Raw genomic sequence first — 58540 nt, 5'->3', positions numbered from 1 at the left:
GATAATAACAATGAGAGCTCCTATGACTGTACAAAATGTTGTTGTTCCTTTCATTGCCTTTTCACCCGCTTTCACCATTTCATTGTGACCCTTGGTAAATAATTCACGTGATGTCAACTTATCTGTATCATTAATTGCATCAAGAGCTGAGGCATTTGACAAATGCTTCACCTCCTGCATGTCATTCAACAAAAACTTAGAAGGGATGTGACCACATACATCCGAATTCTGATCTCTTGTTACAAATTCATTCAAGTTATGAAGGAATGGACCACAAATATAAAATAGTTTTTGAATTCCTCATAAATTTTAATTATATAGAAGAGAGAAAACGGTGAATAGGAGTGTTCGGGCAAAGATTTCTCTTGAAGAAGGCTCCTTGGACCTATGCATAGCTCCCCAAGGGATTAGCACTTTGATGTATGTATTTGGTAGTCGGGCCCTTGCTTGCCTTGTGTGCTGCAATAAGAGCTTAAAGTTAGTTCTGAAAGGTGGCTTTGTGGGGCCTTATGTATAGGCCTTGAGACTCGCAATCAAAACTAACTAAATGCTTAGGCGTGCCACTACTATCTCAGTATAGTAGATGTAGAACAAGTATGTTTTAAGTCGATTACTTGTCCCCCAAGTTATTCAAACTTCTTGTTATCAAAGGATTTTCATGGATGGGATAAGTCCACATTAAGTTCTTTTTCTTGCCTTGTAAACAAGGACTTTTAGTTTATGATCTTATATGTTCGAATGGAGGGAGTCCAGAGCCCCTTAAATCATTTGTTTAGATCCAAATTGCTCTTAATGAACACATATCCATTAAGTTAACCAGATTCAGATGTAAATGGGACTCTCAAAATAGAAAAGCAGGTGTCAATGACTTGAATACATACTGAAAAGTAAACTAAGCAATAAATCAACTAATTTAGAGAACAAACAAAGAGATTCGAGCAAGATTTCACTTTGTCTGGCAAGGTTGAACCTCTTGCAGCCACTTATCTTTGCGTTTACAAGGGTTGTATGCAAAAAAGGAATGGATGGTAAATAGGTTTACACGAGGGAATCGATACTACACCACTAAGGGAGGTAACATAGCTTTTTATACTAGACAAGAGAGATAGCTTTTCTAAAGAACTATCGCTAAAAAGACTGAATCTGGGATGATTTCAGCTTTTGGATGCAAATCTAAACACCCCCATCCTGAATCTTTTATAAAACAAAACAACATGGAAAATTTCAACAATAAATATTTTTTCATACCAAAAACGAAACATTTGAAGTAAATGTTTTACTTTGAAATTTCAACATTGGCTTAGTTCAAACAGTATTATCTTACTTTGAAATTTCTCCCACGGAATGTGACTACAGTGTTCATAGATGACTGTTGTAACTTGTAGAGTAGACATTAGGTGGACAACTCTTTGACTATGTCATTAGACACATTACAAAAGCTTACTTTCCATGACCTTTGCATGTAACTTACAAATTCCCAACTACATTTGTCATTTGTGTGTCCTCAGCTTTCATTGCGTAACCACGTTTCCGATTGAAACATTAACCAAATCCAAAAAAAAAAAAAATGTGACTCTCTCTCTCTCTCTATGGCTTTCTTACCACACAAAAGGTTAAGTTATGCCCCACATAAAAAAATAACAACAAAAAACAGAAGAAAGGCACTATATTTGTACCAGCCAAGGCCAGAAAAAAAAAATTAACGAACAATCCAAAAAGTAGCCAAACACGCTTCACCGATATGCATCATGAAACACATTTTAAGCTATCTGGATAGACTATCCAACAATACTCTGATTCATTGTTGCAAATATGCCTCTATAAAAAACACAAAACGTTGAATTCCATCACCTTGTTGTTATTGACCTCTTTCTCAGTCGGAATTGTCGGAGCTTCGGAATCCAACTCATCGGCCGGAACTGTGGCAGAAGAGACCGTCGATCAGGACCACATCGCCTTCAAGCACCTGCGGCTAGAGCTGCAGAGGAGAGTCAGAATTATAATATATCATACTGAGAACAGTATTGAATTCAATTTTGCAGAATTATTTGAATTCAAGAAATAACGTTCGTATAACATATCAAGAAGCTAAACAGAATTCTCCTTGTGAGGGAAATCCAAATAATGTTCTAGATATACAATTTGTTGGTCTAATTCGACAGAATTCCATCATCTTAAAAGATGGAATTATATAGTTACAAACACCAAAGTCCAGATTTTCAAAGTTTTAACCTTTTAAGTGAACTAAGTGTCCATGGCTTACAAATCTACAAAACATTGAAAATTACGCACCAGAAATCTACCCGGAAAAAAAAAAAAAAAAAAAAAAAACCCAAACGGTACCTGCTTGGTTACACGTCATAAAATCAGAATATTCATGGCCATGAGCAGAGGCTTCTTGGAATCGAACCGTCCTACTGCTTCAATTCAGTGATCTCGCCAAGCTGGGGGACTGAAATTAGAAAAGAAAATTTTAAGTCCCTGCAGGTCGTAATCGGCGAGAGAGTTTGGGTGGTGGGACGTGAGGAAATTGGGTGAGTTGCCGTCTACAAGAAGAAGAGAGAGAGTTTGTGTGATGGGAGAAAATTGGGTGGTGGGAGGAGGAGAGAGTGTTTGGGTGGTGGCAGGTGAGGAAATTGGGTAGGTTCGGTGAGAAGAAGAAGATTGGGCTTTTGTAGGTTCGATGAGACAGTTTATTTATTTAATTTTTTTTGTTTGGAGAAATCGGTGAGACAGTTTATTGGAGTTGGAGAATAAGAAGAAGAAAACACTTAAAAAATAAGAATGTGATTGTGTAAATCCTAGGGAATTTAGGAAAGTATTATATATTCCTATTAGGATTACATTATCTATTAAATGTTGTAATCCTAAAGGGAAAGGTTTTACCCTTTCTAGTACTATAAATAAAGGCACAATGAGGTGAATCAAACACACTTCACAATTAAATCAATATCTCTTCTTCCTAAAACTTGCCGCACCCCTCTCTCTCTCTAACCCTAGACCGCTCAATCAAATAGACCTACAATACGTTATCAGCACGCTCTTGTCAGAAGTTGAGGAATTGACGCATCGTAAGAGGAGGATATCATCCACCATATTCAAAGGCTTATTCGTTTTCTGCTAATCAGGTATGCTTAAAATAAAGGAAAATATTTGAAACGTCCACGAAGCATGAAAACATTATCCATGATGCATGAACCCCTCTATGTTTATATTTTCCTTTCGATATATATATATATATATATATATATATATATATTGTATATGTTCATATATTTGTCAATATATATATATTTGTTTCATGCATTGCACAATTAAATTGTTATGTGGAATTTGTGAGTCAAAATATAAAATTAAATTAGAAGCAAATTCGGGTTTTTCTGAAACCCTAGGTTCAAAAATTGGGTATGTTTTTTTGTCTCACCGTGGGATGGCATCACCCTGATGCCCTTGGACTACCTGCGCAGCCCCTGTAGGGTTTGCTGCTCCACAACCATGGGCCTGCAACCCTAGTTTCTGGTCCACAGCCCGCAAGCCTAGCTTGTTGGGCCCCCTGTGTCACGACCTGCATCATCAACAGCCAGCCTATGCGCTAGGCTTAGCTTCCCTTGACCAAGACCCAGGTCCCAGCTTTCGCTGGGCCCACAAGCCAGCGTGTGCTGGGCTTGTTTCCATGCCCCCCTCACGGTCCAATTTCGAAACCAAACTTGCAGCTAGGTGATAGGAGCATATTCATGCGACTTAAATGGCTTGTTCTCGTGCATTTACGTTATGTTTCTTTAGTTATTTTAGTACTTTAAGCTATTTTCGTGTGTTTGTAGGTCCAAAGGGCTAAAGGAGCAAAAAGATGCATTTTGGAGACTTTTGGAGCACTTTTGGGCTAAGGATGGATAGCTTATGCTTGGAGCCAAAGTGTTGGACGAAATTGAAGACCAAAGTGTTGGAACCTTGTTCCTTTTAGTTTTAGGACATTTAAACCTTTCCTATATCCTTAGCCGTGCATAACATTCCAACATTCCACTCCTTCATTTCAGCCACACTCCCACATATCATTACTTATCATCACCACTTATCACTTATCAAACCATTCACTTATCACTTATCATAACCATTCACTCATCACTTATCAAACCATTCACTTATCACTTATCATCAACATTCACTTATCACTTATCATAATCATAACCATACCTTCCTCCTTGCAATTCCACATGCATTCATCAACATATCTAGCTGTCATTCACATGCATTCCATTCATCATTTCCACCCCCACATGTCCCTTTAATCATTCAAACATGCACTCCCTTTAATCACATGCATAAATCAACCACATGCACTCCCTTTAATCACATGCATAAATCAGCCACATGCATCTCCCATCATCATTCCACTTTAACCCACATGCATTTCCACCCACATGCTCTCCCATTTCAGATTACATTCCCATTCACACACCAACAACACAAAACAACCAACACATGCTTGCACATGCATTTCCAACCCACATGCATCCTTTAATCATTCAAACATGCAGCCACATTCCCTCCTAGCTGTCATGTTCCCCCCATTTCGCCTATAAATAAGCATCCATTACACCTAAATTCTCATTCATTCTTCCATACACATTTCAGTCACAAACACCAACCATTCCCTTGTGCCTTGCTCTCTCCCTAATAATCCAAACACCACACCAGAAATCATCCCATTGCCGTGGCCTCCTCCTTCCATTTTCACCACTCCCCAAACCATTCACACCATCAAACTATCCTTAGACCTTGTGCTACAACGAAGAGGAAGATAAGAGGGCCTAAACGTTCATACAATTCAAGTTTGAGTTGTTGGAATGTTTAGGTGTTTCTTTGATTTCAATGTTTAATGTCAATACTCTTTGTTTTGTACGAATGAGGAATGGAAGAGAAGAGGGCCTAAACGTTCATACAATTCAAGTTTGAGTTGTTGGAATGTTTAGGTGTTTCTTTGATTCTCTTTGTTTTGTATCATGAGGAACTAAACCCCCCCCTTGGCTAGGGGGGGATTCGAAATATATGTTTATGCTTGCATTTTGATTTGATTACTTCTAATTGCGTTTCATAAGTTGTGGATTCAATTTGTTTAACTGTTTGATTGATAACTTATTTATGTATGTTTATTGAGAGTGCACACTTAATTTTCATGCATGAATATGACGCTAGAATATAAGTGAGTTTCACCTAATAGTTACGAACTTATATTCACAAGTAGTGGAGGTTGCTTATAAACAATCGCGTTAAACAAATTCTTGGCATAAGTTTCATGCAATCATAGTAACGAATGCCTCGTCAACACTTATAATTTTCATAGAGCGTAATGATTCTTGCTTGTATCTCTATTATGCAATCATGTAGGGGACTTGTGGGGAAGGTTTTGGGTTGTCGTATGCAATCATCCAATTCAATAACGTTAGGAAGATTTGAAGGTTAATTTAAGCGGACCTAATTAACCCGGGGTGATGAGTTTCATAATTTATTGAAATGCAATTGGAAATCTTTTTATTATGCAAGTGTAACATGTATGGAGATGAACCCCTTAGCTAGCCATCCCATCCATTCTATTCCATCAAATTCGTTTTACAATTCTGCCTAGTTTATTAATTTGTTTTGTTATTTCAATTATCGTCAAATCAAAACCCCCCTTTACTTTCTTGTTCTTTAGTGCTTAGAATCAGTTTAGTTTATGTTTTAAAATGTTTTGAATCAAGCCATAATCTTAAATTCGTCCAAAATTAGGTTTAAGGTCAGAAACTGCCTAGTTAGTGTTTTTAGGCAGTTTTGAGTCTTTTGAACTTGTTTTGAGTCCTTTGAGTCTTTGTGAACGTTTTTAACCTTGTTTTTATGTTTTTGAGTCTTAGTTTGTGTTTATAAGTGTTTTGATTCAATTTGTTGCACAAATTCGTCCAAATTCACCAAGGTGCTCAAAACTGCCCAGAAAGTGTTTTTAAGGCAGTTTTGAGTGTTTTGGGTGATGTTTGAGTCTTTTGGTTTGTTTTGGTGTTTTAAAGTTTAGTTTCGCATTCTTTGAGTCTAGCTTAGTGTTTTAAACTTTATTTTACATTTTTGAGTCAAATCCAAGTGATTAACAATCCCTCCTAATCCCCGGTCCAGAACGATCCCTACTTATACTTATACTACAATTGTCAAAAAGAGGGTTTAATTTGTGTGCATATAATTCTCGCATCACTGGGGTTTCCTCCCTTCACCGTGGCCTGCCAAGGTCCTTTTTTGGGCCTCGCCTTATATTTAAGGCACCCAACCCGTGCCTTATTACCTAGGGCACCAAGCCCATATTATTTTTTTGGGGCTTTATTTTCAATCCAATAATATTATTTTAATATTATTTAGCTTCTACAATCGACCATGTATGGCCCGATTTATTGAATTAATTAAAAGTGACCTGCAGTCCATTAATTTGATAATTAATCCAAAATTATTGACCTGAAGATCACTTTTGGACATTAACGATTCAATAATTTATTTTTATACTTTGAATCGTCACATACTTTCATAGTAACGAAGCTCTCACACTTGAGTTCTCGAAGACAACTCAAATCCACTACACTTAGTATATTGCATTTTGTGTTTCTTGCAGGAACCTCTCATTATGAACTAATCGTTCATAAAATTAAATTGAACCTGTAGTTTCACATTTAGTGTCTTTGAAACTTGAAGTTTTCATTCAAAACATACCACATGAAACCCGTAGTTTTCATGCATAAATTAAACCACTACATGTCTATAGAACATGTATGCTCTACGATATATGTCTATGGCTTATCATATGACTAATCATGTTTTCTCCCTCCGTTTTAGGGACATGTCAAACTTGAACAAGCTTGATTTCTCTGCTCTAGAAGTCTCTGGAAGAAACTATCTAAAGTGGGTTCAAGACGTGAAACTCCATCTCACTGTAAAGGGCATTAAAGCCACCATCGAGGTACCTATCGCCGACAAACCTGTTGATGAAGCTCAGAAGGCTACTGTAATGATCTTCATTTGAAGACACATCCATGATGCATTGCAGACTGAGTATCTCGCTGAGGAGGACCCATGCAACCTCTGGCTTGCTCTGGCCGATCGTTTCGATCACCAAAAAGACATATACTTGCCTGAAGCAAGACACGACTGGCAGCATCTTCGCTTCCAAGACTTTAAGTTCATGAATGAATATAACTTTGAAGTTTGTAGGATCCATTCTTTGTTGAAATTATGCAAAGTGGAACTAATCGAATCAGATCTCCTGGACAAGACCTATTCGACCTTCTATACCACAAATATTGTCCTGCAGCAACAATATAGGGCACAAAAATTCACCAAGTTTTCGGATTTGATCTCTGTTTTACTTCTTGCTGAAAAGCAAAACCAGCTTTTGATGAAAAACCATTAAGCTCGACCCACTGGCTCGAACGCCGCGCTTAAAGCATAGGCGACCTATTCTAGCAACCATAAACGACGAAAGAATCGTCATGGTCGTGGCAATGGGCGGCAAGCCCAACCACCGCCCAAGGTGAACAGAGTGCCACATCACTCGCCCCTAAGGCCCCAAACTTCAAGAACAAGGGCAAAGCTCTCGTTCAAGCTACTTCTACTGAACTGGACATGTGCTAACATTGTGGATCAAATGATCATTGGTCACATGTATGCCGAGCTTCCCCTGAGGCTATTGCCAAGTATCATTCCCGTCGTGAGTCTAACTTTGCACAAGTGGATCATCCGGAAGATGCAACCACATCCATGGAGATATCGGATTTTCAGGAAGTATCAACGCCTATGGATGAATAAATTAGACATGTTTTTAGGGTGTTTACCCCTAGTGGCCGAACCCACTAGGAGTGGCCGGCCCTACCCCCCTAATTTGCTAGGTTTATGGTTTAATTTTGAACAATTTTTCTATGTATTTGGAATAATTTTCTTGGTTTTGGTTTGTTTTGAATTATGGATTGTTATTTGAATGGATATTATTTCTCGAATTGCTTAATTGAATGAATGGACTTATATTTTTGCATGTGGCCAATTCAATCAATTTATTTGTAGGTATGTCTAGTGGGGAAGTTAGTTGTCTGGCAGATAGTGCAACTACTCACACCATCTTGCGTGAACAACATTATTTTACTAACTTAATACCCAAGAAAGCTCATTTGACAACTCTCTCAGGCTCATCCAACCTGATTGAAGAATACGGAAAGGCACGTATCATGTTGTTTAATGGTACAATTCTGACCATTAAGGAGGCATTTTATTCTCCACGTTTCGAAATAACGTTGCTGAGTTTTATTGTAACATCCCACATCGCCCAGGGGAGGTGATCCTTATATGTATATTCACATCTCTACCTAGCATGAGGCCTTTTGGGAGCTCACTGGCTTCGGGTTCCGTAGGAACTCCGAAGTTAAGCGAGAAGGGGGCGAGAGCAATCCCATGATGGGTGACCCACTGGGAAGTTGCTCGTGAGTTCCCAAAAACAAAAACCGTGAGGGAATGGTAAGCCCAAAGCGGATAATATCGTGCTACGGTGGTGGAGCGGGCCCGGGAAGTGATCCGCCCCGGGCCGGGATGTGACAAATTGGTATCAGAGCCTAACCCTGGTCGTGGTGTGCCGACGAGGACGTTGGGCCCCTAAGGGGGGTGGATTGTAACATCCCACATCGTCCAGGGGACTGATCCTTAAATGTATATTCTCATCTTTACCTAGCACGAGGCCTTTTGGGAGCTCACTAGCTTCGGGTTCTGTAGGAACTCCGAAGTTAAGCGAGAAGGGGGCTAAAGCAATCCCATGATGGGTGACCCACTGGGAAGTTGCTCGTGAGTTCCCAAAAACAAAACCGTGAGGGAATGGTAAGCCCAAAGCGGACAATATCGTGCTACGGTGGTGGAGCGGGCCTGGGAAGTGGTCTCACCCGGACCAGGATGTGACATTTGGTATCAGAGCCTAACCCTGGCCGCGTGTGTGCCGACGAGGACGTCGGGCCCCTAAGGGGGGTGGATTGTAACATCCCACATCGCCCAGGGGAGTGATCCTTATATGTATATTCACATCTCTACCTAGCACGAGGCCTTTTGGGAGCTCACTGGCTTCGGGTTCTGTAGGAACTCCGAAGTTAAGCGAGAAGGGGGCGAGAGCAATCCCATGATGGGTGACCCACTAGGAAGTTGCTCGTGAGTTCCCAAAAACAAAAACCGTGAGGGAATGGTAAGCCCAAAGCGGATAATATCGTGCTACGGTGGTGGAGCAGGCCCGGGAAGTGATCCGCCCCGGGCCGGGATGTGACTCCGAAGTTAAGCGAGAAGGGGGCGAGAGCAATCCCATGATGGGTGACCCACTGGGAAGTTGCTCGTGAGTTCCCAAAAAGCCTCATGTTAGGTAGAAATGTGAATATACATATAAGGATCACTCCCCTGGGCGATGTGGGATGTTACAATCCACCCCCCTTAGGGGCCCGACGTCCTCGTCGGCACACACGCGGCCAGGGTTAGGCTCTGATACCAAATGTCACATCTTGGCCCGGGTGGGACCACTTCCCAGGCCCGCTCCACCACCGTAGCACGATATTATCCGCTTTGGGCTTACTATTCCCTCACGGTTTTGTTTTTAGGAACTCACGAGCAACTTCCCAGTGGGTCACCCATCATAGGATTGCTCTAGCCCCCTTCTCGCTTAACTTCGGAGTTCCTACGGAACCCAAAGCCAGTGAGCTCCCAAAAGGCCTCGTGCTAGGTAAAGATGGGAATATACATTTAAGGATCAGTCCCCTGGGCGATGTGGGATGTTACATTTAGAGATATTCGAGATAATAAATATCATCTTGAACCACTGAAGATCATGGTTCTGAATTTCTTTGTATCACTTCATACGAATATGGCCAAAAGCATATTCACGAGAAGTTGGAACGCTTGCCGAGTGGGTTGTACATCACAACCATTCGTGGCATAGAAGCCCATAGTGTAGTTGGCCCTATGCCTGAGTTCCAGGACACTTTATTACTTTGGCATGACCGTTTGGGACATCTTGGATGTGACATGATGCGTCGTATCCTCAAATCTTCTCACAGGCATAAGTTACATCCATATGTTGGAGTTTCGTCATGCAAAGCGTGTTCTTTAGGGAAGTTGAATATTCAACATTCTCATACAAAGATTATTCACAACCCCCTAAATTTTTTTAGAGGATTCAATGGGACATTTGTGGACCTATCTAACCAACATGTGGACCATTTAAATATTTTATGATGTTGGTTGATGCATCGACAAAATGGTTACATGTTTGCTTGTTGTCCACACAGAACGCCGCATTTGCTAAATTCCTAGTTCAAATCATTAAGCTAAGGGTTCACCACCCTGATTATCTGATCAAGTCGATTTGACTGAATAATGCTGGAGAGTTTACGTCATAGGCTTTTGACAATTATTGTATGTTAGTAGAGATTAATGTGGAACATCATGTGCCCCATGTTCACACCCAAAAAGGCCTGGCAGAAGCTTTCATAAAGCGTCTTCAATTGATAGCTTGGACTTTGGTTATAAGAACCACATTGCCGGTATCTGCCTGGGGTTATGCAATATTGCATGCAACTATGTTAGTCCGCATGAGGCCCACCGTTACCCAACCACATTCATCGTTACAATTGGTCACTAGATACAAGCCTGACGTCTCGCATTTATGAATGTTTGGGTACGCCGCTTATGTGCCAATAGTGCCGCCACTACATATCAAAATGGGTCCTCAGAGAAAAATGGGAATCTATGTCGGTTATGATTCGCCATCAATTGTTCGATACTTAGAACCCTTGACATGAGATCTTTTGACTGCACGTTTTGTGGATTGTCACTTTGATGAGACAGTCTTTCCATCGTTAGGGGGAGATAAGCATGCTAACGTTCTCGTAGAACACCGCGAATTGTCGTTGTATGCTCCTATTATTTCTCATTCAGATCCCCGCACTGCTCAATCTGAAACTGAGATGTGACGAATTATAGATCTTCAGAACATTGCTCAAAGCATGCCGCATACTTTTAATGATCTAGCAAATGTGACAATATCACATATACCCACTGCAAACACACCTGCAATGATAGATATACCCCATGTACGTCAACTGCCCGTCTGGGTAGGCTGAACTGTCCCCAAAGGTGGGGAGGCCGCACCCTCCAGACGGCAAGGTACATTGACGGCTAGCCAATCATCTGCTACAACCCTAAAGCGTGGCAGACCCCTTGGTTCAAATGATTCACAACCCTGGAAGAGGAAAACGGCACCAACTAGTGACCCTAGTTTGAATCCGACCATCGCTCACTTATCCGTTCCAATGCATGAGGTTATTCTAAATTACGGTGATGCTTCAAACGAAACATGCTGGCCTCCCGAGAATCGCGAGATTTCGGTCCACTACACAGTATTGGATGAGGTTTGGAATAGGAATGAGATGATCGTCGACGATGCATTCGCGTACTCAATAGCTACTGACATCATGCTTAGCGATGACATTGAACCACATTCCATCAATGAATGCTGACGTAGAACCGATTGGTCAAACTGGAAATAAGCAATGCAGGTCGAACTTGATTCGTTCGCGAAACGTAAAGTGTTTAGACCAATTGTTCCTACACTACCATGCATGAAGCCCATTAGCTGCAAGTGGATTTTCGTGAGGAAGCGTAATGAGAAAAATGAAATAATGCGATAGAAAGCACACCTCGTAGTGCAAGGCTTCTCTTGGCGTCCTGGGATTGATTACGAGTAGACGTATTCCCCCGTAATGGACGTTATAACATTCCGCTACCTAATCAGTTTGGTAGTTTCCAAAAAACTAAATATGCAGCTTATGAACGTGGTAACCGCGTATCTCTATATGGATCTAGATACGGAAATCTACATGAAAGTTCCAGAAGGACTTCCATTAACTGGTTCAAATAGTTCTAGACCACGGAACAACTGGTTCAAATAGTTATAGACCACGGAACACTCTCTCAATTAGGTTGAGGATGTCACTCTACGGATTGAAACAATCCGGGCGGATGTGGTATAACCGTCTGAGTGAATATTTGACAAGTCAGGGTTATGTGAACAACAAATTACGCCCATGCGTGTTCGTAAAGAAGTCACATTTCGGATTTACAATCGTTACAGTTTATGTCGATGACATGAACCTCATTGGGACTCCTGCAGAGCTTGAGGAAATTGCTACACACCTGAAATCGGAATTTGAGATGAAGGATCTTGGAAAAACTCGATATTGTCTCAGCCTGGAGATCGAGCATTGTTCAGATGGAATCCTAGTACATCAATCGACCTACACCCAAAAGGTGTTGCGTCGTTTTAATGAAGATAAAGTGAAGCCTTTGAGTACACCCATAGTCGTTCAGACTCTAGATGCTAAACGATATCCCTTCCATCCAAATGAGGATGAGGAAGAGATTTTGGAACCCGAAGTTCCTTACCTAAGTGCAATTGGGGCTTTATTGTACGTGGCTCATTGCACTAGACCCAACATCTCCTTCCTTATGGATCTATTGGAAAGATATAGCAATGTGCCTACACACAAACACTAGAATGGTGTTAAAGACATTTTCCGCTACCTTAGGGGTACAACGGATTTGGGCTTGTTATATACCCACAAATCTCCGAGTGTTGTCGCCCTCTATGATCCTCGGATTGATTCTTGCCTTGTTGGTTACACAGATGCTGGATATCTTTCTGACCCATATAGAGCACGTTCTCAAACGGGTTATGTCTTTACCGTTGGAGACACCGTTATATCTTAGAGGTCTACTAAGCAAACGCTAGTTGTGACTTCGTCTAACCATGCTGAGATTTTCGCCCTGCATGAAGCATCACGTGAATGCTTTTGGCTGAGAGAAGTTGTGGGACATATTCGAAGCACTAGTGGTCTTACATCAGTCGTTGACCTTTTTACGACGATCTTTGAAAATAATGCAGCATGTATTGAGCAGCTGAAGAATGGATATATCAAGGGAGACAACACTAAGCACATAGCGCCGAAGTTCTTTTACTCATACTAATAGCAACAACATCAGAACATTGAAGTCAAGCAAATCCGTTCCCAGGATAACTTGGCCAATCTCTTTACCAAGTCATTGCCCAAGTCTACATTTCAGAAGCTCGTCCAAGGAATTGGTATGTGTAAATTATCTGAGTTGAATCGCTTGTAGTTCTCTTATTTAGAAGTTATGTCTAACTCAAGGGGAGTATCTTGAAGCATACTCACATGATCTTAATGTACTCTTTTTTCCTACGATTAGGAGCATTTTTCCCACTGGGTTTTTGCTACCTAACTAGGTTTTAATGAGGCACCCATCCTGAGATGATCATACTCCGTTGAGTTCACTACCTTCATCCAGTTTGACGAGTGTTTTAGACATTATGCATATTTTCTTACTTTTCTCCTTAGTCTATGGGTTTTGCCTATCTTGGGTTTTACCATAGAATTTTTACAAATGCATACTTCAAAGTAAATTTGAGACTCACGATCACCTGTTGTGTCGATGACTTCATCAACTATTATACCTTATCTGCTGAAGATTTGATGCCATGGTTTGTTGAGTATTTACGCACTCAGGGGGGAGTGTTGCAGTCATATTTAGAATAGGAATGTGATTGTGTAAATCCTAGGGAATCTGGGAAAGTATTATATATTCCTATTAGGATTAGATTACCTATTAAATGTTGTAATCCTAAAGGGAAATGTTTTACCCTTTCTACTACTATAAATAAAGGCACAATGGGGTGAATCAAACACAACTCACAATTAAATCAATCTCTCTTCTCCCTAAAGCTTGCCACACCCTTCTCTCTAACCCTAGATCGCTTAATCTACTCCTAATAAAAATATAAGAGATATTCCAAGATATACTAGGATTTACACAATCACATTTCTAATCTAATAGGACAGCAACACTCCCCTTTGAGTGTTTAAATACTCAAGTAAATGGCGCATTAGGTCTTCAATGATGAAGCAAGTACAGTTGGTGAAGTCGTCGGTACAATGAGCGAATGCGAGTCTCATATCAACAGAAGAATGCATAAAAAGTAAAACTCACAAAACCTCGCTATGGTAAAACCCAAGGTGGGAGAAAAACCCATAAACTAAAGAGAAAAGTGAGAAGTTGCATTAAGTCAAAACTATACGTCTTTTGGACGTAAGAAGAAGAGCCCACAAGGGTATGATCAGCCCATGATGGGTGCCTCGTTAAAACCTAGTTAGGTAGAAAAAACCTAGTGCGAAAAATGCTCCTAATCGTAGGGAAAAAAAGTACATTAAGATTAAGTGAGTATACTTCTGGATACTCCCCCTGAGTTTGACATAACTTCCAAATGAGAACTACAAGCATTGCATATGAATAGTTAGGCATACCAATTCCTCGGACAATCTTCTGGAAGATTGACTTCGACAGTGACGTCGTGTAGAGGTCAGCAAGGTTGTCTGGTATCGGCTTGCATGACTTTAATCTCCTGATGCTTTGCTGATGTAGATGTGGACGCAATTTGTCTTGGCGTTGACTTCGTTGATGTATCATGGCTTGGTCAGGTTGATACATGCGACATAATATTCATGGATCGTCATTGGGACTCAACGATGGATGAAAAACAGCGTATACTTCGAATATGTTCAACAAGAACTCCTAACCATGTCTCACGTATGGCATAGTGAAGTAAGGTGAGTCTTGGAATGATTCAAAGATTTCGCAATTAAGGTCACATCGTGGACCTCTAAGATATTGTGATATCCTTTAACGGTAAAGACATAACCATTCGGGGATTTTGCCTTATGCAAGTTTGATACGTAACCAGCATCAGCATAACAAACAAGGCAAGCATCATTCTGAGGATCAAGAGAGTTGGATCCACTCGAGATGCGTTGGGATTTGATTTGCCCAAATTTTTAGTACCTTCAAGGAATGTCTTTAATACCAATTCAGTGGATGCGTGTAGGCGCGGTGCTACATTTTGCTACATTTTTACCAAGATCCATATCTAAAGTACAAAGTTGAACTTTAGATATGGAATTTCGGATTCCATAACCTCTTCAAGGGTCTCATTTGCATATAACATATAGACGATCAAGGGTATACTCAAAGGTAACATATTCGGGGTGTAGTTCGATTGATAGACCAAAATATCGTCAAAACAATGCTTTAACTTCAGGTCAATGCATAAACGAGTTTTCCTAAGATCCATTATCTCAAATTCCATCTTCAAGTGGGAAGCAGCTTTCTCAAGCTCTTCAAGAGTCTTAGTGAGATTCGTGTCAACAACATAAATTGTAACTCTAGCAATTTGGAATAAGACTTCATAGTTTAACACGCAAAGGCATAATTCATCCCTGACTGATCAAATAATCACTTAGACGACTATACCACATCCGTCAGATTGTAAATGAACACCTCAAACAAGTTAAGAAGGTGTTCTGTGGTTTTAGAACTATTTGAACCAGTCCATGTAATTCTTTGGGAACTTACATCCGTATCTATATCCCCATGGAGAAAACACTAACCACATTTCATAATGTTGCTATCAATCACAGGACGTTTGAGAAAAACCTTGCACCGTAAGACGTGCATTATATCGCATTATTTCATTAATCTCATAATGCTTCCTTTCCCACTTGTAACACCATAGGGTTACCTTAGGCAGTGCAGGAACGATAGGTCCAAACACACTTTGGTAAGGAATTTGACCTAGATTGTAATTTCGGTTGTCTAATCAATTCTACGTTGTCACTTAATCAACGGAACACGGTTCGATATCGTCACTTTTCATTTATGTATGTAGCTACCATATAAGTGAAAACATCATCTATGATAATCTCATGTGAATTCCATTTAGCTCATCCAAACTAGTATACTGAACCAAGAACTTCAAGTCTCAAGAGTAATCCTGATTAATCTCATGAGATGGAAATGATTTGAGACAACGATCGAGTTTAGATTCATTGTTATGTCGTGTCTTCCTCTTCTAGGAAAGTGAATCCTACGAACCGAGTAATCTGTCGTGCTCCAGGCTAAGACAGATTGATTGGTTATCCGCCGGTGTACCAAACCATCCAACAGTGGCGTCCAAACCGTCCAACAGTGGCGTCCAAACCGTCCAACAGGGACGGCACACCTTCCAGGGATGTTGACTCAACGTCTGTTAAGTACCTCTATCCTTGTAAGCATGTTTGCAGCTGGTATATAATCTCATCACTTTAGCTAGATCAGAGGACTACGTCTGAAGCAACATTCTGAAAACTAGAATTCATCGCACTTACTTATCACATTTGTGCAGTATGGGGATTGAGATGAGACATAGTGGGCAATGTCCACGTAACTTCGCACCGTTCTACAGGAACGTTGACGTTCTTATCTCCCCCTAAAGGCGGGAAGATTGTCCCATTAAAGTGACAACTCGTAAATGAGCGATAAAGAAATCGCATGTAAAGGCTCAAAGAGAGTTGGTGTGAATGAGAATCATAATCGACAAAAGATATACATCCTTCTTTGAGGACCCATGTTGCTACGTTGCGGCAGCTCAACTTGGGCACATGGAATGCACACCCAAATGCGTAAATACGAAAACCATCAGGTTCGTACATAGTAACAAACTGTAACGTCACATAGGTTGGGTGGCAATGGGCCTCAAGGTGGACCAACATAACTGTGTACAAGATCGCATAAACCTAGGCAGAAACCTAAAACTTTGTACATTTACCAAAGTTCAGGCAATCATTTAAATTGCGCTTTATGATCGCTATGCGAGGCTATTTGGGATCAACATGGGAATTCGATGTTCAATTATAAACCCAAAATATATACTATACTTTATCGAAAATCATCGATATAAACTCTCAGGCATTATCCAGTATCCCGGACCATAAGGCATAAGTTGGGTGGTTAACCCCAAATCAGCTAAGAGGTTTAGCAGTAATGTGTGTGGACAAACATGTGACCAATTTGTCGATTCATCAACCAAAACCATAAGTGTTTATATGGTTCACATTTTGGTTGGATTAGTCTAGATATATTCTCTTGAATCCACTGTGAAAAGATGGTCGTTTCGTATCTTTGTAAGGAATGATATAGAAAATCAATTTCCCTAATGAGCATGCTTGGTAAAGTGTGCTTGTAGGCACAATATCCTTACTTCAGATAAGGAGATGCGTTGTAGCATCATTGTTCGACCTAAGTGTCCCAAAAGGTCATGTCAAAGCAATTAAACTGCTTAATCATCAGGCTTTAGGTCGGCCATATGTGGTGTATTCCCAGTTGGGAAACAACCCATTGGCCCCAAATCAAAGTTTCAGACTCATTTTTAGAGGTGGTGCAATGATTTTCACTCTATTTTCTTTAGTGGTTTCATTTATGATCATTGTTCTCTCGAATATCCTTAAAAACTCAATGACAGGGAGAATTTAAAGGTCCCTTAAATGGTGATGCATTACCATTCATACAACAAGGAGCGTGCCAATGCTCTTAATCAGGTTGGATAGACCTGAAATCGTTGTTAGAGATGTGATTTAGGTGTAAAGTTAATGTGTGTAGTACGCATTCATCCAGACAACTAACTTTCCCACATTCCTACCTAATCATGTGTTTAATTGAATAGATCACATGTATACAAGAAACATGATTCAATTAACTCATATTCGAGGACAATATCAATAAGATTATCCTTAAGTAAAACATACACCAAACTTGAATCCAAGAACATGGAAAAATGTTCACAAAGTAAATGGTTTACTAAGGGGATTTGACCAACAAGGCCATCCATGTCAAAATTCTGCTATCCCAACGATGTTTGGTGGAGCAAAATTAGTCTCACATATTGACTACTAGAATGGTACTCCTTAACAACATTGGTAGGGGCGCAAACAGGTGCACAACCAATGATCTATTTCATCGATACGGAAGTAGATTCTGTAGGGTTGAGGTTCAAGAATATTATCTCTTATTCTTGAAGTTTTAGGTCTTAGGTGCCAAGGATCATGATTTGGGCATGATGCCACACCTTGGCAATCCCTGATTATACCATATGTTTGTGGTAGTAATCAGATCTGAGAATTTGGTAAACTTCCGCTTTCTACACTTGTTGCTTCAGGAGCGAGTTAGAAACATGGAAGGACGAGAAAAGTATTATCCAATCAAAATTCGATCAGATTTATAAACTTTAGAATTGTACTCATTCATGGACGTAATCATGGTGTGCTTCAGGCAATGTCTTTCATGATTAAACAGTCCATAGGAGCGAGCCAAAGAGCTATGGAATCCTCGTTCGGGAGGTATTTCCATTAGTAGTGTTTTGGGCATAGGTTTTCGAATGAAGATCATGGCGGAGGCTTATTCAACTTTTCCATGCCATGGTTGGCTTCAATGATTTCTCAGCTTTTTGATAGTCAAGTGGAGATTCATGTCTTGTACCCCACATAAAATGGTTTATATTAGAAACGTCCAAATAAGGGAAATTGAACTTGTGACGGTTCGACAATCCACTGAATTAGAGGGAACAAGATTGTGATTAGTGCTATGGGAATGAATCATCCATAAGCATCAAAGTTAGAACATTCGAGTTCTAAGACATGGTTTTCATGAAAAACGTTGGGTTTTCATGGGTGTGTTGTTTTCTGAAAACTTCAAGTTTCAAAGGCACTAAATTTGAAACTACAGGTTCAATTTAGTTTATGAACATTTAGTTCATAAAAGAGAGGTTCCTGTAAGAACACAGAATGCAATATACAACTAAGTGTAGTGGATTTAAGGTTCTTCGGGAACTCAAGTGTGAGTGCTTCGGGACTACGAAAGTATGTTAACGATTCAAAGTATAAAAATAAATTATTGAATCATTAATGTCCAAAAGTGATATTCAGGTCAATAATTTTGGATTCATTATCAGATTAATGAATTGCAGGTCACTTTTAATTAATTCAATAGACTGGGGCCAAATGGGATCGATCGTAGAAGCAAAAATAATAATAACATTCAAGTTAAAATTATTTAAAATGCTAAAAATTAGCATTGAATTCAAAAAAAAACCTTAGCCCAATAACATTGGCTCATGGGTGCCATGAGCCAAAAGGCTCGGGGTGGCTGCAAAAACAGCCCACGGGGTGGTCTTCAGGCCACGGACCAAATCTGGGAGCTCAGTGGCAACGGCCACTGGCGTTTGGGTCAGGGGGTTGGGCACGGGAGCAGGCCCAGCAAAATTGCTGGCCTTGGGTTCGAGTTTATAGGACCGTGGCAGAGGCAAAACCCAGCAGGCTGGGCTGCGGGTAACGGGCCAGAGAGCAGGAGAAAGCCCAGCAATCAAAAGCTACTGGAAGTCGGGCCGGGTTCACAAAGACAAGCCCAGGAAGGCTGCTGGCTTCCTTAGGGAGCAGACTGGGGCTTCAGGCCCATGCCAGTCAACCAGGCCGAAGACGTGTGGTTGCAGCAAGGCCTAGAAAGTTGATGCCGAGGTTGTGCCACAGCGATGGTGCGGTAGGTGTGCTGCACCATGTCCAATTTTCTCCTCTTTTTTTTTGTGAAAATTGTTAGGGTTAAGGAAAGCTTAACTTGCTTCTAATTTATGAATATACTTTGACTCACATATTCCACATAGCAAAAATTGCGTAATGCATGAAACAAATATATGAACATATACAATACATACATACATATATATATATATATATATATCAGAAGGAAAATATAAATATAGGGGTTCATGCATCATGGGGAATGTATTCATGCTTCAAGGTCGTTTCAAATATCTTACTTTATTTTAAGCGTACCTGATTGGCAGAAAACAAATACAAGCCTTTGAATTTGTAGAAGTTCCTTCTCGGAAAGCTGGAATTGCATCTCCAATGTGTTATATCACATTCAACATAGAAAAAATAAATTGAATAAATAGCATGTAGATCAACTCAAAATAATAAATTAATCATAAAAAGAATGATTAAAAGGTAATACTCCCCAAATTGAAGATCAAACTCTCTTTAGCGCAGCGTCAAGAGCGTGCTGATAATGTGTTATAGACATAATTTATTGAACATTTATGGAGGCCAGAAAAAGAGAGAAGAAAGAGATGTGTAATTGTGAGTGTGTGTAGGGAAGATTAATTCCTTACCCTTTAGGATTACAACATTTAATAGGTAATAGGAATATAAGAGATATTTCAAGGTCCAGAAATGCAGAGAAGGACCGACGGGAGGCAACTCGAAGATAAAGATGCACTTGACACCCCAATTTGCCCATCAATATCGTATGCATCATATTGTTAAGACATTTCTTCTTAAATCTTCTTATGCTTCTAATCTCTATCTCTATGAATATACAAGCATTCTCAAGAAATACTACTTCCTTTCCTACATATTATGTTTTTATGTCAACAGTTAAGAGATTCGTACTTGACACCTTTTAACATTGAAAAAGGAAAAATATCACTTGACCAAATGATCAATACCTAGTTGATTTTGGTCTGCCATAGAACACTTAATTATGTTTTAGTTGTTTTTTTTTTCAAGGACCACTTGATGGCTTCGCCACTATGGCAGTCCATCTTTTCAGGAGTTGGGAAGACTCACAGAATGATTTCAGCTTCCTCCTGACCACCATCGTGTGATTCATCAATGCCAAGAATAGAAACCAAAACTAGCCGTGTAGAATATGAACTTGAAGATATGTTTTAGTTGATCGTTAAATAAGTTATTTTGCCTGCAAATATAGCAAATAGAGTAGGGAAGTCGACGTCTAAAACTTTCTTATATATCATATTTTTATTTTATTTTATAAAATAGATGATTAGGTGGTATTAGTTGTACAAAGTAGGGCACAAAACGACCACCCTCGAAACCAAAGGTGAAAAATCGTAAACTCTTCGAGAGCTAACCACCCTTCCCTCCATGGTAGTAGAGGGGGCGAAATTGTTACTACAATTCAACATTTAATTCCTCCGTTTGAAACCAACCCAACAGTTTCTATAGAACTGATTACCATCAATTTTTATATACTATTGACGAAAATTTGATGTGCCCCAGAAATATATTTCTTTGTGTTTACAACAGTATTTTGGTTACACGAAATATTATTCTTCGGTTGTAGCGCAAATTTTTAGTTACTATGAATAGTTGAATATGAATCCTAAACAATGGGGTTGAAAAACAAGTGGTTAATTATTCAAACATAAATAAATACAGAAACGGACAAGTAGGTAGAGTAGAGGTGGAAGCTGCCTGCCCACTCTCACAGTTGATCGGAAAAATGCATCAGAAATCTTCAAATTGCACTTTTTGAATGGAAATCACAGCTTCCATGCGCCCTAAAGAGTAGTCAGCAGCACAGCAGTAAACAGCTGGAAGATGGGATATCATATCAGATCAAATGGGCGACTCGATTGATGACTTCGGATGTTTCTGCGTTCTAGTGGAAGAGACAAGTCGCATTCAGCAAGCTCACCTCTCACGTCCCACTTTATCGGAACTGTGATAACTTTACACCATGGGCTTGCGGGCCCACTACCCATCTCCTCTCCTCCCCTGTCCTCTCCTGTAGAACGAGATCTATATACATAAAGCAGATTTATCGTCACCATAATATATTGATTCATGATTAATATTATGTATATGTTTTTAACATAACGTTACAGTATAACAAGGACGTTAGTTGATTCTCTGAATCTGATGAATCTCTATAGATGACTTAGGTGTTGTTCCTTTAAAAGTTGGAGTTGCCTTTCATGCATTGCCATCAACTGCTTGATATAATGCCTTAATGAGGGGTTACCCTTATTATTATTATTTTTTAAATATTACCTAACCAAAACGATGTCATTTTGAGCTAGGTTATTTTATTAAAAAATATATCTGCCGGCTGCTGCAAGCCCCTAACTCAATTCCAATTCTTAAATCTGAATCCAACCAAACTCAATCCCTAAGCCCCAACCTCCTACCACCCCGTATTGACTTTTGTTCTATTAGTTGGTATTACTTTAGTGGGAAAAGTTTTTTCGTTATGAATATTGTAAAAAGTCTATCGTGTTATCGAATGGGAGATGAATAGTTGATTAATAGCATGGTGGTTTATATGAAGAGCAATGTTTTTTCTTCCATTGATAAGGAAGCTATAATGCAGCGTTTTCAAAATATAAAAATACGTTGTGGACAATTGTAACTTGTATTATTATTTCTTCTATAAATTATAAATGATAAAGCTATGGTTTAATTTTTAAGGTTCTTATACGTATAAGGAATATTTATGAACTTTTACATGATCCTCCAAATAATTTGTTCTAAATTCACAACTAGATACAACAACGAACATGTTCCACGTAAATTGTTCTTTTTGGCGTAACAGCTTGGAAGGCTTGTTAGTGTACAGTTCCACATGGGGCAAGTGTCTTAGTTGGTGACTCAAAGCTAAGATTAAGTTTTTCTATATTTTTAAAATGGGAATTGAAATAGAAAGTATCGTGGGGAATCAACGATGCATCTTTTGGAGCCCTCTACCGACCAATATGTCGTGGAATCTTTACTTTAGCCCACTGTTTCCTAATTTCTCACGTAAGTGTTCCTCTTATTTGCCACCGCAAATCAATCTTACTTTCGCTACATTTCATTAATATACATTAAATTCGAAAAAAGTTTAGTTTTCGCACTAATATCAATTAGCCAGGTGAGATTATTATCTTTAAACATGAACTATATTCAATGAAATTAACTACCCTTTTATATATATAAAAAAAAAAACAAGTTGAAAAATAATTTACGTGAAATTAATCTACCGATTAAGAAGTGTCAACTTACTCAAAAGTTAAATTAATACACACACAGAAGGGGCAAATTTAAAAATTTGTATACATATGAAACTATATGTGCATGTTTACTTATTATAAATGAGATAAAGTGAGAAACTTAAGAATAGGGAAACTAGAAAGAAAATCAAATCAACTAGTCTACTAGTGGATTTATTTATTTATTTTAAAAAAGGGGACCAGTTGGTGCTTTGCCATGACAGTCCACCTTTTTGGGGGTTGGAAAGACTCACAGATGCATTTTAACCTCCTCTGGCCACCATCGTGCGATTCACCAACAGTAAGAATTAAACCCAAGACGTGCTTATGGAATACGGGCTTGGAATTTGTCCTCAACCGCTGGGCCACCCCGTGTTGGTTCTTCTAGTTTATTTGTTCCTGATATTTAAGAATTTGATTACGAATTTTAAGTAACGGTTAACACTTTTTCAAATTCTTTTTTTTTTTTTTTTTTGAACAACAAGAATATGAATTTAAATGTTAATATGAAAATTAAAATTAAATTATAAAATAAAAAAAAATTCATAACGAGTTTCACTTTAAAATAATCTTCTTGACGTTCTCTAAAGCTGAATTTGAAGAACTTAGATTCTTCATTTCTAAAGTAAAAATATGTGGATTCATGTTTGTTGCTTCCCTGATCAAGCCTCTTATCATAAAGCGCACTTTCGTGTCGTGTGTGGGTCTTTTGATTGGAATTGGGAATTTTGGGACCGTCCGCATAAAAATATCTACTAAAATTTCACGATGATTCATGGCCCCACGGAAGTAGCAATTAACCTTTTTGTAGTTTCTCAATTATTATTCTTGGGACTATATAATTCAATTTCCTAATGGAGGATGTATGACCGTAATTAAGAGCTTGAAGACGGGCAACTTCTTTTTAGGTATAAAATATGAATCTCACAACAAAAAGCTATGGCCCATTCATTGCATGTGTGACAAATAGATATTCCAAACCAATTGGCGTAATCTTACAAATTGTAAGTTTTTGTATATTTTTTTGGAGTTGACATGTTAAAGAGATTTTTTTATAATACAAGTAACATCTGAAGAGAAAGAAATCAAATTCAGGATCATGAGTATAGGTGATCTACAAGAAATTTTTTTTGTTTGCCTCGATCTTTTAATTCGTTGAATATTTGAGTCTTGTCCCGTGGTGAACGAAAGAATTATATTTATATGGATTTGGAAAATAAAAATTTACAATTGAGGTGACACAGTGGGTGGAAAATGAAGGGGGAGGAAATAATTGAATTGGTACAAGCAACATGAAAAGTCTCTCCAAATAGTGGGACGAATGGAGCAGTCTCTTTCCGACACTCTCCCAATTCATACGAAAATACAACGCTACACCCCAAACCTAAATCTGACTGCGTGCCCAACCCACCACCATACAGTACATTCTTTGTTTTTTATTATATAATAATAAATAAGTAAAATTAATAACTAATGAGAAGCTACAATATATTCACATCCGTCGAGTTCGGAAAAATTATGAAAAATTTTACCTTACTTATAACTACAATCAAACGGACTCAATTGTTCAATAGTTGTACGTGAGTGTACAAGCTGAACAAAGAATTTTAACCGATGTCATAATTATAATTTTAAATCTCATCCTAACGGGTCCCACACTGTCTTGTCGAACAGTGATTGGCAGTGGGCTTGGACTTGGGCTCCTCCTCCAGCCTATCATATCTCATCCTGATGGTCCCACACTCCTTGTTGTATTCCTAATTTCCAATCATCCACTTTCTTATTTTCTCAATAATAAATGACTTTTTTATTGTATTCTCTTAATTTCTTAAAAATAAAAAATAGAAGAAAAGAAACTGAAAGCAAATAGCCATTTTCTTAATAGGAAACTTTTTGTATATTGTTTTGATGAAGTTGCATTTAATCTTAAGCCTCTATACGATAAATTACCATCTCGTTATAAAAAAAAAAAATTTAGTTTCAACGAAATAAAGAATTTAACTTGGATTGGTAACAATAATCAACACAATGATTAAACAACTTTTACCACATAACGTTGTGGCGTTGATGGGAACGTGACAATAGAATTGAGATCGTCTTCGGTGAATCTAGAGTCCATGAATCAGAAGATCCTAAACGTTAAAAAAAGATCTAAACTCTTGGTTTTTGTGACGTAAATCAGTAAAATGGGTTACAAGGATCACCAAATTTAAAGTAAGCGATTTAAATTTTTTGACTTTTAGACTCAAGACACAGAGATTCGAACATGATTAAGGATGTGCAATTCAGCTTTGCCAATTTTATACCAATAAAGTTACAACATTCTATATTTTCTATTCTATTAGAAATTATCCCATCCAATTATTCTGAAAATGAATATAATTTTAATAAATATATCCAGCGACCCCGCATCAAACTTTTCCCTTTATAAGCACCCCACCACACCTCCGCCTTTCTCGCACGCATTCATTTCCTACTTCTCACAACTGCCACCCTTCTCTCTCTGTTTTCTCAGCATACAAACACAGCAAAAACATGGGGCCGTACCGATCGTCGCCGGCCGTGGCAGTCCTCCTCCTCACGATCTTCACTGTCTCATCGGCCCTCGACATGTCCATCATCTCCTACGACAACAACCTCGGAGACGGCAAGTCCACGGGCAGCTGGAGGACTGACGATGAGGTGATGTCGATGTACGAGGGGTGGCTGGCGGAGCACGGCAAGGCATACAACGCCCTGGGAGAGAAGGAGCGGCGGTTCCAGATCTTTAAAGACAACCTCAGGTACATCGACGAACAGAACTCCAAGAACCTCAGCTACAAGCTGGGTCTGAACCGGTTCGCCGATCTGTCGAACGAGGAGTACCGGAACACTTACCTTGGCACCAAGACTCGCGCTCAGAAGAAGCGGCTCTCCAACAGGAATACCAAGAGTGACCGGTACGCGCCGCGTGTCGGCGATTCGTTGCCTGACTCCATTGATTGGAGGGAGGAGGGCGCAGTTAACCCAGTCAAAGACCAAGGCAGCTGCGGTAAATTTTTATTCTATTTATTTAATTGTTTTTACTTTTTTATTAAATAATTACGAAATTATTCTGTTTAATGATTTATCGGTGATGTTTCTCTCTTTTGCGTGGTCCTAATTCGTTTAGAATTTTGGGTTTGCTTGGTGATATGTCAGAGGTGTGTGATTAGGGAGTCGTTGACTTTGATAAACTGGTTGATTATTGCTTAATCAAAGGGGTTTAACCTAAATCAAACGTGGAGTATTCACTTAGACAGTTGATTATTCCGAAATCCATAGTTTCAGACATGGATTTTGCAGTTTCCATGTTTGAATTACCTTATACTTGGAGACCAAATACGTGAACATAATTCCAATTTTTTGTTTGTAAAGATGAAAAAAATTAGATAAAAATATCTTCCTTCTTTTATGGTAGGAAAAAAATAACAGGTAAAAATATCCGACAGAAGAATCTGGGTTGCCTGCAGTAATGAAGGGGAGGATTTTTACAAATTACTGTTCTTGTTTCCCCTTTTTTGGGTTATGCTGGGAAACTATTTATTTAAATTAGATTTTGTAAATTATAAGACATGATTATTGATGATTGGTTTATTACTAAAGTATTTATCAATATGTTTATTTTTTTATTTATGATACGTCATATGATTTGCAAATTTTGTTTAAAAAATTAGTTTACCTAGCGTTATTCTAGGTGTTTTTTTTTTTATATTGTAGGTTCATAGGAATAGGAATAGAGCACGAATTGTGCCAAAAAAAAATATATCAGTTGATTCATGGTGAGTTTGTTGTGCACATGTCAACATATATTGGCTTACATCGGAGTAATATGATGAGTGATGTAAATACAACTTATCGAGTGATGTCAACACAACATGTCAAAATATGTCTAATATGTATTACATAAAACATTTAGTAAGTACAAAAAACTATCACTACCAAACATTCGGAAGGTTTTCAAAAGACCTTCACGTGTATGCATTATGGACTCAGGTGGTCTTGGGGCCACCTTGGTCCCTATTTCCATTCGTCCTAGGAGGATCCACATAGTTTTAAAGCATCTCAGGTTAAAAATCCTACGTGGACTGTTTTGACCAAAAAAGGATGATTTTTTATTTTTTTAAAGTTTCAAAAGAGATGTCAAATCCTACCTGAATCAACATTCTCTACTTTGCTGCAATTGTTTTATTTTAATGTTGGACTCACATATTTCTTTATTTTTCTTCAATTTTTTATTAATTTATTATTAAATTTTGACCCAATAACAAAAAAACATTTTAATTTGATATTTCGGTTAGAATAAGAGGCTTTACAAAATGTTACTTTGCCACATCGACTATAAAATTGAAATTTGATATGGAGATGGTCTTAATACCCAGCTGCATGATGATTGATTTTTTTTTCCAAATATTTCTTAACTCTATTGAAGTAAAAGGGTCCTCTTTTGTCATCTTTGTAACTCGTTGGTTTTGTGATATATATTCAATTAAGATTAGATAATTTCTTGGATTCGACTAGCATTGGATCAACGTATCATAATTACCAGAAAAATAATTGTTATATGCTTTTGCTCTAATCTTACAATGTGTCGCTAGCAAGTGATACATAGCTTCACATATTATCAAGTTACCTTGGAATCCTTTTTTTGAGTAGTAACCAAATGAATTTGATTGTATATTACAGGGAGTTGCTGGGCATTCTCAACTATCTCCGCCGTGGAAGGTATCAATAAGCTAGTGACCGGTGACCTCATCTCACTATCTGAGCAGGAGCTGGTAGACTGCGATACAACATACAATGAAGGATGCAATGGAGGTCTCATGGACTACGCCTTTGAGTTCATCATAAAAAATGGCGGAATTGACAGCGAAGAGGACTATCCTTACAAAGGATACGATGCCGCATGTGACCCCTACAGGGTCAGTATTTTTTGTCATTTGCTTAGCTGAAATATTTTTGAAGAGGAGCTAAAGTTCACGCTCATTTGGTCATTTGTTTTCTTCTATGCAGAAAAATGCCAGGGTGGTTTCGATCGACACTTATGAAGATGTTCCTGTAAACAGTGAGGAAGCATTGAAAAAGGCTGTTGCCAATCAGCCAATCGCCGTTGCCATTGAAGGAGGTGGCAGAGACTTCCAGTTGTATTACTCCGTAAGTTTTCTTCACTTTATATCACAAAATCTTTGCAATAAAGAGAGAAATGTTGTTCTCTTGTCGGGCTTATGTAGTAAAACAAATACATATGTTGATGAACAATCTGACAGGAGAGCGTTACTCGTTGAAGAATATTTCATTATTTATTATACCAAATAAAGTAGACTGCAGCTCAAGTCAGTGTGATATGATTGTTTTGACGGCTTTTGAAGAAAATGCATGAACTAATTTGCCGCATGGCTTCACTATTTCAGGGTGTATTTACAGGACGTTGTGGGACGGATTTGGACCATGGTGTGACAGTTGTTGGATACGGCACAGACAAGGGGCTCGATTACTGGATAGTGAGAAACTCATGGGGCGAAAGCTGGGGAGAGAAGGGATACATCAGGATGCAGCGTAATCTGGGCAACACCGCTAATGGGATATGTGGAATTGCCATGGAGCCTTCTTACCCGATAAAGAATGGCCAGAATCCCCCTAACCCCGGTCCTTCTCCTCCATCTCCGATATCAGTTTGTGACGAGTACTACTCTTGCCCTGAGAGCAACACGTGCTGCTGCATTTACCAGATTGGAAACTATTGCTTTACTTGGGGATGCTGTCCACTTGAAGGTGCCACCTGCTGTGATGACCATTACAGTTGCTGCCCAAGCGCATATCCTGTTTGCGATGTCAATGCCGGAGCTTGTTTGATGGTAAGAACACATAAAAGTCCCCATTTCTGATGACCATTTCGTTTTAATTTTTCATTTTGTTTCAGTTGCCGCTCGTTAATTATTTTCTTACATTGTTTTACTTTCTTGCTGAAACAGAGCAAGGGCAATCCTTTGGGAGTGAAGGCATTGAAGCGCACCGCCGCAAAACCCCACTGGGCTGTTGGTGGCGGAAAGAGCAGCAGTGCTTAAGCAAAACACCCAAGCCTTGATGCAGTGGTTTAACAAAAGCTAAGAAGGAAGAGAAGTATCAAAGCATGATTGATAATCTCCTCCTTCGTTTATCGTTACCAGCGGATTACGCTCTTAATCGTAATTTATAGTCCAAGAAAAGGATTATTTCAGATTCTGATTTGTATATAGGCCTGTATTTATTACTTATTGCATTTGATCAGTTGAAAGACAATACATATTGTTGTCAATTTAGCAAATATGCTCTGTAAGTTTTCATGAATTTGGCTTTGGCTTTTATGAAAAGTGCTTCGCTCCCAATCCTTATTGTAATTTGCTTAATATATGGAATGTGATATTTCATTTTGCCAGAATGTGCTAATACCTACGCAAGTTAATCACAAACAGGCAATTAATTAAGTAAACTGTAAACATATGAAGACTACACAAGGCGAATGTTGCTTAAGAGTTACTAGTTGTATCCGTTCAATCGTCCCCCTTAATATTGTATGGTCTAAAACAAATAACAAGATTGAAGGCTTGAGATTGATTCTGAAATGGCTAAAAACGTGTTTTTGATGGTTAAAGTATTTTTGAAAATGTTTGGTAAAAAAACTTAGAAACAACTATATATGCATTGTTACAACCACAACTTTAATTAAGAAACACTTGCATTTTTAATAAAAATATCAAAATGATTACAACAAAAACACACTTTTGCTAACTGAAACCCTTGTGACTAGGTTTGGTAAAAAAAATTAAAAAAATAAAACCTTACAAATAAATTTTCAAATTCCGTTGCATCCCATTCCATCTTATCTACGTACCAAGGGTACCTAAAAGGCTAATAATTTTCCAAGTTAAAAGGTCTGCAATTTGCTTAGTAAAGGGAACATAATATCTCACTTGGAAAAAATGTGCTTAAATGAAATATTATTTATATTATTTGTCCTTCAGCTTCACGGTCAAATGAATCAATTGAAATTCATACGACCAGTTATTCTGCACTCTTGAGGTCCTCTAAAAAAATAATTGATAATATTTAGAAGACAAATCGCCAATCGCTCGATATTGCCATTAGTATTCCAACTCTTTAATTAATTGGAAAGAGTTTCATGGAAAAGCAGCAAATTCACACTTTCCTAGCTAACAAATTTAAAGCAAATTAATTCAGGCATCCTCGCTAATGGGTATACTAAATTGGAACTGGATCCCCTCCGGATCCAAAAGGATCTGAGCCCACTAATTAATGAATTCAGGTCATTGAAATTTGATCTAACGGCTACAATTATTATAACTTTGAGAGATACCTCTTGTTTGTAATCGTCGAATCAAATTTCAATGATCCGGATTTATTGATTAGTGGGCTCAAATCCTTAGATCAGAAGGGGATCCAGTTCCAGGTCCTGCTTATACAGTAATGGACAAGATTTAGTAATCTCCCGGATGAAGTTGCTCATCATATTCACTTCCTTGATGATACAAAAGAGCTCACTCGTCTTGGGACCGTGTCCAAAAGTTGCAGAAGACTTCATTTATCAACTCCAACAATACGAGTTTATCGGTGTTTTGTTGCATAATTCTGTCGATCCGCATTTGTCAAATTTTTTGAGTTCTTTTGATAGATTCTTGATTCAGCGTGGGAATAGTATAGTAAGATACACATTTTTCTCTTAGGTTGTGCCGTGTCTTCTCTGCCACTGCCACAGCTCGGGGTTTTGATGAAGAGCTCTATCAAATCTTCGCGTGGATTTATAACGCGGTAAGATGTAATGTTGAAGCACTTGAATTTGAGTTGGTTGAAGCAGGTTACGTACAAGATTATGAGGGGGCACTGTTACAATTTCCTTCTTGCATATTTTCTTGTCGTTCTTTGAGGTCTCTACGTGTGAGTTTAAAGTACGGCATTATTAAATCACCATCATCCTCTCCCTCCTCTAATAATATTGTGTTCTTGAGATTGAACTTTGTTACTTTAGAGGAGGGGTTTTGCAAATGGATCTCATGTTGTTGCAAATGCATTAAGGATATCCGGCTTGAAAGTGTTACAGGGATAGAAAATATCCCCATTGAAAGTTCTTTGGAATCATTTGAGGTTTCTGGTGTGGGCCTCCTCTATCTAAAAGTTTTTGGGGAGAAACTTGAACATATCAGCATTGACTGGTCACGTAATTCCCCTAATGACAGATTATTTGTTATGTCTGCTCCAAATCTTAAGTGCTTGAGTAGGGTAGGGAATGTGATGAATAACAATCTGAATTTTGGGGAACTCTTTCGTTTAGAAAAAGTTAAGCTCTCTCATCGATTTGGCGTGTATGACTTGGACAGTGCAATCAAGTTCCTTTACAGTAGGCGCAGGGTTAAATTTCTAATTCTGGACGAAGCGACCATGAAGGTACATGAAATGAGAATTCTATCATTTTTATGCTAGTTGGAAAGAATAATCGGTACATAATATGATTTGTATAGAGGTCTTGTGCCGGGACCATTGCATGATGTTACATTTCTGCGTATAGATTTTGAAGAACTCATTGAAGATCACAGAGTCCCGACACTGGTCTCTCTTTTTAAAGCAGTGCCAAACTTAAATACTTTGCACAGAAGGAGAAAATTCTTTCGCTACCAAGAAACTCATATAAGTGAAATTTTATGCGTTTTTTGGCCTTTTAAATACTTGTTTTATGCGCAACTTAGTTTTTACCATGTTTCCTTATCTGTGTTTTTCGGTTTTGCAATCAATTGGTTTTTACTATATTAATCTTTCTCCTTCCTTTTCAGTCATCTTTGTTTAGTAAGAGTTATTGGGAACTCCAGAACCTTGCTTTTGTTTCTCAACCTAGCAGGTTACTATGGATCTTACTTCGAATGGGATTGAGTTAGCAAAGTATATGCTGGAGCATGCTCGTAATTTGAAAAAAATGGTCGTAAAGTATTCATGTGATGATCATCCAAATTTGAAGCGAATCTTGACTGAGAGCACGATGAGTTCCAAAGCTACAGCTGTTCACGATGACATAAAATCGCTCCATAGTTATCTTTGTGGACTTAGGCCTGGTTTAGTACTGAGGTGATTCTGAAAAAAGTAGCTATCAAAAAAAGTTGAGAGTTTTTTAATGTTTGGTAAACATTCAGCTTCAGTTTTTTTTTCACAGTTTTGGGTGAAAAAAAGCCAAAAACACAAAGTTGCAAAACCCAGCTTTGAAAAAAGGGTTTTTTTTCACATCTGTTTTACATAAAAGTTTACCAAACACTATAATACTGCTAGTTTGGTAAACATAGTGTTTGGTAAACTTTTATGTAAAACAGATGTGAAAAAAAGCCTTTTTTTCAAAGCTGGGTTTTGCAACTTTGTGTTTTTGGCTTTTTTTCACCCAAAACTGTGAAAAAAATTGAAGCTGAATGTTTACCAAACATAAAAAAACTATCAACTTTTTTTTATAGCTACTTTTTTCAGAATTACCTTAATACCAAACTAGGGCTTAGATGGTTTGAATGCAGCCTTTGGCTTTAGATGCAATGTTCAACTCTCGCGGTTTACGCATGAACTCTCTCGCAGCATTTGATTGAATTTGGAGATGCTGGTTCTAGGGGTGGGTTCGGTTCCGTTCGGTTCGGTTTTTTACGAAAACCGGAAACCGAACCGAAATTACTGTTCGGTTCGGTTCGGTTTTCTATCGATTTGTGTTCGGTTCGGTTTATATTCGGTTCGGTTTCGGCCTGGTTCGATTTTTTTTTTTTTTTTTATTTGCTTTTTTTTCCAAGTAGCTTAAAAAAAGTATATGAAAACAACTTGCATCCATTTTGTAATAAGTCCTATTTCAACATAATCGTCAAGACTCAAAATAAGCATTCCAAATTTCTAATATAATCATAGTCTCAACTCAAAGACAATGAAAATAAACATTCAATTCAAAGTTTAATTATAATCAAGTGTTTCAAAGTCCAAAGTTAAATAAACATCAAAATTTAAATCTTCCAAAAGTCCAAACTTAAAATAAACATCAAAGTTTAAGTATTCCACATCTAAAAGACTAAAATAAACATTCCAAATTTCAACTTTCAAGTGCCCCACAATGAGAGTGATCCACGTACTTTTTCAACGACAATTTGTTTGCTAATGCTTGGGTGGCCTAGGGGGCAACATATCACCTTTTTTTGAACTTCCACTTGCCATTTCTACATAGAAATAATAAAAGAAAAGATACTAATTAAAATGTTATTTAAAATAATCTAACAAAATCAAATGCAATAAAGGTTTAAGGGTTTTGTTAAAAAGATTAAAAAATTAAAAATAACCTCACAAATCCTGAAGGCATGAGGGTTCAAACCCATGCCTCCAGCTTGTAAAGTTTCATTGAAACCAACTTGGCAACAGGTTCTATTTTGTTATGATTGTATGACTAAACTATTTATAAATATTCAAAAAAATTATATATATATATATATATCGGTTCGGTTCGGTTCGGTTTCCGAGCCTCAAAAACCGAAACCGAACTGGTCAAATTTGGTTCGGTTCGGTTTGACAATTTCGGTTCGGTTTTTTTGCGGTTCGGTTTTTTTCGGCCTCGGTCTGATTCGGTTTTCGGTTTTTTGAACCCACCCCTAGCTGGTTCTACTTTTTGCCTTCATGTACTTTATAGTTATATTTGTATGAAGTTTACAATTATGTTATTACTGTTGCTGATATGTAGATTCACTCATGACTTTGGCTGTGGCTTTTGTGAAGTGTTTTCTATTGTGAATTGGTTAATGGATGGAACATGATGTATTTCATTTCTAATGGCCAAAATTTGCTTACATCATGCAAATATTAAGTACCCAATAGAAATGAAATACATATCTCAAACTCGGTTCTCCTTTATTCTCTCCTCAATATTGCTTAAAAATAATAAGTTCAAAACACAGAAACTTAATGGTCTCGACATTTCGTTAAGTTGTTTCCACCAAAATTCTGAAATTTCGGCGGGGCCGAATAATTGTTCAATATTTCGGTATATGTTGCCTAACGTTTGGTTTCAAAAGCAAATTTTATTCTTTTTAGGGCCTTGTGTTCGATACCTATTGATTTTCCGGAAAAATGGTTTGAGAATCTATAAACTGAATTTATTTACCCTTTCATGATTTTATGTACTGCAGTCTGCGGACATCCTTTGAATATCAAATCGTCTATTGCTTTTCATCCTTCTTTTTTTTTCTTTTTTTTTTTCTTGAAAAGTTATTTTTGCTTCAGCTGATGAGCATATGATGGGAAAATTGGAAAAATACAAACAAGCAACACCAAGTAATTATATTTGAAATACAAACTCGATCAAAACCTTAATTGAGAAAGTAATAATGGGAAAGGCTCTTTTTATGTATTGCATTTGATCAGTTGAAAGACATACAGATTCTTGTCAATTACCAATATGCTCTGTAACTCAAGCCATGAATTAGGGGTTGGCTTATTGAAAACTGTATTTGCATTACTTAATCAATAAGATTACACACAAGTATTTATATACAAGATACTAACACTCTTGCATTAACAGCTCACCCTAACTAACCAACTATATAAAATACAACTGAAATAACAAAACTTAACAATACTAAGTTTTGTCCTTTACAATACTACCCCTAATATCCCCCTCAAACTAAACTTAGGGAATCTTAGTGAAAGTTTGTCTCGAAGAAGAAGAAATTGAGCTTTAGGCAAAGATTTGGTACAAATGTCTGCTATTTGATCTTGAGTGTAGATGAAATGAACAAAGACTTCCTTGGAAAGAACTTTCTCTCGAATGTAGTGGTAATCAATTTCCACATGTTTGGTCCGGGCATGAAAAATGGGATTCTTGCAAGAGATATAGCAAAGATGTTATCACACCAAAGCTTAGGAGGACAAGACAAAACCAATCCAACATCAGTTAATAACTTGCAAATCCAGGTGATCTCAGCAACAGTGTTAGCAAGAGACCTATACTCAGCTTCAGTTGAGGAGTGGGCAACCGTTGTCTGTTTCTTGGGACTCCAGCTTAGGATAGAATCTCCCAAAAAAATGAAAAACCCTCCAGTAGATCGTCTATCTATATGGCAACCTACCTAATTTGCATTCGAGAAAGCATTGATGCTAAAAGGTTTTGAAGACTGTGGAAACCAAAGACCAAGGTCAAGAGTACCCTTTAAGTACCTGAGAATCCGTTTAACTGCTTCAAATGGGATGTTGCATGAATTGGCAAACCAAATTAACTGCAAATAACAAATCCGGTCTGGAATAGGTTAAGTACCGAAGACCACCAACTAGAGACCTGTATTCAGTTGGATCCTGCAAAAATGGAGAATTATGATCCAAAGAGGAAGTGCTGAGAGAAGTGATACATGGTTTTTCATCATCCATGTTAGCTTTCTTGAGAATATCCAAAATATATTTTTTTTGGGAAATAAAGATCCCAAAAGAAGATCGTTTGAATTCAATTTCAAGGAAGTAATGGAGAGGACCCAAATCCTTGATGGGAAAAAGGGTACTAAGCTGAGAAATAGTCTCCTTGCAGGCTTGAGAGTTGGGACTAGTGACAAGAATATCATCTACTTAAACCAGAACAAATACCAATGCAGATGACTTCTTAACAAATAAGGAGTGATCATTTTGAGAACCATGAAGGCCAAGAGAGGACAAAGCTTTGTATAACTTCTCATACCAAGCTCGAGGAGCCTGTTTTAAACCTTATAGGGACTTGTGTAGCTTGCAGAAACAATTGAACTTAGTAGGATCCCCAAAACTAGGGGGTTGGATCATGAACACAAATTCTGAAAGATTACCATGCAGAAAAGCAATGCTTGCATCTAATTGATTTAAAAACCATTTGAACTCAGCTGTCATGGTGAGAAGTAATCGAATTGTAACTGGTTTGGCAACTGGGCTAAAAGTTTCTATGTAATCCAAGCTTTGCTGTTGGTCGAATCCCTTGGCTACCAATTGAGCCTTGTACCTGTCTATAGAACCGTTAGGCTTTCTTTTTATCCTGAATACCCATTTGCAGCCTACCAAATTCTGTGAAGATATATAGGGAACTAATGACCAAGTACCATTGTTGAGAAGTGCATTAAATTCCTCCTTCATAGCATGTCTCCATTGAGGGCGTTTTGAGGCTTGGAGATAGGTAAAAGGGATGTATTCTAGAGATATATGAGATGGGATAGGGTGTTTAGTGGCTGCAAAGGCTCTAGGTTTGTAAATGCCAGATTTGGATCGAGTTTGCATAGAGTGAAGGTTAGAACTAAAGGAAAACTAATGAGAAGAGCTTGAAAACGTTGAGTTGTAACGATAATGGCAAAACAAAGAGTAAAGTGAATAGTACCAGGATTGATTTTTTAGTGTAAAAATGTGGTTTTCCGTTAAAGTGAACAGTACCAGAAGCTTTTCGTTAAAGTTCCCTAGAATTAATGGGATAGGGTGTTTAGTGGCTGCAAAGGCTTTAGGTCTGGAGAAACTGTAAATGGACAGATTTAGTGATCTTCAAGACAAATTTCTCATCACATTCTTTCCTTCTTTGATATAAAATATTTAGCTTGTTTCGGTAGCGTGTCCAAAAGATGCAGAAGGCTTCAATTATCAACTCCCAAATTGAACTTCAATCGGATTTTCCACAGCAGTAGTAATCGGCTGCAGCTGTTAAATTATTTAAGTTGTTTGGATAGATTCTTGATTCAGCGTGGGGAAAATAAGATAGAAAGCTTTGGTGTTTCTTGGCCGCGTTCTTTTAACCACAATGCCACCCCATCTGCCTTTGGTGTCGAACTCTTTATAATTATCCCGTGGATTTACAATGTAGTAAGTTGTAATGTTGAAGTACTTGGAATTGAAATTTATCCATGCTTCTGTTTTGAACCCTATGGAGGGAGACTCTTCGAATTTCCGTCTTGTGTATTTCTTTGTCAATCTTTGCGGTCTTTATCTATGAAGATTAGGGATGGACAAAATACTCATGGGTTTGAATAAACGCATTATCCGTTCATTTAAAGTTCATAGTTATGGTTATGGGTAACCATTTAGATGAACAAATGGTTATGGGTATAACAGTTTATTCGTGAAATTTAAATGAGCGGTTATGAGTATTACTCGCGGTTATAACGGGTATCCACTTACCTATTTAATTTAATACATGTAAAATTAAAAAATAAAAAATAAAAACCCTAAATTTTCAATCTCTCCGCTAGACTCAAACACCCCGTCCCCTGCTCATCTCTCCCTCCTCGCTGCCCTCTCTCTCATCTCTCCCAAGTCGCAGGAGTTTAATTTTTGCTCTCAAGTGTTCACTTGCATTAGGCCTTGCTGTGTTATTCGGCTTCTTGTATAACAAGGAAAACGGATACTGGTCAGGCCTCACCATTACCATCACCTTTGTAATAGGTAGGCAAGCAACATTCACAGTTACGAATGCCCGAGTTCAAGGAACGGCACTGGGATCAATCTACGGGATCTTATGGTTTTTTATCTTCCACGGACTTGAGAAATTCAGGCTCTTACCACTCATACCTTGGATCTTTATATGCCATTTTCTTAGGTACAACAGGATGTATGGCCAAGCTGGTGGCGTCTCAGAAGCCAATGGGGCTCTACTATTCTTGGGTAGGGACAACTATGGTGCTCCAAGTGAATTTGCAATTGCAAGAATCATAGAGGCCTCCATTGGGTTGCTTCGTTTCCTAACAGTAGAAAAATATCGTTCGTAAACTATTATTTCAATTATTGGAATTGTACGAGGATTTAAATGATTAAAATAGGGAAATGCATGTTATAACGGTGTTTAATTGTCAAAAAATGAAAATTATGAAAAAAAAAAAATTCTTTTGTAATTTTCAAGTTGTTAAAAAAAACATGTAGAAGGGTGAAAAAGGGGTAAATAGGTCAAAAAAAATGATAAACGGGTTCAAAACGGGTAATGGTTATGGTTAAATGGATAAACGGTTATGGGTATGGTTAACCGTTTATAAACGGTTATAGGTATGGATATAACCGTTTATGCAATTACCAACAGGTAAACGGTTATGGGTAAATAACCGCGGTTACTCGTCTACCATAACCGTTGCCCATCTCTATTGACGATGAATTGTGCTGTTCTTAAATCACCAATATCATCATCAGCTTCTTTTTCTAATCTTGTGTCCTTCAGTTTGATTTCTGTTTCTGTAGAAGAGGGTTTTTGCGAATGGATTTCATGTTGTTGCAAATGTATTAAAGAGTTATGCCTTGATGAAGTTAGCGGGATGCAAAATATCACTACTGAAAGTTCTTTACAATCTTTTGAGGTATCTTGTCTAGGGAACCTGCTCGATCTAATTAAAATATCTTGTGAGAAACTTGAACGTCTAGACATCCATTGGCAGTTGGCACTGTGATTTGCCTATTGGCAAATCGTTTATTATGTCTGCTCCAAATCTTACGTATTTGAATTGGCAAGGGAATGTGATGAATGATAGTATACGGGGTGTATTCAATTAGGATTTTGAGGGATTTTAATTCTTTTAATGAATCTAGGGGTATTCAATCAAGATTTTAAGTGATTCTTTGAAATTGAAGGTGTATTCAATTAGGATTTTAAAAAAGTTTGTAACATTCCAGGTGTATTCAATTAGAAATTGATTTTAAAGAATTTGAGAAAGTTGAGGAATTAGAGGGAATTTGAGAGATTTCGTAGTGTATTTTAAGCATTCACAAATCTCACTTCTTCCCACGAGATTTCAAGGAATTAAATTAAAATTTTATATGGAATCTCTACAAATCAATTAAACTCCATAAAAATTCATAAAAGTCTCTTAAATTCTCAATTAAATACACCCCCTATATCTTGGGAAATTGTTGAGTCTAGAAAAGGTTGTTCTTCATCTATTTGATAAAGTTGATGATTTGGACAGTGTATTTAAGTTTCTTTGCAGTATTCGCAAGGTTAAACTTTTTTTTTTTTTTTGGATTTTCACAACATGCAGGTAATTTTCATTATTCTGTGGTTATTTGGACTGGAATTAGTGTAATCCCGTCTAGAGGTTTATGGCAGGGAGATCCCATTTCCTCTTACCTGTTCTTGCTTTGTGCAGAGGGTTTCTCTGCCCTTATTGCAAATATGGAGTGGGTTGGGGCTATTCAAGGAATTTCAGTGTGCCAAAATGCCCCTTTTATAAACCATTTGCTCTTCGCCATTGATAGCTTCATCTTTGGTAGAGCTAGAAAGGAGGACTGTGAGACGGTTCAAAAACTCTAGCTTGCTATGAGAGGGCTTCGGGCCAAGAGGTTAACCTACAAAAAAGAGCAATGTATTTTAGTCGTAATATCAAAAGGAATGACCAAAACCTACTGGCAACTTTGATTGGAGTGGAAATAGTTGACATAGTTGACAGATATGAGATGTACTTGGGGCTTCCAACATTTGTGGGAGGAAATCATGGGGTATGTTTTAATCATATCAAAGAGAGACTTTGGAAGAAACTTCAAGGCTGGAAAGGGAACAATTCATGGCTTCCAACATTTGTGGGAAGAAATCGTGGGGTATGTTTTAATCATATCAAAGAGAGACTTTGGAAGAAACTTCAAGGCTGAAAAGGGAAAATTTTGAGTGCTGCCAGTAAAGAGCTGTTAGTAAAGGTTGTAGCTCAAACCATCCCGATGTACACCATGAATTATTTTTTACTCCCAAAATATTTCTGTGATGAACTGACTCGGTTAGTGGCATCATATTGGTGGACTTAATCCAAGAATACAAGGAGAATTCATTGGATGGCCTAGAACAAGCTTTGTCTACCTAAACTTGAGGGTGACCTTGGGTTTCGTAATCTTTTGGCTTTTAATCTCGCTCTCCTTGCCAAGCAAGGGTGAAGGATTATACATGATCTGTCATCCCTAATAGCAATGAATTTAAAAGAAATATACTTTCCTCAATCTTCATTTATGGAAGTTGTGGTCCGGTCGAATGCTTCTTATGTGGGGAGGAGTATTTGTGCAGCAAAGGAAGTGATCAAGCGTGGTCAAGATGGCAGATAGGGAATGGAAGTTCTGTCAAGGTGTGGGGTGACTGTTGGATCCCTCAACCATCTACGTTCTAAGTCTTTTCCCCAAAACAGGCGGATTGTAATGTTTCCATGATCAGCAATCTCATTACGAGTGAAGCTAAATGGGATTTGGTGATATTAAATTCTTTTTTATCGACTGAGGAGGTTGAACGTGTACGCACCCTTCCTTCGAGCAAACAAAATGCTAGGGATCAACTGATATGGCACTATGATAAAAAAGGAACTTTCACTGTCAAAAGTGCTTATCATGTATCATGTGGCTCGTATGTGGGTTACTCCTCCTTCTCTCACTTCCTTATCATCTTCTGATTGCAGCCCCTTCGCTGCATTATGGGGTAAGTTGTGGAAGGCGAAAGTGCCACCCAAAGTAAGAATGACTACTTGGAGAGTATTTTCTGATATAATCCTTACGGGGGTTAACCTTCTCAGGAGAAAAATCTCGGTTGACCCATTGTGCATTTTATGTGGTAATAATGTTGAATCTTTGAGGCATATTATGCTCCAATGTCCCTTTGCGTGATGTATTTGGATGGCTTCTCCTTTGGGTTGCGACCAACTCACTGGAAAGAATGTTCGCTGAAGGAATGGGCATTGCAAATGGCTCTGGAACATAAGCCATTTGACTTCGAATGTGTTATGCTATGTTGGGCTATTTGGACAACTAGAAATGCGAAGTGCTGGGAAGAAGATCTCAACCCAAACCCGTCCAGTGTTGTTGGTTGTGCGATGGATTGGTGGCATGATTTTTGAAAGGTTACAACCAATGCATCACGATCTGACAATCAATCTGCCATACCTAGGTGGTCGTGCCCTCCTTTTGGCAGGATCAAGGTTAATGTGGATGGGGCGTGGGATAAGGAAAACAAGGTAGGTGGTGTAGGGGTACGTGGTTTTTAGGGACTTGGAGGGGAAGTGTTTGGGTGCTGTCTCTAGGATGTTTGAAGATGTTTTCCTCGTATCCAAGCAGAGGCACTGGCAATTAGAGTTGGGGCTTGAGACTGCGGTTGAATGGGGCTTAAATATGATCGACTTCGAGAGTGATTCGTTTCATATCATCTCGGCATTGCAGGACTCTTCTACTATTATGTTGCACATGGGACCTATTATAGAAGATGTAAACCACCTATTGTCTACGGTTGCTGAAGCTTGTGTTGCCCACATTCGTCGCCAAGCTAACTCGGTTGCTCATCAATTAGCTCGTTTTGCTCTACGTTGTGGTAATGGTTGTACTTGGTTAGATGCTCCTCCATCTGTAATCTGTGACTTTCTTTAGGAGGATGTTCATGTACCTTGTACTAATTAGCCTTTTCATGGCTTCAATGAAAGTGTTATTATTGAAGTATTAATTTAGTTTCAGTTTTGTAGGTTATATGCAGGGATGTTCGCTTTCTGTGTGTTGATGCTGATGATTTCATTGACAGCCATCTAGTTCCTTCACTGATTTCTCCTTTAAGAGCGCTTCCAAACTTGAATTCTTTTTACGTGATGGCCGAAAGTGACTATATGGGGGATGTAAATGAAAAGTCCGATCCAGGTTTTGCTTTTTTATCGTCTTAATCGAACACGTTTTATTTTCCTGGGATCCAGGTTTTCTTTCCCGATTTCTGGTTTTTTATTTTTATTTTTATGTGGTTTATCTGTATTGACATGATTGTTCTTTCCTTTCCAGGCATATGCATGTCAGTTTAGTAAGAGATATTGGGGGCTTCAGAACCTTGCTTGCATCTCTCATCTCAAGGAGGTAATTATGGAGCTTGTCAAAGGGTACGATGGAATTGAGTTTGCAAGGTATTTGCTTGAGCATGCTCGGAATTTGGAAAAAATGATCCTAAGTTTTTTTTTTTTTTTTCCGGAACGGCAACCAGATTCCCTCGGAATGTTGAATAAAAGAAAGATGTTTTCCAACGCAGAAGTTGCCTTTCAGGATAGAAAGGAAGTACGGAAACATTGGTCAAAAGCCATGCAATGATACTCTAGTGATGTGTGTTGCAGTCTCTCGGTCATCGACTGGATGTAGAGACGCAGTCTTTTATTTATGCACTGGAATATATATATAGAGAACATCCTTATATTCTCATTTGGTCTAAATTCGCTTACAATCTGATAATTTTGAAATTTCCTAACGTACTATTTGTGCTTCACGAGGAGGCGATTGAATTAAATAAAAACACATTTGAAAATATAATTTGCAAGGGGATTTAGGAGCAGTTATACCTTCACTTGAGTTCCTTGGCCTCTTATACTTTGAACAAAGTTGAGGTTCCATCCGAACACGAGCTTACAATATGCGGAGTTGCCCAAATCGTCTCTAATTGAATTTAAAAAAATTAAAACAAAATAGTCTCTATAGACTAATATGATAATAATTTTTTCACAAAAAAAAGCTCCATATCGTTATATTAGGAGTTCGTCCACGATGATCTAAATATTTATTAGAAGCGGGATATAAAACACGATGATCTAAATATTATTGATGATGAACGCTTTCGATTCATGACGTGGATTTGCAATATTTTCTACTACACGAGCCATCTCCCTAAGTTGGCTTTGAGTTACATCATTCGCAATTGGATTGTTCAAAATGATCATCAAGATTGGCATAATTATTCATTTTGGTCATTGAGATTTAAAATCGATAAAACTAGTCTATGATTTTGTCCATCATCAAACATTTTGGTTATTCTGTAACAAATCATTGTTAAATAAGAAGAAAATGGCAAAAATACCTTAATTTTTGTCAAATGATTTTGTCCCATTGTTTATTAAATTTAGAGTATTTTTATTATTTTGATCCTTTTTTTATAGAGATTTTTTACGGAACGACTAAAATAATTGATAGTAAACAAACTTAAAGACTACTTATATCGATTTTAAGTTTTAGGAACCAAAGTGAGGATTTGAGTTATTTGTTTGGTCCTACTGTAATTTTCTCTACACTCAAAGAAAAATGTAACTCTTTAAAACAAAATCTTGTTATAACTATCTATTGTGTGACTTAACTAAAACTTAGGACCTTCATATTGGTCCTTTGTTTTGACTTGAGGGTCACTTCATTCTGTAAGTTTTGGTCCGTATTTTTGCGAATGCATGAGTGCGTTGTGGACCTTCTTCTAGATGTAAAGTTTGCACTGTTTAATAAACCCACTTGCTTCATTTGTCAAAAGGAAGGCAATTCGCTTTTCGTTTGGTTACGAATTCCTCAACCAAATTGGATTGGTATTGAAAACTTACCAACTAAAATGGGTCCATCCTTCTTATCAATTGTGTGGGATTTCCAAACGGCAAGTTGCACAGACACATATCCAGTATGGAGTATGAAATACGACATTCAGAGAACCGGACCACTTGTCTAGACGACATGTCAAATAGCTTAAACACAGCCACATAAATAGTATCTTAACTTGCTTTCTTAGAATCATACTTACTCAATAACATACTGCTCTTAGTTCGGTGATATTTTTCTTAATATTGAAAGAGATTTCAAGTACACATCCACCTCCGACCAATAAGATGAAGAAAAATTGGGAGATTGAGGGTTTGGGACCATTTATTTTGCCGGGAGGTAGATTCCATATGTCTCATGCAACATCGTTGATCCAACCCTACAACAATCTCTGGTCAGTTTCGGTCCTCATTGGGTTTTGGGGACCATGGAAACATGGAAGACCACTCCCCCAAAGGGATAGGGATAGACCACATTACTCTAACCCTACCACCAATCCTCAATGAGTGCACATGTAGTAGAATTAGGAGGAGATGGTGCCACATGATCATCAGGAGTTATAAGCACCAATAATTTGAACCCTAATTTTGCATTTGATTTGCATTTGGTCTCCCTAATGATTGAAAATTGGACCCAAATCAGGAGACAATTAGAAATTCTCTCATGTTGCAGACATTATTATTTCATGAAAGAGCGATTGCATATATATTGCTCTATGACAATAGATAAAACTAAGTTACATACGTGAATTAAGCTAGTTGGTCAAGACAATATGTCCGCCTACTTGCGCTTAAGTTGGAATAAAACCAGCTTCGTAATTAATTAAGTTTATAGCACTCTAAGTCTTAAGTCTCTTGTTTTCGAACCGGTCCGAATCCTAAGTCTACCCCTCCTCCATTTTCCAAACCCAAATTAGGGTTTACGGAACTGTGCTTTTCTTCATGAGCTACATCTAAATGACAGGATGACTCTATTTTCGTAAGGTCACCACTAACCTTCTGCATCTGGTCTGCACAATTGTTCCTGTTGTTGCTCATAAGCATGTCAGGGGCTTCAGCAGCATTATGCGATGGAATATTAACCGAAGGCAGCTTCGATAGGAGAGCTCCAAGGCTGCAAGAAATAGAGGGCAGAAGAGGAGCAATTGGCCAAGGTGGTGATCCTGCTAATCCATTTTGTGGTGTGTTCCAGCCTAAGTTTATGGACTTGATTTGGGAATCATCAGGAACTTCACTGAACAATCTTTTCACACCGGTCAGTTGGCGCTTTTCGTAGACTGATAAAGCTGTTTGATCTTCAGTTCCAATCATCTGAGGATTTGGTTTGAAGATGTAGGAATGTTGGATTGGTAGGTACGGTCTTTGCATGGCAAAAACCCCTGGTATGCTCTGAAGGTAGCTGAATTTCCTCTGTATACTGATCACCAAATTGAGATCCTCCAATACCTGAAAATCCCAATGAGTCAATCGATTGATGCTTCACCGAAGGCTAGTAATTTTGACACTTGTTTCGGCCACCTACGCTTACTTCTTAGTTCTTATATGAGTGCAGATAAAATTGTGATATTCAACTTGGAGTGCAGATGGCTAAAGATGGGGTGAAAATTGCTACTTGCTGAAATTTGAAGGAAAAATCAGGGAAGACAGACACATACCTTGTCGAATGAGCCGAGTTGAATTATGCCTTCTCTAACAGAAATGATGGCAATTGTCTGCAAAATTTCGATATAACAAGCCAGTGAATCGTGTTACTAAATTTTCTTTCTTTTCTATAAAACTGAGATTTAGAAAGTGAACCTGTATGCCTGATTGGAATTGAAACTCCCATGCCCTTGGTTGCTGCATGTGAGAATGAATAAAGGGAAATTAAGGATTTAAATGAAGAAAAAAAAAATTCATGCTTGCATTTTTACTTTTGTAAGACGAATAATGTAATGAATTGGCTTACTGGTTCGGTGGATGCATTCCAAGAGGAAATGAAGTTAGGATCACCTTCATTTGGGGTATCTCTGAAAATCCATCTGTGACTATTATCTGCTGCAACTTTCCCAAGCAATCTGCAGCCAACTCAATGCAAATTAATTTGTAATTACCTTCTTGCCAACAAAAATATTAGAAGGAAGATGCTTTTTCCGACAATGTGATACTTTGAACTAATTTAATCTTTGTGGAGGGAAATTCAAACTCGGATGCAAAGGACAGTTGGGACGGGCAGACTGCACAACTAACTGGCCTAACCAACATCACCAATAGAAAGTAAATTCTCACCCTTCTCCGTAATTATATACTTCATGTGACATTTTGAAGAAGATGTCAGCTCCAAACCTCCCCTTAATGTACCCACTTCCTGCTCGCTCACATTCATAGAAATCACAGAACCCATCTTCCCAAACAAGAATCCTGCAACCAAACATTCACTTAAAAACTCGAAAACCATCGAAATCAGAAACATGGGTTTTGTTTTGTCACAGTTCCTTGTTAATCATTTTACCAGTTCCTTTTGTTTCCTTTGGATCGATCAAGGGCACTCCCTCCATAATCCCACCTGAAAAAACCAAAGCAATGTGACTTGTTTCATGAAAGTAGCTTTTCATGTGTAGTGTGCTATATATTCTGTTTATATAGTAAAATTTTCTTACTTTGGAGGAGGATAGTTCCGAGGCAAGGTTCTCCAGAAGACAGCATAAACCCACTTGGAGGAATTGGAAGAAGAATCTGAACATGAACAGAGGCTCCTCAGCGTGTGCTGCAAGAGACAATTAAGCATGGGAAGTCCACTTTCCATTGCCACACACAGAAACAGAAACACGGAGAGAGAGAGAGAGAGAGAGGGGGGGGGGGGGGGGGATTTTAGAGTGCAGTTAAGTGTGAGTGTGCTGTTGTTTCCATCACAATTAATAGGAAAAGAGGAAACTTGGGAACAAACAACCAATGTCCGCTGGCTGTGTTGGGACATTGGAGTGAGGCTCCAACCAAACCCACCGCGTAGTGGACCGCTGGGATCCCTGGAGTTTGTTTCACAGTGGGACCTATATATTTACCACTCAGAAAGGAGGAGTTAAGAAGAGTGTCCTACAAAAGAGAAATAGACACAAGTCACACAACAGATATACAGTCGGAGAGAGCTAAAACCTAAGATCCTCTCGACTAACTTGCGCTGTGAATCAGTTATTATGCTATCATGTACGAAATACCAGTAATATTCTGTGCAAGGGCAGAGCTTGAAATTTTTTATGGGCTACCTAATTTTTCGCTGTTAGGATTAATTTGATTAACTGACATTCAACATTAGCATTATTATTGGCACCTGGGCTATAGCTCATGGTAGCCTTGTATCACCATTGTATTCGTGCATGGTTAAAGAACAAAAGTTCATCGACATTGTCAACAATGTATCAATAACACATCAGTACGTATCAAAAGTCCATTCTTTGATAAGGAATACAAATAGCCGGACTATATAAAATACCATTGCAGAATTTTCGGGATAATCTTAATCAAATTCTCATCATGAATCAAAACATAAGTAAAAAAAAAAACACCAACCAGGTGTAGGGTAATTAGGAAGGTGCAAGGTTCTAAAAAATGTTAGGCGCTAGTCGGGCGGTGGGCTGGCCCTTAGCGCTAGGCGCCTAGGTGGCCTAGACGGATTTAGATAAATTTCTTGTATATCTTATAAATAAGTGCATATTGACACTTAAAAAAAATATATACTTGTATGAAATTCATGGATAAGATAATAAAAGAATGATAAAATGCAAAAAGAGTATTCAACAAGTCCAAAATTTAAAAACACATTAAGCATATATGTCATATAACCATAGTGAGGAGTATTGTAGGATGACACATGTACAACAAGTTCACAATTTAAAACCACATAAAATGCAAAATAGGAGGAAAATAAGGAAATATAGTAATGTAAGATACTTGCAAAATTACAAAGCTAGGCATCAAACTCTTCCTCACCATATCCCTCCAAAACTCTCTCCGTGTCAGACTCAAACTCAACTTCGGTTTTGTTTGTGAAATTAGGGTAAGAGCTGCAATGCACGGCACTTAGACTTAGATAAGATTTTTTTTTTTTAATTTCAAAAAAAAAAAAAAAATCACCTGGCTGCCTGGCCCACTTAGGGCCGCCTCAAGCCTAGCCGATTTTTCCAACCGATTTGCAAGAAAACGTCTCGAATCACCATCGCCCAACGCCTAAGCCCTTTTTTAGAACATTGGGAAGCGTACAACAGCAATCCTTGATTTGTCATGAACGATGAGCAGTGTTTAACAGCTCACGTTGCCTTAATGGTTTTGTCTATTTTTTTGCAGTGGTCCTCAAATCCCTACTGGTTTCCGCTTTCATCAAATAAATGGCACCAAACGTTGTCCTTCTAATGGCCCCTCATCTGCAACGGCGATATGCATGCCTGTTTAATCAGCTTTAAACGTTTTTTTTTTAATTTGAGTCTTCCTTTTGGGGTAGGATAAGTTGTAGGATTGGATTACCAATCCAAAAATAATCTCACCCTAATCCTATCATGTGCATTTACATAGGATTGTTTATCATGTGAAAACTTGAGATGCTTCAATTTCACTACTCTAATTTGTGCTTGAGACCTTAGACACGAAATCCAAACCCAGTACTCTGAGACTCAAGAGAACCGACCCAGTGATCTCGGCACCCTAAGTCCATAACGAAGAAATAGTATATTTCAACTAATCCAAACTCCTTTGTCTTCTGTATCACTAAACACAACGCTGGATTAGTGTTCCTCCAATCGAATGTAAGTAAGCCTCTCTCAATCACTAAACATGATATGTGTCATGATCGCCATTGCTGTAGACGTAAATCTGGACCACCTGCCAACTTGGGTACACAAAGCATGTACACCCCGGGTTGCCTGTTCATGATGGGACTTGCAAGAAATTAGCATTTGGTCAGTGTTTATCAATTGGAGTTGAGATCTTCTTCAAATCTATCTGCTGACGGATTCAAAAATTTGGGCCATTCAAGAAAGAGGGATAGATTTGGGCCGTTAAGGGCTTGATTTTGTGTAAACTGGGTCAGTGTGATGGGCTAACGAGAGCCGGAGATTTAAATTGCGTGGTCCAAACTTTCTAGTTCGTGACTTCGAACATAGTATTTATAGAATCTCTGGAAAGTATTTTTTTGGTTTTTACTGTTAACCTTCATCATGTTATTCAATGTCAAAATTATAGCAGAAGGTCCAGCAACACTACTAGACTAGACGAAGTGAAGTGAAAGGCGACATTGTGGAATGGCCCAATGTGTTGACTCCAATGAAAAATCCCTCAACTTTCCCAACAACTTATTTGTAACTCGCACTACCTAATTTTTGACAGTCCACATTTGTGACTTTCCAATTCACCCATCCTCCCCAGAAAATGATGGATCGGAACTTTCCAATTCACCCATCCTCCCCAGAAAATGATGGATCAGAAAACAATCAAGCATTTATATACCACAGAGATATGGAAAAAAAGTTTCGAAGTGTCAGTTCGTATTCAAGTGGGTACTTATGTGTTATAAGATAAGTTGAGAAATGCGAAAAAAAATATATTATTTTCTTCAGTATTATAATATTTAAAGTATCACTTTAATACTCGGTATGATAATCATTGTTCTAAAAATTTCCGCCTAGGCGCTAGGCGGCTAGCCACTGCCCTGATTAATGTATGGATGTTTGAAAATTAAGAAGTGGCACTTAGACCTGCTGAGGCGCCCACCTAGACTTCCTAGGCACCCGCCTAGCCCGCCCAGACCCGCTTAGACACCCACCTAGGTTGCGACTCACTTAGACAGAAAATAGATAACTTTCATTTTACATTTCATTTTTTTCAATAAATTGTAAGAAACTCATTGAATACTTACACGAACAAACATTATATGTTTGTTCCCCATGTTTTCATTATGTTCCAATATTTTATAATATATATGTTATTCTATTTTGTAATTTATGATGTAAGTATATATATTTTAAATATAAAGAGACACGTATTTACATAAAATATAATATATTTACGTAAATCCATCTAGACCCTAGCCCGCCGCCGACTAACACCTAATGTCTTTTAAAATCTTGATGATAATTCGCTGCTAGCTTGGATTTCCCCACATGAAATTCTTGTTGTAGGCAAGTTTCGAAACCCTAACGAGACAATTAAAATTATGAACCCACAGAAAATAAAAAGCCCAATCTCAAGTTGGGATGGCATCACATGACACCTGCCAGTAGGGGTGGTTTGGTATGGGATACCATACCGAAACTAGTATCCCAAATCCCAAACCGAAATTTTTCGGGACGGGAATTTGAAGACCAATCTCAAACCAAATTTTCGGGAATCCCAAATTTCGGGAATCCCGAAATATTTTCGGGATTTTGGGACAAATCGGGAATCCCAAATTGAAATATGAAATTATGAATTGTTGTTCAAATATATAATTCAAGAACACATTTATGAACTAGGAATTTCATTTCATTCACACTACCATTTCATTGAACACTGGCATGCTTGACTCTTTTTATCATAGTCAAAATTCAAATTAATTAAACTCTTTTTGCAATCTGTTGAGAGACAAAAGAATTAAGCCTTCTGAAATCATCAGCCATGGCAGCAGCAATAATAAAATCCACATGAATATCATACAGAACATGAAAAATATGCAAGGTATAGGGCATTCTAAGTTGCTGAGCATGAATTAGAAACTACTAGCATCAATTATAAAAGAATAATATATATATGTATGTATAAATATATATAATAATTAATATTATATATTTTTGGTTTGGTATGGGATTCCCAAAATATCGAGAAGCCAATCCCGAATCCCATACCGAAATTTTGGTTTGGGAAATTTTTGGTTTGGGATCGGGATTTTTTCGGTTTGGTTCGGGATTTTCGGGAATTTTTTCCACCCCTACCTGCCAGCCATAATGATTAGGAAAATAAACTTTGATATGTTTTACACTAAACTAGGATTTTATTTGTATGTTAAAATCTTAGAGTTGAGTCACTTAGTATTACAGTTTAATAGTATTCCTCTTTACTAAAAAAAAAATCTCAAATTTGGAGTTTTCTATTTTAATCAACACCTTTCGTTTGAGTTCATTTTTCTTTTTCTTTTCTTTTTAATAAAAAGAGGGGTCAATTGGTGGCCTCAAACAACGTTAGAGATTAAAAACCTTAGGAACATATGTCAAAATTATTAAAATTACAAAATAAAAGGTTATACACACGTATAAATTGATGATTTGTCTGTAATGAGAATGAGCCAAGTATTTTGTTCCACAATATGAGCCTTCTCAATGAAGCCACCAACTTTGTGTTTCAGGGACCCACCTGCATCCAATCGTATGTTTGCCTCTTAGTAACATGATTAGTTTCCAAGTATCGTTTTTCTTTAGAGCCTTTATCTCTTAACCTAACCCAATATATCCTAATCAGATTCTCTTATACTAACAGAATGACAAGTTTGAAAGGTTATTATTGTAATTGATTGATCATCTAACTTAGCTCAAATTTTCGTCTAAAATATCGTTGTACCTACCAGGGGTGGCCCCTGGGACTTTGGAGGTCTTAGGCGGCCTTCAAAGTGTGGCCCTAGAGTTCTTTGACCTCTGATTCTTTGTACATTGATCTGTATAAAAAAAATTGCTAAATACATGAAAAAGTTTATTTCTACATCAAATATGATTAAAAATAAATATTAAAAGAAGGATGATATACAAATATTACTTAAATAATACACATCTTGTGTTTTTAGACGCAAATGTATTAATTAAGTTTACATAATCTAATTTTCAACCAATTTGTTTAATAAGTTTACATAATCTAGTTTTTAGACGCCTATGATTTTAATTTTTAATATTTTTAGTGAATTTGGATTGTAGATATATATATATATATATATATATATATATATATATATATAATATTGGGGGTCCAGGCAGGTGCCTAATCGGCTACCTTCAAGACCGACCTTAATAAGATGGTACCAACGAAAAAGAACTTGTCAATATTTCATTTTCAATGTTCTTCGTGTCTGTAATAATTAGTTGTTAAAGAAAATAAGAATTGATAACATCAAACCTGCACTAAGATCGATAAATATGATTGCTTTCCGATATCAAATCAATGTAAACTTTTTTTTATATAGAACTTTGTAAAAACTAATTGTAAATTGAATAAAATGCAATTACCGAAATTGAGATTTTGAGAAAAATCATAAAATGGTTGGCGTACGCGCGTCGGTAAGAATACTGGAAGCACCAAAAAGTCATAACGTACCTGGGCTCTCGGTCTTCGACATATACGAAGTTCGTGTCTTGGAGGAGTGAAAAAACTGTAAAGGATCTCCATTGATTTGACGCAGCGATGAAGGTCCTAGGAATCGATTTCAGCTGCGCCTTGGGGGCCCTCGGCGACGGCCACTTCCCCGACAAAGATTGCTTGCTGCCCCTTATTTCCAAGATTCTCGGCTACGCCATCGTTGCCGCTTCCACCACCGTCAAACTCCCTCAGGCACTTTCTTTCTCCTCCCTTTGCTTTTCGCCTATCATCGTTAATTACTTACAGCAATTACCTTTTGTTTTCGTTTCACAATCTCTGTTGAAATTGTTGTATTTTATAAGAACAGAAGGCAGATCTCTGATATGGGCACCATCGATTAACGGGTTAAAAAAGGATTTTATGTTCTCAATTAGTGTTTGTTTAGTAATTTTTTTGGCAAAAGATTTGAAATTGTTGGATTTTGAACTAAAACCCAAATCCTTTTTCCCAGAAAATTATCTAAATATTTGAGTTTTCTAGATTTTTTGCATTTTTTGCTGACCCATTAAGTCACTAGCTGTGTGTTTTATGTTCAATCACTCAATTCGTTGTTAAATTTTGACAGTTTAAACTCGATACCAGTTGTTTAATGCCTGCAGATCCTTGAAGTTTTATTGATAAAGTGTTATGGAATGTTGTAACGAATAGAATTTTTTTTCTCTCTTTCAATTCAAAGTCATTGTTAAATTGCCACAGTGTAAACTGGAAACCGGTAGTTTAATTCCCGCATATCCTTCAAATTCGATTATTGACGATTTATGGGATCTAAACTGTTGGAAGGAACAGAATCTTCCTCTTTATGTTTAAGTTTAAAAATGATTATGAATTTCTTGTTAATTAAATAATTATGTGCCATCGCCCTATTTTGTCCTCGTGTTGAAAAGCCTTGCACCGTGTTATGTAGTCGTTTGAATTTATTTTTGACATTGTACACGGTATGGTGCTTTTGTTCTTTGATTGCAGATAATAAAAATTTTGCAACATGGAAGTGTCAGAGGTCTTAGTATTATCTCTTTTGAGCTCGAAGTAGTTGGTTACACCATTGCTCTGGCGTACTGCCTTCATAAAGGGCTTCCGTTCTCAGCTTATGGGGAATTGGCCTTTCTTTTGATCCAAGGTATGTCAAAGGCTTCTTGTACTTTTGTGTCAGTAAACGTATACCAGGGAATTGCTTCATAGAGATATGAGAGTGAAAGTAGAGGTACAGAAGCATGATTTTGACGGTAGAGTGAGTTAGTTTTATCAGATTAGCCATATGTGATTGAACTTTTAGTTTTGTGGCAAACAAAGAGTTGTGATTCGTTGATTATACCTTTATGATGATTTTGACACGTATAGATCTAAACTCTTGGTAAATTTGTTGGGCATTTTGACCTCAATTTTATGGCATTAGGATGAGCTAATTTATAGCACGCGCACAGGATCTAACACAATTTGTTTTATGTTTCTCTTTTACAGCTCTAATATTGATTGCCATTATCTATTATTACTCCCGACCTATGAGTACCAGAACAATGATCACGGCGTTACTGTATCCTTTCTTGAGAATCAGTTCAGCCTTCGCTTTTTTTTTTTTCCTCCTAATCTCTCATTCTGTGTAAGGGAGAAATGTGGTCAACTTCTTCCTTAATTATGATGGTTTTCCAGATATTGTGCTGTAGCACCAACCATATTAGCTGGCCAGATTGATCCTGTTCTCTTTGAGGCTCTATATGTAAGTAGCCGATTTCAAAGGCACCCTGGCCTATAAACTATTGGGATGACAAGCACTTTTCCTTCCTTCCTTGCCTTGTATTCATTTCCATACTCAGCTATTTTTATTCGTAAATATAATCTTTTCTCTTATCTATATGGTTCTTTATGCATAGATGTACTGATGTGGAAACAATCTGATACAGGCATCCCAGCATGCAATCTTTCTCGGTGCCAAGATCCCACAGATATGGGCGAACTTTTCTGTAAGTGGGATTTAATTTAGACGTTTGTCTAGTACTCTTTGTTGATGTGAGCATGGATGATTTGACTGCTTGCCCAAAGTTGTAATTCTGAGTTTGCACGATCTCTGGCATGGCAACCAGTTTAATCTCCTACTACATCAATATTCAGTTCTTTCGGTAATCTCAACCTGTTTTAGCTATTTTTCTGATTCTGCTTAACAATTTCTTGCGCAGAATAAAAGTACAGGGGAGCTCAGCTTCTTAACGAACTTAATGAATTTTGCAGGTTCCATGGGTATGTTAAACATATTAGTAGGGTTATAGGCGTAGAATATAATTGATATATTGGCAGACTCACAGAGTTCTTAACGTTCTTTTGCAGTGAGAGTTTTCACCAGCATCCAAGAACAAGCACCCAAAAGTGGTATCCTTTTTTCATGTCTATCAGATAAGTTGCGTTTTTATTGAAATATAATTCAGCAAAAAAAATTATTATTGTTTTCATAGTCTTAGTCTGTGTAGAAGTAGCAAGTTCTCAGGTTCGCGCATCTTGATTGGGTTCCCTCAGAACCTAGTTACCTCTAGTTTCTTTCTCGTTCCCCTAAAATGACCGACAAAATTGAGTTCCTCATCAAAGATGATCATGACTAGTGTTTGTTTGCATCACCAAAAATAGACACTAAACGTGCACATATATGTATTCGTTCATTTGCTTCTCCTTAATCCTCTACTAGTTCTGTTGGGCTCTGTGATTGGCATCGCAACGAATTTTACCCTCCTGAGTCAGATACTGATATACCAAAAGCAAAAGCCGCGTGCTGAGAAGGGAAAGAAAACGGAGTAGAAAACTGAACCCGAGATGTGGGTAGGTTTGCTTCAGTTAAAGAAGGCAACAGTTCCAGCAAGGAAGTCAGCGAAACACTGCAATTGTGCTCAAGGAAGGAAATGAGCAATCATCGTCCAATTCGTAATATATATTTCTCCAGGTGTTAGCCATTAGTTTGTAGAAAGGAGACGACGTTATCCATCAAACTGTCAGTATTTTTTTGTCCTTTTTTTTTTTTTTTTTTAATGCTAAACATTGAGATTAACATGAAATTATGGCAGATTCTCCTTTTCTTTTTCTTTTTTCGAAGTGAACATCGACTCCTTTTATCATTACATGTCACTATGCTCGTTTTATAGCTTTTGCTTTAGACCAGATTTCTTTTGGATTTGTTTTGATTAATGACGGCTTGTGTTTATAATCATGAATTGTTTACAAATTCAAGGATAGAAAAGAAATTTCCCATCGTTTGGGTGACGCGAGAGTCGTCGTCAAGCGCGGGAGTCCTTGCCCGTAAGCAACGGGAAAGCCTCTTCCTAGAGAAATTATCAGCTATAACCAGTATGCATAGGGTTTCAATTAATCTTACATAGAAGAAACCTTGTCACACCCCATTAGAGCAGTTCCACCGGAGAACAAATAGGCCAGCACTTAGCCAAATTATTGGCCCCGCACCCAGCCATTCCACTCCAGCCCAGCAGATAGGCTGGCATCCAGTCCAAGCTGGTCTCCAGGCCAACCCAAAATTGAAAGAGCCATGGACCGGCCTGTATGACGTCAGCAAGCTGAGTCCTAATATCAAGGAGTCCCAAATTGACTCGGTTTGAAAGGAGATCACAATGCTCTTCATCTTCTTCTTCCTCTTCCACTCCACATCTCACACCCTTCTCTTTAGTTCCTCATCACGGGACCCGCACGGGTCGCGTGCCGCAAGTCTTGGATCCCCGTCGCTCTACTATCTCTGCTTCTCGTTGGGGATCATTTGGGCGATAAGGTATAAAAGCGACACAAAGGGGGCACCTGGAGAAGTTGTTGGAGAGAGAAAAGGAGGATAAGAACCTACCAGGAAAGTGCATTGAGGAGCTGAAGAAGGGGTTGGAGTTTGATTTGTTGAAGGAGGTCGACGCGTTGAGGAGGGCCAAGAGTTTGAGAGTCGAAGCGAAGGAGGTGAGGAAGTGGAATGCGAGGGATTTTGTGACTCTGTTTTTCTTCACTGTGTCTTGCTTTGTGATCATTGTCACCAAAGTTTGCTTGCTCGTCAAAAAGAGAGCGAAACAGTTGTACCACGGAAAGAAAATGAGAAAGCAAAACGGTTGCTCAATGTTTACTTGCTTCCTCATAGAAATTAAAAATAATAATATTTTAATAAAATTGAGTAGGTTATTTTTTTTAGGGACGGAGATGCATTGCCTATTACTGTTTATTGAGATTTATCACTGTTCACTGATTGAATTAAATGGTCTAAGTGCTGACGTTTTTTTTTAAGGGTGGAACTGCTCTTAGCCTGCTTTGCTGCAGAAAGCAACCGGCAAGATTGTTGCAATCAAATAGCCTAAACTGGCCTTTCTCACCTAATACAATATTTTTCGTTTTGGTTTGGATAATATGTGTCAATATCTTCCAACACCTATGACAGAAGTGAAGTAGCACACAAGTTACTTCCATGCCTGATATCCAAGAGAATCTACCTTGTAGTAGGCTATATCCCTTTATCCGAACTGTGAGAGAATCTGGCTCGTAGCCAGTGGCAGACACATGTTCTAAGAACCCTTTGAATGATCGGTATAAGCTCTTTTTGTGCCCGCTAAGTGTTTAATGTAATGCCTCCTAGATATACCTCGACAGCATTCGGCAAGTTACATCAAGAGCACTCATCAACTTGCTTTGGCATATGTAATGGTTCGGCTGATGACAACAAACCTATCAAATGTTCGACAAAATACCAATAAACTAAATTTTTTTGCACGCAAGGCTGGTAGCCGAGTTTTAGATTTTTAACAATGGGACTCCCTAATGTTCGAATCCTAAATTCGTCACTACTTGTAACCGGGTTTTGCCCGCTAGTCACAAACGGAGAAAAGATCAAACTGACCAGCTCTAGTTAATCAAGAGATCACTCACTCGTTACACCCAAGGTCCTAAGTTCGATTTTCCCTCCCGGCATCGCTAGTACCCAAATATTACCCAACAAAGACCAAAACCTTATACACAAATCAAATGGGAACATAAAAGCAAATTAAAAAAAGTATGAAAATTCGATTGAGAAAAGGCAATAAACAGCACACAAACATCAAATTAAGTACATAAAAAAAGGTCAGAATCCAAATAATGCAGCAAAAAAGTGAACAATGAACAAGGGGAGGTTTTGCTGTATGGTTCAATTTCAATAACACTAACTATGATTCCGATTCGACGCCCACCTTCTCAGAGCGCAAGCCACAAAACCCCTCCCCGTCAAAAGCCCTAACCTTGACTTAAAGGTCGGCCGCCCAGCACTGCTTGAGGCAATGTCCGGAAACGCCGGTTGGATGGCCAACGGCGGGAACTCGACGGAATTATCGTGGGCCGCAATGGAGGTATCAATGGCGGCCTCTGGGATTGTTTCACCTGTATCCAAATTCACGGCCAATAAAGGCCTGCTCGCCCTCAACCAATCAGCTCCCTCTGCTGTTACTCCTCTGCATTTCTTGAGCTTCACTTTCACCATGTTAGGGCAACCACCGGCCAACGCTTCGAGGCCGATGTCCGAGACGGGACAGCCCTTAATGCAGAGCTTCTTCAACGCCACGCATTTCACAGCAATGCACGAAATCTCGACATCGCCCACCGTATCGCTTCCGCACAATGCCAATCTTTCGAGATTGGGGCAATTCGAAGCTAATGCCTCCAAGCTCACTTTTGTTGGATTAACACCAATGAGCACCAATTCCTGAAGGTTTGCGCAATTCTTTGCTACCGAGACCAAACCCTCGTCGCCTACTCGATTAGCCTTCCACCCGTCAATGTGAAGCTTCCTTAGCAGCTTGCAGCGTTCGGCGACGGAGACCAATCCTACATTGGTGCACTCGGGGGTCTTGACCAGGTGCAAAATCTCCAGATCCAAGCAATTGGAGATGGCAGTGAGGCCTACATCGCTAACCTGAAGCTTTTCGAGATGGATCTCAACCATGGAGGTCACTCGCTCAGCTATCACTTGGAGGAGCTTGTCCCAATCGCCGGAGCACCTGAAGAGCTTCAGAGTCCTCAGTTTCTTTGCGCCGATTATCAGAGGACCAAAGCACTGTCCATTGTAGAGCTCTTTGAGGCAAATAGTTTTGAGCGACGCGGCTGCCACGCCGGGACCGATCGGTTCCGCCGCGGATCCGTCGGTGATGCCGCGAAGCCGCTTAACCGATAACTCTTCCAGAGCTGAGCAATTATCGAGCACCGCGTTCATTCCTTTGGCTCCGAACGTGCACGACCCGCACGACAGCTTCTTCAACCCTTTGCAGTTTTTGGCGAACGACATCATCCCGGCGTCGGTCAACTGGCGGCACGCGCGGAGCTTTAGGCGCGTGAGGTTGCGGCATCGCAGAGAAATGAGGATGAGCGCCTCGTCGCCGACGCTCACGGCTCTACGGTCGCATTTGAGGGCGAGTTTGGTGACGGCGTCGAAGCGGGAGAAGAGGGAAGGAATGATAGGGAGGAGATCCGATTGGGCAGAGAGGGAGAGACGGTGCCGGCTCTGTCCCTCGATCCTCAGCCACCGTCGGCAGACCAGCGAGCAGCGCTTCCGATCGCCGGAGCCGAGGGACTGGAATATGCAGGCCAAGCACTCGTCGGGAAGATCGGAGATGAAATCGGCGCTGTCGACGATCTCAAAGCCTTCCTCCTCGGCCTGCAGCATCGGGGAGATCGCGGCCGTTGCTTTGGACTTGGATCGATGGATGCGGTTGTTGCTCTCACGGCGGCTTGAATTGGCGGCCGCCGAAGCTGACTGGCCCATCAACTAAACCACCCGGAAATCAACAGCTGAGCTCTGCCACGTCAGCACGGTTAACCGTAGACAGCGTCGTAGAGGAACGGTTTTTCTCGCAACAACCCCTCTGTGGAAATGTATGCGAGGGCGGACTTGAAATCCGATTGCACTTGGCTTCTTCTGGAAACTGTTCTCAGTGTTTGGGTAATGGTATAATAGTAATCTCCTCTCCTAATGGTAATGGTATAATAGTAATCTCCTCTCCGGAGGAAAAATCAAAAGCGGGCGCTTTCATGTGATTATTGTGTGCACTCTTTCCTTATTTTGCTCGTTGGCTTGTGGGGCCCGCGATCTTGATTCGAA

General features: G+C 38.6%; 4 protein-coding genes across 4 annotated transcripts; 2 read left to right on the top strand and 2 right to left on the bottom strand.

Moving 5' to 3' along the window:
* Positions 1-25250: 25250 nt before the first annotated feature.
* Positions 25251-29175, top strand: LOC103945330 (low-temperature-induced cysteine proteinase). The gene is made up of 5 exons (XM_009355890.3): positions 25251-25823; positions 27497-27732; positions 27824-27964; positions 28222-28665; positions 28783-29175. The coding sequence occupies exons 1-5, from the start codon at positions 25328-25330 to the stop codon at positions 28873-28875; spliced, it is 1410 nt and encodes a 469-aa protein (XP_009354165.2). The 5' UTR covers positions 25251-25327; the 3' UTR covers positions 28876-29175.
* A 14745-nt stretch (positions 29176-43920) lies between these two features.
* Positions 43921-46111, bottom strand: LOC103945329. The gene is made up of 7 exons (XM_009355889.3): positions 45753-46111; positions 45605-45658; positions 45382-45513; positions 45062-45170; positions 44911-44952; positions 44769-44825; positions 43921-44559 (listed from the first exon to the last, which is right to left on the bottom strand). Exons 1-7 carry the CDS (start codon positions 46067-46069, stop codon positions 43960-43962), a joined length of 1311 nt encoding a protein of 436 aa, XP_009354164.2. The 5' UTR covers positions 46070-46111; the 3' UTR covers positions 43921-43959.
* Positions 46112-51431: 5320 nt separating this feature from the next.
* Positions 51432-54577, top strand: LOC103945322 (mannose-P-dolichol utilization defect 1 protein homolog 2). Its single transcript, XM_009355882.3, has 8 exons — positions 51432-51648; positions 52420-52573; positions 52915-52987; positions 53104-53170; positions 53355-53414; positions 53628-53688; positions 53776-53817; positions 54128-54577. Exons 1-8 carry the CDS (start codon positions 51502-51504, stop codon positions 54235-54237), a joined length of 714 nt encoding a protein of 237 aa, XP_009354157.2. The 5' UTR covers positions 51432-51501; the 3' UTR covers positions 54238-54577.
* A 1878-nt stretch (positions 54578-56455) lies between these two features.
* Positions 56456-58204, bottom strand: LOC103945323 (F-box protein At1g47056-like). Its single transcript, XM_009355884.3, has one exon. It carries the CDS (start codon positions 58202-58204, stop codon positions 56612-56614), a length of 1593 nt encoding a protein of 530 aa, XP_009354159.2. The 3' UTR covers positions 56456-56611.
* Between the last annotated feature and the right edge of the window lie 336 nt (positions 58205-58540).

The sequence above is a fragment of a genome, unplaced genomic scaffold (assembly GCF_019419815.1).
Source record: "Pyrus x bretschneideri cultivar Hongxiangsu unplaced genomic scaffold, Pyrus_bretschneideri_v1 Contig15, whole genome shotgun sequence".
Lineage (NCBI taxonomy): Eukaryota > Viridiplantae > Streptophyta > Magnoliopsida > Rosales > Rosaceae > Pyrus > Pyrus x bretschneideri.
This window is presented reverse-complemented; position numbering and strand designations above follow the sequence as displayed.

Coding starts and splice junctions, on each gene's coding strand:
- LOC103945323 (XM_009355884.3), bottom strand. CDS start 58,204: ATGGGCCAGTCAGCTTCGGCGGCCGCCAATTCAAGCCGCCGTGAGAGC.
- LOC103945322 (XM_009355882.3), top strand. CDS start 51,502: ATGAAGGTCCTAGGAATCGATTTCAGCTGCGCCTTGGGGGCCCTCGGC. Junction 51,649..52,419: donor CCACCGTCAAACTCCCTCAG/GCACTTTCTTTC, acceptor CTTTGATTGCAG/ATAATAAAAATTTTGCAACA. Junction 53,415..53,627: donor AGATATGGGCGAACTTTTCT/GTAAGTGGGATT, acceptor TTTCTTGCGCAG/AATAAAAGTACAGGGGAGCT.
- LOC103945330 (XM_009355890.3), top strand. CDS start 25,328: ATGGGGCCGTACCGATCGTCGCCGGCCGTGGCAGTCCTCCTCCTCACG. Junction 25,824..27,496: donor CAAAGACCAAGGCAGCTGCG/GTAAATTTTTAT, acceptor TGTATATTACAG/GGAGTTGCTGGGCATTCTCA. Junction 27,965..28,221: donor ACTTCCAGTTGTATTACTCC/GTAAGTTTTCTT, acceptor TCACTATTTCAG/GGTGTATTTACAGGACGTTG.
- LOC103945329 (XM_009355889.3), bottom strand. CDS start 46,069: ATGTCCCAACACAGCCAGCGGACATTGGTTGTTTGTTCCCAAGTTTCC. Junction 45,514..45,604: donor AAAGGAAACAAAAGGAACTG/GTAAAATGATTA, acceptor GTTTGGTTGCAG/GATTCTTGTTTGGGAAGATG. Junction 45,171..45,381: donor GTATATAATTACGGAGAAGG/GTGAGAATTTAC, acceptor AGTTGGCTGCAG/ATTGCTTGGGAAAGTTGCAG.